The sequence below is a fragment of the Chinchilla lanigera genome, unplaced genomic scaffold, assembly GCF_000276665.1.
Source record: "Chinchilla lanigera isolate Chin_1 unplaced genomic scaffold, ChiLan1.0 scaffold00061, whole genome shotgun sequence".
NCBI classification, from domain to species: domain Eukaryota; kingdom Metazoa; phylum Chordata; class Mammalia; order Rodentia; family Chinchillidae; genus Chinchilla; species Chinchilla lanigera.
The window spans coordinates 8,820,561-8,884,190 of record NW_004955462.1 but is presented as its reverse complement, the minus strand read 5'-3'; the positions used below and the strand labels follow the sequence as shown (position 1 = coordinate 8,884,190).

General features: G+C 42.7%; 2 protein-coding genes across 2 annotated transcripts in view; both read left to right on the top strand.

Annotated features, from left to right (window-relative positions):
• Sft2d2 (SFT2 domain containing 2) overlaps window positions 1–5,804 on the top strand; it is a 19,137-nt gene extending 13,333 nt beyond the window's left edge. Inside the window, exon 8 of the mRNA XM_005398208.2 lies at window positions 2,043–5,804. Within this exon, the coding sequence (XP_005398265.1) occupies window positions 2,043–2,082 (40 nt within the window). The 3' untranslated portion in view covers window positions 2,083–5,804. The remainder of the gene's footprint in view (window positions 1–2,042) is intronic.
• Window positions 5,805–27,469: 21,665 nt separating this feature from the next.
• Tbx19 (T-box 19) lies at window positions 27,470–53,911 on the top strand. The gene is made up of 9 exons (XM_005398207.2): window positions 27,470–27,502; window positions 27,865–28,073; window positions 36,756–37,020; window positions 38,340–38,474; window positions 41,070–41,131; window positions 42,521–42,582; window positions 45,418–45,606; window positions 49,554–49,689; window positions 52,647–53,911. The coding sequence occupies exons 1-9, from the start codon at window positions 27,470–27,472 to the stop codon at window positions 52,930–52,932; spliced, it is 1,377 nt and encodes a 458-aa protein (XP_005398264.2). The 3' UTR covers window positions 52,933–53,911.
• The last annotated feature ends 9,719 nt before the right edge of the window (window positions 53,912–63,630 follow it).

Here is a 63,630-nt window from a genome sequence, read left to right as displayed (position 1 = left end):
TTTTTTTTTTTTTTTTTTTTTTTTTTTTTAAAGGTGAGCATCAGTTTAATGTCACCAAGCAAGAGATAGAAGATCTCAGTTTATACTTTCTATTTTGCCATATCCCACTTAGAGGAAAGTTTCAGATGAGTTTAGAAAGGGAAATTAAGTAACTGGAGGGCAGGGCTTCCTAATTAGCAGTGTAGCCTTGGGCAACTTTCCTGACCACTCAGACCTCAAATGAGGCATTGATAACTTGAGTGGCTTGCATTCGATCATCCCTGCAGGGCCCTTCCAGCTCAGAAGTTCTAAAGCTGCAAAATAGTACTTTTCATGAATGGCCTGTCAAAATTAGCCGCATGATTTTTGCCTGTGTTTTAATGCAGCTATTTAATTTCCGTTCTCTGTCATGACCTTTTAACTAAAAATAAGCTTTTCCTTCATTGAGGGAAGATCATGCATGAGCTGGGAGGAGGAAGAGCAGTCTTGTGTACGCCAAGTCTGTTGCTGACTGTGATTTGAAGGTGCTGGGGATGACTGATTAGATGAGAAGCTGAGAAGCCGTCAAGTTAAAGGCATTCGGTGGGCTTGTGCCTGGAGCCGAGGACCATAACGCTTGTGAAATACTCCATGCAGACCACGCCAGTTTAGGGGTGGTGGCTTGTTTGAGAAGAATATCGGCAGGGGTGTCCGGAGGAGTTAGTGTTTATGTGAAGTAAGCCAGAACCCCTCCTGTGTGACACCCAATGAGATACGTACTAACCTGCCAACTTTTTGAATATATCTAGGTCCCTGAACCAGCTACATAATTTGCAGAGTTCAGTGCAAAGTAAAAATGTGGGTCCCTTGTTAAAAAAACAAAAGATTAAGAATTTCAAGATGAAAGTATGCGTATGGTACATGGCCCTTAGCAATTGCACAGGCCTCTCCCATGGAGCTAGGCTTGCTGTGTGTCACCTCAGGGCTTCAAAATTGATGTGGCTTGCCACGTGTAAAACTTAGTTGTAAGAACAGGTAGAACAGTATAATTCTCTTTTAAGTAATGAGTTTCATGGGCTGAGCAGATGAAAATTCCTTACTGTGGGGAATCACAAAGCTAGATCTTTTCCTCTTTCATCTGTAGCTTCTTCTAGCATGCCTTTTCCCTCAGTGCTCACTTTCCATGAAGAACTAGTTCTGTGATTAAGTATGGGAAACAGGTTAAGCAAGATTAGATAGGATCCTTTTGCCCAGGTGTCCAGATCCTTCCTTAATGGGCTACACGAGCTGCCATGCTGGGGCTGGTGATTTGGATATAAAACCCTTCTTGTGCAGTGTTATCTCCTGGGATTCCAGTGCAGCACATGACTTAAGAAATGCCACCTTAGATTCATCTTGATATTACTGTGAAACCCCGCACCTGCTCAGGCGAGCGCAGTGACTCACTTCTCCCTGCCTCGATGTCCTCAGTACTAAGTGCAGAGCGGGCCTGAGCACCCTGTGCCATGTTACACAGTGAGGTGTGGCTGTAAAGGTAGAGGCTTGCTTGGAGACACAGTAATGTGCTCTGCGTAGAATCCCACAGAGTAAATAGAGCCTGGCCGTCGTTGCTCAGTAGCTGTGCTGGGGAACTCCTGAAAGATCTCCTTTTAAAGGCTTCTGCTGCCTGCTAGGAATGAAGAGGGCCCGGTGACAGTGCAGCTTAGCGCTTCCAGTTCATTCTGTGATTGTGGCTGCTGGTAAAGTGCGGCAGTTTGACTCATTTCTTAGTTTCCAAGTCTGTGCTTCCTTCCCATCTTCCTATCGCTTATTAAGTACCAAGGAATGAGCGGTCACCTGTCCTCTGACAGTTGAGGAATTTGAAACTCAGACAGACAAGTCACTTGCCCAGGAGCATTCTAGGTGTAAATTCTCAGGTGCAGTAGGGTGCGGTAGGTCTGATCCGACCATCCAGGGGCTTTTCTCTCGCCAGTGTGCTACTCTCGTGTCCAGGAGACTCGAAGGGAGGGTCTTCTCCATGCAGAAGTGGAGCCTTCGTGGTGGGTGAGGATGACCCATTCATTCTTGTGTTTTTTCCTTCCTAGGGATGCTGTGAAGAAGTGTTTCGCTGCATGTCTTGCATAACACACTGCCAGTTTTCTAAAGCTCTGAAGGCACCGTGACTGGAAGCTGGTGGTCAGCTTTGTAAATATCCTCTCAACCTCTGTCTTACAGACCTGTGCCTTTTATCTCACACTAGTGTGTTGCAACTTGAGCATTTGAAGGTCGCCTTTCAAGCAACAGTAGGTTCCCAAAACCAGTGTCTAATACCATAGGAGAGGTAGGTTCTGTGTCTTACAGAGCAGAATCTTCCTCTGCCACTGTTTTCCCTTGGGATGCTGAATTCTCCAAAATAAGAGCTTGCTCAACAGCAGGAGCCAGTGGCTCCCAGGTGGAAACAGGCAACTCCATCACAGATTACAGGGGTGCAGCAGTAAAGGACAGAATTTTGGGGTCAATATGGGACTTTGATAATTGTCCCTCAGCATGGAGGCCACCACCGCCCTCCTCAGCATGCTGCTACCCTGGTGTCTGAGAGCAAGGGATTCTGCCCACTCCAGGCTGGGAGGAGCCTGACCAAGTGACGCGTAGAAAATAACACGTCTGGGTGATTTGTGTTCTTTTCTAATGTGGATCTAGGGTCTCCTGCAGTTTGGAAACACACCTGACTGTGGAGTGTGTTTTCTGGTGTAGAGCACAGAAACTTTCTGTTGCCCCATGCCCCACCCATGCACGCACATCTTTGTGACTTCCTGACCCTAGATTGAAAGAGAACAAAGCCACAGAAAACACTGCTCCTTCCTTTCGGACAAGAGCTGAAAGGAGGTGAAAAATCTTGTTGCTCCCTCCTGTACTTTACTCTCTTCATTATTTATAAATATTTGCTTTCAAATGGTATTTTCTATCCTTCCCTGGAGTGGGGCCAGGGCAGAGTGGGTGGGAAGACGGATCACTGGTGTGGGCCAGCAGGAGTGGCTGCCTTTGCCCTTGGCCTTGGAACAGTCCCAGCATTTGACCTCAGGCTGTGAGGACACTCATCTGAAGATGGTCAATCCTACCCTGATGCCTGGCCTCATACACAGTGCTTTTCTGTCCCCAACCTTACCTGGCTGCCACAAGACTCTTCCTCTTGGAAGAGCTGACTTTGGAAGCCGAGACTTACGAGGAAGCAAGGGTTGTCACCTTGCTGTGCAGTCAAGGAAACTAAGGCCTGCGTTTGTCTCCATGTCCACCCAAAGCCACAGCTGGCCAAGTTGAGCCCCGAGCCCGTGGACCACAGTTTAGCCTCCTTTGTGGTTGTTTCTTGGCACATTTCTGGACATGCCAGGTAACCTCTTGTTGCCATCATCCTTGTTTGTGCCTTTTCTGGTTCTTGTCTTTACGTTTGCTTGTGCCATCTCCTACCTGCTCTTGCCTCTACCTCCTTTTTTGGCAGCTGCCTCCTGGGTTTGCAGAGGGTTCATTATTCTCGTGTTCCTTTTTAGCTGCTCCACTGAGGTGAGTTTTTTGCAGATGGGCACAACTTGCAGCTGCATGGAAACACTGGTGGTTGAGCTCCTTGCCCTGGGCCTTGTTCTGTGAGCTTGGCATTGGGAGGGTCCCTGCCCTCCAGATGGGTTCCTGCAGCCTCTCTGCCTTTGCCACATTCCAATCTTGCTTGCTGGCTGCCTGCCAGATTAGGAACTAACTCACTGATTCTCATCTGCCTCACATCTGCCTCACTAGCTGAAAGGCTTCTCCTTTTGCAGAATGAGCTCAGGAGGAGCCTTTGCTTTTCCTGCTTCTCCGTGTAGCTTGACCCAGCTCAAGGTGTCTCGTTTCTGGGAAGGGTGAAACACGGCCCCAGGTTTAGCATTTTCCTGGTGTGGTGATCTCAGTGCTGGAACATCTGATCATCACCCTTGTATGGTGACTTTGGGCAGTATCTGCCTGACTGCCACTTCCCTTTCACCTAATCACTATATGCTGAGAGAACAAGAAATAAAACCATGAAATGCATTCCCAATGAAATTATTTTTGATACTGTCCTTAGAATAATAAGTGGAACATACCTTTAAAAAGTGTGGAAAATTTGGCTTCTGCTTCTGCAACCTCAGTGATGAGAAATAGTGAACTGGAAAATTGAAGCACCACACTGTGTCTAGACTTCGTATCCTACGGGGCAGCAGACACCAGGCCTTCTTTACCTTCTCCTTTGTCAGATAACTTCTGACTGGAGTCAGCTGCAGAATTGTGAATACTATAAAATTCAAAGCCTCGCTTAAAATGTTGATAAAGTTAAAGGTGTTTAAAGGAGAAAGTTAAAGGTGTTTAAAGGTATTTGAAGCCATTTGCTAGAACTTTTGGCATACTTTCTAACATTTAAACATCCAGGATGGATGTTTTTGGTACATTTAACATGTAGTAATTTACAGATAACATTTTAAAAAAATGAATAGAACTTCAGTGGAAATTAAATGCAGATTATGTCTATGTAACTCCTGATATTTAAAAAAAAAAAAACAACCCACCAGAAGTCTAAATTGTTTGGAAATGTTTATTAAAAATAACAGGTGGTCTTAAAGTATCTCCAGACTCACACTTTTGTGAAGTTCTGAGATCTTGTGTGTTTTCAGTCTGGTGAAGAAGAGAGTGGTGCGTACTTGATCCCAGGTCGCTCAACACAGTACTTGGTTCCACTTTGGTCATTTCCAGTTCTGCCCTGGATGCATAGGTGACACTCAACACCTGATACTCAAGCTTTGCTCTTGGCTCCTTAGGTTTCTGCTGCCGTGAGGTGGATGGGGCGTAGCGGAGCCTTTGTTAATGCAAACTGACAAAATTAAATCACACCCTTGCCAGCAGGAGTTGGTAATTAATTGACACTAGACTTAGAAATATACGAAATTATTTTCTAGCAACTTCCAGTTTTTGTCTTTGGTGCTAGAGATGGAACCCAGGGCCTTGTGCATGCTAGGCAAGCGCTTAACCACTGAGCCACACCCCCAGCCCCTGAAAATGGTTTTCTGTAGATAGGCTGGTCTGTAACAAGGGAAAAACCAGTCTAGTAGACAGGGAAAACGTTGCTAGTTGGAGTAGAAGTTCGTCCCACAGCATTGTAAGCAATAATGATGCATATATTCACAATAAAGTAATGCTGCTACGTTAATGAACAGCGGGCCGAAAAGCAAAGCAACAAGAAAAGGACACACTGTCGAATCTTTGTGAAGCATCCTTTGAGATAAAAAGGAGGTTGGAATTGGGGCGAGTGTTGTGCCTGCAGAAGGTCCCTGCTACAGCAGGAAGTTAGCCTGGGCGAAGTGCAAATGAACTTTTTGTTTGCGTAGTGTCCTAAAGAGCTATAGTTTACATTCAGTTTTGTGGTCTTTCTGCTATGAAAAGTGTTCATTTTATCTTTTTTCCCCAATATATTGCTTGACGTAACAATCTGGAACAAGAAAAGGAAAAAGATAACCCTCTGAATTTTGATCTTATTAAAAGCCTACGGTGAATTTGTACATGGTGCCTATTGAATATGATGAGCTTTTAAAACACTTCGTTAAAATATGAGTCAATTTTTATAATTGTGTACATACAACTAATTTTGAGCACTACTGATTGCATAATACAATTTTTGTATCACAAAATATATTCTTGAGTACTGTTTGTCCTACCTTGCGAATCTCTTTCATAAATTGTTTTCTTTTTACTTATTTCAAAGAGAATGTTGCTGATAATTAAGCTGTCTCTCCCCTCTCTCCTATCACAATTATTATTTTGTGCTTTTTTCTCCTCTAATAAATGATAGTATAATAATCTTTAATAAATCTACTGTTGTCTCTTATTCATATGTGTTTTTTCTGGGAATCAGTAAGCGAGACAAAGACTGTACAATTAAAAGAAAAGAACATGTTTTTAATCTGAATTCTTAGTGTGTAACCCACATTGTAGTCATTTAAGATTTTTCCCCTCTAAATTGCTATGTAGTTCTCTTTTTCAAGGGAGTTGGGGTTGGACATGGGTCTAAAGACAAAGTAAGAAATTTACTTGTTTATTTTAGAATATTCCTGAAAACCTAGCTGGTTTGGTTATTATGTATAAACTAGGTTGTCAAGTTAGTTGGCACCAAGTTTATAATATTTCCTTATACATTTAATATCTGAGATTTTTACTTATTTCTTTTTTTTCGTTGCTATTATTTGTGCTAAAAGAAAAACAGACTAGTTCAGTAATAAAATTTACTTGAGGAAGAAAAAGACTGTAGAACTGGGCAGCATCCCAGCTCAAAGATGTACCCCAGGTACTGTGGATGTACCATTCCAGCCCAAAGAAAGTGACACACAGAATCAGCTTGATTGCCTGTAGTACCTATTTGCCTAATACAAATATGGTCTGACCACTGGGCAGCCTGTGATTGGCTTACACTCAGTTGCTTGGTTATAAGGATGCTCATAGGTTACAATTTGTTACACATTAAGTTAGGGTGTAGTTCGTTACACATGGAGACTACTTTGGGCCAAACTTATTGGTCAAGTACAGAAGCTGGTTTAGGCTAATCCAATTCAACATTGGTAATTTAAGTCATGTCTCTTTTATGCCTTGACCAGTGTAACTAGAGGTTTATCTTTTTTTTTTTTAATTGATCTTTTCAAACATAATTAATATTATTAAGATTTGAACATGCATTTAACAAAGGAAGATATGTGATTGGTCAGAAAAATTCCTCATTAATACATGAAGATTAAAGAAAGTGGAAGAACTCAGTTTTGGAGATGAATTCTTAGTTGACAAAATTGTAATGAAAAGCAATAAGGTTATTTGCATAAAGGTTAGGATAGTGAATATACTGGGAGGAACAGATTGGTAGTTACCTTTTTTTTTTTTTTTTTTTTAAGACAGGGTCTTCTTGTGCAGTTCAGGCTGGCCTTGAGCTCACTTTGTAGCCCAGGCTGGTCTCAAACTTGCAACGATCCTCCTGCCTTAGCCTCCCAGGTGCTGGCATTGCAGTCATGCACCACCATGCCTGGCAGTTACATGATATTTGATATCATATATTTGTTTTTCTGTGTACTTTTAATGTGTTTTACAATAAAAGCAAATTTCATGACTTTATTAGTGGTTATTTGAGTCTTTAAAGCTTTGTTATTTTCTTCCTTATACTTTTACTCATTAGCTATTTATTTTTTTTTTATTTTTTTATTTTTTTGGTTTTTCTCCGGTACCGGGAACTGAACTCACGACCTTGCGCTTGCCAGGCAGGCGCTTTGCTGCTGAGCTAAATCCCCAGCCCCTCATTAGCTATTTAAGGTGGAAACTTAACAGTGGGTATGAGGCGTGTTTTCTTTGGTGGCGTGTGCTGTAACTCCAGCACTCGAGGCTGAACTGGAGGATCACCTAAGCTCAGAACTTCGAAGCTTGCCCCATCTCAGAAAACACACAGAACTTACATAGTTTAAGTATAACTTATCTGTGACAGTTTAAGCGTTGTGTTAGCTGAATGTTGTGAATTTTGAGAGGATTTGTTTTCATTTTAATTCAGTTAAAAATGTTGTCTTATTTTCCTGTAATATTGTTGACCTATTGATTGTTTACAATTGTATTTAATTGCTAAACATTTGGGGGATTGTTCCAGATATCTGTTGATTCTAGTTTAATTTCATTATAGTCAGAGCAGATATCCCACATGATATTAGTCCTTTTAAATTTGATGGGCCTTGTTTTATGGCCTGGCTAAGACAGCATCTTAGTCTATTTTGGTGTGCTTTAAAGGAAAGTGAATTTTGCATCTGTTGGGTAGAGTATAAGTATTAGTTCACTCAAACAGGTTGGTAATGTTGATGTTCTAACTTGACTGATTTTCAGCCTAATTTATCAGGTGTTGAGAGAGATAAGTTATAAATTTATGTATATTTAAAATAATTTACATTTAAATATTTCCTTTACCATTCTTTCAGCTCTATCTTCATGTATTTTGTATCTCTCTTGGTTTATTGTGGCACTCTGAAAAACTGGGATTGATTCTACCCAAAATGTGGTTTGAGGGCTGGGGGTATAGCTCAGCAGTGCAGTGCTTGCCTGGGCAAGCATGAGGTCCTGAAGTCAATTCCTGGTACCAAAAAAAAGAGTGGTTTGATGTCGAGACTGATGACACCACACACATACTAGGAGGCTGTGAGAAGTTTATTAGTATATTACTTCTGGGAATGGAGGGAAATCTCAAGCAGGTTCAAAGCTGGCTTTAGAGAGCAAGAAAAGGGTGAGAGGCTCTGAATGTGGGGGCTGGCCTGGTGTAGGTCTCGTGCTGGCTCTAATGGAGCAGGCGTCCAGGCTTCCTTATCCCTTGGTTCAGTGTGCAGAAGGCAGGGAGAGATGAGGCGTAAAAGCTGTCAGTTGTGTCAGTCAGCTCTCTTTCACTGTAATGAAATGTCTGAGATAATCAACATAGAGAAGATTTATTCTGTCTCAGTTTTGGAGGCTGCAGTCCACGATCACTTGGCTGTGTTGTGCTGGGCCTGTAGCAAGGCAGCACATCATAATGGGAGCATGTGGCAGAACCTAACTGCTGATCTCATGGGTGTGAGATTATTAATGCATAGAGATCATCACTTTGTCTAAAGTAAGTCATGGTAACTTACTAATAAAATAGTAAACAAACCAACATTTTAAATAATTATGAATTACTTCTTTTGTTAGCATCTTTCAACAGTATACAAAAATAATGCTACAAGACTGCACCTAACTTGTCTCCTCCGATTGCAAAGTCCTGGGCCTTGGAATGAGAATGGGCATCAGTCTACTGTAGATGTCCCCTGCAAAGGGCAGACGCATGTGGCTGCCAGTGACACTGGGCAGTTGAGATAAAATACGGCAGGCTCTGATCCAGGACCTAAATTCTTTGCACACCAGGGAAACTGGCTAACTTGTGCTTGTATTCTGTCCCTGTGGGTTTGCCCATTCTGTGTTTTTTTTTTTTTTTGTCTGTTGTCTTTTTGAGACAGGGTCTCAATATGCAGTTGAAGCTGGCCTTGAGCTCACTTTGTAGCCCAGGCAGGTTTTGAACTTGAAACCATCCCCCTGCCTCAGCCTCCCGAGTATTGGGATTACAGGCGTGCACCACCATGCCTGGCTAGGCATTTCTTACTCAAGGTGACAACACAATTAACTGTCACAAGGTGAATTTCTCATAGGCAGTATTTCGTTAAGTCCTGCCTTAAAAATTAAAGTGGACTGGAGATGCAGCTCTGTGGGAAATCCCTGGGTTCAAATAAAAAAAAATTCCACATAGAGCTCAGATCATGCCATTTTTACCTTTGTGTGCCTAGCTTATTTTATTTAGTATAATGTCTACCAGGTTTATCCCTGTTGTCACAAGTGACAAAATTGTCTTAAGGAGAAATAGCATTCCATTCCTTGTGTATACATCACACTTGATCCATTCATTTGGTGATGGACACTTAAGTACATGACACATCTTGGCTGTTATTGATAATACTGCAGTGACCATAGAAGTACAGCTATCTCTTCAGCATTGTGATTTCATTTCTCTTGGGTATTGTGTTAGCTTTCCATCATTGTGACAAAATGCCTGAAAAAAGCAAAGTAAGGAAGGCTTATTTTACCTCACAATTTCAGAGGTTTCAGTGCATGGCCTGCTGGCTCCGTTACTCTGGGCCTGATGTGAGTCAGAATATCATGGTGGGAGCTAGTGGAGAAGGAGGCTGCTCATCTCCTGGTAGCCAGCAGGCAGACAGAAAGGGGGCTGAGGATAAGTCCCCAAGGTCAAGCACTCAGGCTCACTTCCTTTATGCCCTGCCTCCTAGGTTTCCGCCATCTCCCAATAGTGCCACCAGGGGGGGACCACGTTTTCAACACATGAGCTTTTGAGAGACGTCCAAATCCGGGGTAGCAAGTAGTACCCAGAAATGAGACTGCAACAACACATAGTAATTCTACTTGGTTTCTACCCTCAAGATACATCATGATTATACAAATATTCAAAAGTTGAAAAATACCTGAAATCCAAACAGTACTGGTCCCAAGCATTTTGGGTAAGGTATACTCAGCTTGGAATAATTTATTTTCCCACTGAAGGTGTAAAAAGGCCTCTCTTCCACACTTCTGCCTATAATTTTCTTTCCTATCATATTCATTCTACCAGCCGTAAGGTTATATCTCACTGTGATTTCAGTTTCTGTTTTCCGGATGATTATAGAGAGGGTGAACCTTTTGATAACCCTCTTGGGCTGGGCTTAGTGGCGCACACCTGTAATTCCAGCACTTGTGAGGCTGAGGCAGGAGGATCATTGCGAGTTTGAGACCAGCCTGGGCTACAAAGTGAGCTCAAGGCCGGCCTGACCTGTGTAGCGAGACCCTGTCTCAAAAAGACAACAAAACAAAACAAAACATAACCTTCTTAGCCACTTACATGTTTTCTTTTGAAAATTGCCAGTTCAAGTTCTCTTTACATTTTTCCATCAGGTAGTTTGTGTCTATGAATTATATGAACTCCTTACATATTTCTGGTTTTGATCTCTTGTCAGAGGTTTTTTGATAAATTTGTCCTTTTTTTTTTTTTTTGCCTGTGCTTTTGGGTCCTACCCAAAAAGCCACTGCCCAGTTCATGACTTTCCCCCTGTGTTTTCTTCTAGTAGTTTCATAGTTTTAAGTTGTACATTTAAGTCTTCAACTCTTTGAGTTGGTTTGGAATATGATGTGAGGTAACAGTCTAGTTTCATTCTTCTGCATGTAGTTATCCAGTTTTCCCAGCATCACTTATTGAAAATAATGTCCTCTTCCCATTGTGTGTGCTTGGCACTTCTATTGAAAATCAGTTGACTATCAGTTTGTGGGCTTATTTCTGGACTCCTATCTCATTGATTGATGTGTCTGTTTTTATGCCAGTACCAGGCTCTTTTAATTATGATAGCTTTGTAGTTTATTTTGAAATTAGGTGCTTGTTTTGGCAGCACCTGTACTAAAATTGAAATCAGGTAGTGTGATCCCTATAGCTTTGTTATTTTTGATCAAGATTTTGTTGGCTATTTGAGGTCTTTTGTAGATCTATATAAATTTTAGGATTTTTTATTTCTGTGAAAAAATGGCCTTGAAATTTTGACAGGGATTACATTGAATCTGTAGACACTTTGAATAGTATAGACATTTTATCAGTGCTAATTTTTTCAGCCCATGAACATGAGATATCATTCCATTTTTTTGTATGTTTTCTTTAATTTCTTTTATTAGTGTTTTATAGTCTTTAATATACATTTTTTTACTTCCTTGCTTAAGTTTATTCCTAAACGTTCAATTTTTATTTTTGATCCTATTGTGAGATTGTTTTTCTAATTTCTTTCTTCAGAGAGTTTATTGTTAGTGTATTAATACTAATTTTTGTTTGTTGAATTTGTAGCTGGTGACTGTTGAATTTGTTTACCAGTTCTAATAAGTATTTTTTTGGGGGATTGGAGTTTTTAGGATTTTCTATATATGTAACCATGTCCTCAGCAAATAGAAAAAATTTATTACTTGGATATCTTTTATCTATTTTTCTTGCCTAATTTCTCTGGTTAGAACTTATAGTACTATCTTGAAACAAAACTATACCTACTTGCTTGTTATAGTTTCTGGGTATTTAAAGTGGTTTCCTTGGCCAGGTGTGGTGACACACACATGTAATCCCAGCACTTGGAAGGCTGAGGCAGAAAGATCGCTGTGAGTTCAAGGCCTACTGGGGCTACATAGTGAGTTCAAGGTCAGCCTGAACTACATAATGAGACCCTGTCTCAAAAAAAAAGTGGTTTTCTTCTGTACAGTTAGTTGAATATTATTTTTGTGATCTACTCTGTCTTCTATTTTAGGCCACTTACACCACTGACATTTAAAGTGATTATTGAGCCAGCGTGCTGGTACATGCCTATAATCCCAGCACTTGGGAGGCTGAGGCAGGATTGTTGCGAGTTTGAGCCTAGCCTGAACTACATAGCGAGACCCTGTCTTAAAAAGACAAAAAGAGAAACGTGATTATTGATACAGTTAAATTAATATCTATTTTTTTTTGGTACCAAGAATCGAACTCAGGACCTTGCACTTGCCAGGCAGGTGCTTGTGCCACTGAGCTATATCCCCGGCCCAAATATCTATTTATTACGATGTTCCACTTAATGCTCTTGTTATAGGATAACCACTGACCACTTGCTGCTTCATATTCTTGTCTTCTCTCTTTTTCTGCCTGTCTTAGTTACTTTTCTGTCATTGCTGAAACAAAATACCTGATGCTCAGAATTAAGGAAGGAAAGGTTTATTTAGCTCACAGTTTGTGGAGGTTTCAGTCCATACTCCACTGGCTCCAAGGCAGAGTGGCACAGGGCAGAGGACAACAGTTCATGGCTACAAGAAAATAGCAAAAACAGCAAGAGCAAAAAGGGAGGAGCAGCAGAGAACAAGCCTGTTTCCTTTCCTTTGTATCATCCATAAGTGTATCACCCATAAGTGGTTCACAGCATTCTAGGACTTCTGAATGGGGTCAAGATATAAAAATTCTAAATAACCCATTATTAGTCAATGAAATTGAAAATGTAATTAAACTCAACAACAAAGAAAAGCCCAGGTCCTTATGAATTCACTGCTAAATTCTACAAGAAGTTGAGAGAAGACCTAATGCCACTACTCCTCAAAATCTTTAATGAAATTGAAATGTCGGTGTATGGTCAGTTTCTGTCTGGGGTGACAGGTCCTGAGAACATGGTGTGGTGGATGAAAAGAAGAACAAGAGAGACTAAGTTATGGGATCAGGGGGCTACAACCTGCAGGACTGAAGCCTTGATTACAATTTTCTTTAGCCTTTTATTAGGATACACTCAAAAACCAGCAACAGGGGAAGTGGGAGGAATCATTAACAGGACTAGCGAGAACAATACAGTGTAATTATCACAGGAACTGGACTTTGACTTAGCTAGCCATCATGTTATTATTCCTTGGGGGCATATCTCAGTAAAGCATCTAGTGTTGTCCCAGTGGCTTTCCACAGGGATGAAGGTCCTGCTGTCATTTCCTTTTACACGAATGCTTTTGCTAGACTTCCTTCAGAATCAGACAATCACATGGTCAGGCTCAAAGTCCCAAATAGGTAACACATTGAAAGGTAAACTATAGAATGTCCTCCATATTGAAAGAGAAGCAATACTCTCAAAGTCATTCCTGGAAGCAGGCATTACCCTGATACCAAAACTGGAGAAAAACCCAATAAGAAAGAGAACTACAGGCCAATCTACTTAATGAACATAGATGCAAAAATCCTCGGTAAGATACTGGCAAACAGTGTAGCAAATCATCAGGATTATACACTATGATCAAGTAGGGTTCATCCCAGGGATGCAGGGATGGTTCAATATATGCAAATCAGTAAATGTGATATATCAACAGAGCCAAATCACATGATCATCTCTATAGATGCAGAAAGAGGTTTTTGACAAAGTTCAGCACCCATTCATGGTAAAAAACCTACAGAAAATTGGAATAGATGGTCTTTATCTTAATCTGATAAAACCAACAGCCAACATCATACTGGACAAAAACTGAAAGCTTTCACTCTAAAATCAAGAAGAAGACAAAGATGTCCCCATCACAACTCCTATTCAGTATAGTTCTGGAAACATTAGAACAATTAGCCAAGAGAGGGAAATAAAAAAAATAAAGATAGGGAAGGAAGGAGTTATGTTATCATTATTCACAGACATGATACTCTACATAAAAGTCCCCAAGAACACCAAAACACTTCTAGATTTACTAATCAAATTCAGTAGCATAGCTGGATTCAAAGTCAACACTCAAAGTCAATAGCAGGGCTTGGCATGTAGCTCAGTGGTGCATTGCCTGTCTGGCAAGTGTGAGGCCCTGAGTTTGATTCCTGGAACCAAAAAAGAAAAAAAAAATTACTGTACACAAATAACAAAGTCGCTGAGAGAGAAATTAGGGAAATGACATCTTTCACAAAAGCATGAAAAATACCTAGGAATCAATCTAATGAAGAAAATAAAAGATCTCTACACTGAAAACTACAGTACTCTGAAAAAGGAGGTTAAAGATGATATCAGAAAATGGAAAGATATTCCTTGCTCATGGGTAGGAAGAAACAACACAGTGAAAATGGTCATACTCCCCAAGTTGTTATATGGACTTAATGCTTGATGTGTCTGTTTTTATGCCAGTACCAGGCTCTTTTAATTATGATAGCTTTGTAGTTTATTTTGAAATTAGGTGCTTGTTTTGGCAGCACATGTACTAAAATTGAAATCAGGTAGTGTGATCCCTATAGCTACAGAAAAAATATCCCTATATCCCTACAGAAAAGATTCCAAAAATTCATTTGCAGCCAGAAGAGACCTAGACTAACAAAGACAATTCTGGACAACAAAGGCAAGGCGGGGGCATCACAATCCCAGACTTGAAATTATACTATAGAGCTACTGTGATAAAAACAGCATGGTACTGGCAAAAAAACAGACCCAAAAATCAATGGAACAGACTGGAAGATGCACAAACAACTCCACACACACTCAGGCACCTTATCTTTGACGAAGGGGCCAAACATGTTCCCTGGAAGAAGGATAGCCTCTTTAATAAATGGTGCTGGAAAAACTGGTTCTCCACATGCCAAAGATTAAAACTAGACCCATATCTTTCACCATGCACTAAACTAAAATTGAAATGGATCAAAGATCTAAATATTAAAACAGGAACACTAAGTCTGCTGGAAGAGAGAATGGCAGAATTCTTGAAGACATAGGTGTACGCAAAGACTTCATGAACAAAAAAGTTTGGGATCTTTAGGAAAGAAAAATGAAGCCAGCTACATGGCTGTACGTGAAGACTCCATTACAGTGGAGAGGATGGGAATTGTATGAGAAGCAAGCACAGGTTGGTGTACCAAATCCTTGAGGCCGAGAACTGCAGCTGCTCCTTCATGGCCAAAGGAGGCTGTTGGGTTGATTGATTGATTGTAGTACTAGGGATTGAATGTAGGGCCTTCACACTGAGCTGTACTCCCAGCCCCTTTTTATTGTTTATTTTGAGGCAGGGTCCCACTACGTTGCCCAGGCTGGGCTTGAATTTGTAATTCTCCTGCCTCCATCTCCCAGAGTGCTGGATTTCAGACATGCTCCACCATGGCCAGTCTGAATAGGAGCCATTTTGGACTCCAGTTATTTAGCAGGGAAGTAAACATGAAATTTGTGATTTTGAGATGTAATATAGGAGGTCCCATTTAAATACTGTCACTGTTTACCAATTTGTCTATCCACATCTATTCTCTCTCCTTTGGGACATTCCCTGCACCGTAGACAGCTAGTGATCTTTTCAACAGGTACTCGTCCTTCCCATCAGGCAATGGTTCTACCACCTCTCCATGGGCTTGGATGGCTGGCCTCTGCCTCCCTTTCCACCTTCATTTTGCCTGTGTAGTCTTTCTTGTCATGCTTTTTCTCGCCCTGAGGTCTCTGCACATCTTCTTCCACCTGCCTGTCCCTCTTGTTTGCCAAGTTGCCTCGTACTTAGCCTTGAGATTTGTGAGTAAGCCTTGGATCCTCGGGAAGGCTTTCCCTGACTCCCCGGCTCAGTTCTGTTGTCCTCACCAATCCAGGTTCCCTGAGGGCACAGGCTGTGGCTGTCCTCCCTAATCACTGTTTCTCCTGCACTCAACACACCGCCTGAGGACAGACACGTAAATACTTGCTGAATGAATAAAGTATAAATAGGTAAAGGATACTGTGAACAGATAGACGTTAGCCTGCAGAGGTGATATTTAAACTTCCTTGTCTTCCGATGCCTGCGGGTGGCCACGTGCATTTCCTTTTCTGCAGCCTCTCACCTGTGTGGCCATCACTTGGTTGTCAGTGCTTACTCACAGGAAGGCATGGGGATGTAGGATGGATAATTACGGGGAAGCCAAGGATCTTTCAACTCTGTCACTGTTCCTGCTCGTTATTTTTAGAGACCACACTGAACTGAGGGTTTAGAATGATTTTCTCATAGATACCTAGAAACTTACTGTGTACAAAATCATCATCATGTGATGTTTCTGGTGAAAAAAATAATTGCTATTTGGGGGTCTGAGAAGTAGCAGGCTGCCAAATGGCTTCCAAGGCGTTACCTTCCAGACACCGAGAAGGACATGGTGTTGGCATGAGAGGGCATCTTCAAAGTCTCCTAGAACATCGTATTGGAACTGACCCCAGACACTAATGAAAGAATAATCCTCCCTAAATCACCCCAAAGCTAGTAATCCCCTGGGCTGAATGTGGGTGATTAGGAAAGAAAGGTAAGAGCAGCTGTCTTTTTGTTCGGTTTAATTATGTCCAAGGGCCAGGGTGGGTGTTAATTTCCTGGTGACCCTGCTGTGAGTGGAGAGAGGTATTAGGTTTCTGCAGGCTGCGGGGACTGGATGTGCCAATGTGGCTGCTGCCCTGTGTGCGTCCGGGAACCAGGCACAGCTTGGGGAGCTCACGCTTGGAAGCTCACATGGTGTGGCTTTCAGTTTCTGTCCTTTAGCTTGGAGACCTGGGTCGCTGTGTGCCAGAGGACACAGCAGGGCTCTCAGGTGTCAGCTAGCCTGCACACCTTAATTAACAGCACATCGCCCCCACCTCCCCCCCTTCCCCACAGCCAGCAGCAGGTTGGCTGTGAGATAGAAGTCAATTTGTCAGGCTGTGAGGGGACATTTAGCTCTCCTAATCCCTTTAGTGTGGCTCAAAACCAGAGGTCACAGAATGGAGCTCCCCATTTCCTGGGCTTCCAGTTCCAAATACTCAACTGGGGCCCACAGGTGTGTTTGCAGCCAGCCTGTGACCTACAGACTGGTATCAGGGCAGGTTCCCCTAGACAGCTCAGTGGTAGAGCGCTTGCCTGGGATGCCTGAGGCCCTGGGTTTGAACCCAGTCTGAAAACAACCCAAAAACTAAATACCTCTGCTTGGGATGGACATGGACAGTCGTTTCTCTTAACTCCTTATTTTTTTTTCCTTCTTGTGTTCTCTCTGCTGGACAATGGTCCTGTCATCTGTGCAGTTGGACACGTGAGCAATCCCCTCAGATGTCTTGTCTCTTACAAGCCATATCCAGCAGTGACACTTCTTGTGACTTCTACCTTGTGAGCGGCTGTCCTCTTTGCTGTCTCATCTCATCCCATCAAGGATCAGTACTGCTGCTTTTTCACACTGCCCCCGAGGGCACTTGCTAAAGTACAGATCCAATCAGGTCGTGTATGAGCTTAAAATTTTTTTGCGGAGCGGGGGTACTGGGAATGCAACTCAGGACCCTGTGCTTGTGAGCTTAAAATTATCCAGAGGTTCCTCACCACCTAGATGTGTTGGCTAATCCCCCATTGTCTTCTGCTCACCTCTTAGGATTTTCAAGTTTTACTCCACTATTGTTTGATGTGCATTCTAATTTGAATGACATCTCTCTTTTTTAGGTTTATCATTTACTTTGTCTTAGGCAATACTACCCTTTAGGGCATGGGTTTCATAGGCTGGTTGCATTTCTCAGCTGAAACTATTACATTAACACATGTTAGTCCATATGCCACCTGAAATCATTTCCTGTGGGAAACACCAACCATTTGGTCCTTTATCGCTTCCTCTTTAGTCTGATGTTCCCCAGCTGAGCGTGCTGTTTTTTGACTACCCAACACTTTCGGGCCTTCTGACCTCTTTAGAATTTTCTCATTGTGGAATGTGGTTCTTCACTGTGAACGGGCTGAACTTCTGCTCCTTCAAAACTTAGCTTAATGGGGCTGGGGACTTAGCTCAGCGGCACAGTGCCTGCCTGGCAAGCGCGAGGTCATGAGTTTGATTCCCGGTACCGGAAAGGAAAAAAAAAAACAAAAACTTAGCTTAAGTTTACTGAGTGAAGTTGCTCAAGCTTTCTGCTCTGTGAGAGTGCCCCTGACTGCTGAAGGGAAGGGTAGACTTTCTCGGTTCTGTACCTCCTTAGACAATTTCCTTTCCCAACTTTCCAAACTTTCCTTTCGCCACTGCAGGGAACTTGTCCATCTCCCTCAGGTATGACTCCGCTGTTGGATGTGGTGCCTTACCCCAGGAAGCATTCCAAGATGTTGAATGAATGAATGTGTGAAATGATGCCGGAGAAGTCACCCATTCTTGGCATCCTGAGACCCACTTATAAAATCAGACCATACATGAGAGATCTCAAATATGTCCTTTCAGCTCCTTCTAGCATGAAAAGGTACAGGTATAGTACGGACATGCAGTAGCTTGTTGCAAAGGCTAGAACCCGCATTATTTCATTCTTTCCTGTGGATGTCAGCATTTTAGATTCCTGTGACAAGTGGCCCACTGGAGCAAGTGGGCACATACAGGCCCAAGCTGGACAGTGAGAGCCCAGTAAGTGGGCTTTCCTGGCCCTGCCTAACCCTGTCCCGTACTGGCTGGAGCTCTCAGGATAAGCAACTGAAAAAGCAACTTGGATATTCTTCCGAGTAGCTATGCTTTCACAAGAGTGAAACTCGGTGCTGAGTTTGAGAATCAGACATTTGGGCTGTAGCCCAAATAGTTATTGTCTAGAATTTTTACCTAATTGTTTAAAACTATGAACACTGAAAATGTAAAAGAATAGTAGTTAAGTAAAACATGATCCATTCATAAGACTGAATATTTCGCAAATGTCAGAGTAATACTGTAGAAAATTAGTTGATGACATGGGAAAATAGTCTTTGTATATTGTTAAATTAAAAAATTAGATTGCAATATAATAAATCATATTAGTGTTTGTTTATTTTTTAGTATTTAAGTTATTTTAAAAATTTGTCATAAGAAAAAAATAGCAGTCATCTGTCTTTTCTTAAGAGAGTCAGTTTCCTTTCTTTTTGCTCTTACTTCTGCCATTTGTCTGTAGATTTCTAAACATGATATTTACACTGCTATTTCTTGATTTTTTCCATTTTTGACATTATTTACTCTCTCCCTACCATGGAAGGTGAGAACTTAATACTTTTCTCCTTTGCAGTGCAAGCTTTCCCTTCTTTCACCACCCAAATTTCATGATCTTAAAAAACCCAATATTCAGTATTTGTATTTTTACAGCTGTGTTTCTAGTAGTTGAACTGCTGTATACTGTGATTACATTTCTGTCTTGGAAAACTTGTTTTTCCCTTTGCAGTTCATAGTTGCTTCAGTGTTTCCATTGATCTTGCTTGTTTTTAATGTCCTTTGGTAGGCAGTGTTCTAAGATGGTGCCCCCCATTTCTGCATATTGATAATGTGCCCTGAACAATCCCCTCTCCTTTTCAGGCTTGTCAGGGTCCCTGAATTGCATGGGACATCCCTGCTGTGATTTTGTTACACCCATTAGGTGGCAAAAGGGACTCTGCAGACATAATTAAGTTCCTAATCAGTTGACTTTGAGTTAATTCTGCCCAAAGCCCAGGTGAGACCTTAAGAGAGACGGGAGGCCACAGGAGTGCCCAGCTCCTACCCCGGAGGAGAAAGTGAGCAGTCGAGTTCATATAGCTCATGGCGATGGGCAGCCTTTAGGAGCCAAGGGTCCTTGTGCTAGACCAGAGGAGTGGATTTCTGCCAATGTCCTCAGAGACACTGAAAGAAGACTGAAGCCTCAGGTGGGAACACAGCCCCAGCTGGCACCTTAATTGCAGCCGGGGAGACCTAGACCCAGAGCTCCACTGCGCCCAAACTTCTAACCCATGGGACTATGAGATAATGAAGGTGTGTGTTATAAGCTGCAATATTGTGGTGATTCGTTAGGGAGCAATAGAAAACGAATGCATGTGTCTGTCACTAACTCAACTGCTCACTGTCTATCCAAGCTGTGTATGTCTTGACCAAGTCAAATGCATCAGGTAATCAAGCAGCTCCATTTTAAAAAGAGATGCCCACTAGCAACCTCCCCTCTTCCCCGGTCTCATCACTTCAGCCTTTGCAGATGTGCTGTACAGTTGTTAGAGGGCGGGGACTGAACCTGGTCTTGGGGCCAGGTTTATATCTTTATTTTGTGATTTATTAATTTATGTATCAGTACTGGAGCTTGAAACCCAGGCTTTTGCACTGAGCTGCATTCCCAGCCCTTTTTGTTTTTGTATTTTGAGACAAGGTCTCACTAAGACACTAAGTTATCCAGGCAGGTCTGGAACTTGTGATTCTCCCCCTTCAGCCTCCCAAGTAGCATTGTAGGCATGTACCATCCTGCTGGGTTGGGGCCAGTTAATATTAATAAGGCCCTCAGGGATGTCCAGTGTCCTGAACCTGGCTCTAGTTCCACAGTGCAAATTGAGAAATGGCCTTGACTTGGAGCTGGTCAGCCTGGGGCTGTGGAAGGTGTGAAAGTCTCGTTGGGTGTCTGCAGGAGCCTGTGGTGCAGGGCCATCCTAGTGACCCTACAGTCCACTGTAGTGCTGCTGCACGTCCTCCATAGTGCTGAGGTGCCCTGGGATTACCGCCCATGCATGTAGCCCTTCTTCAGCTTTACCCCTGTGAGCAGGCAATGTAGGCTCAAAGCTAGGGTCCTCACTCCCTCATACTGTGTCAGCACTGTGTCTAATGGGGTGGAGCTTTGGATTCACAGACTTTTGCCTTCTGTCTGTTCTGGGGAATGTTGCTGATTTCTCCGCTCCATGTGCTCACTTTCTTCTGTATCTCTTTAAGAAATAAATTGTGTTTGATTTACAGCCGTCCCCTCATCTGTGGGAGATATGGTCCAAGATCTCCACTGGGTGTCTGAAATTATGTATAGTAGCTGTATATACTGTATGTGATGCACTGTTCCTATACATATGAAAATATGATAAAGTTAATTTAAAAATTGGACAGTGAGAGATAAACAATAACTAATAAAAAATAGAACAATTATAGTGTATTGCAATAAAATTACCAATATCACTACTCTTGCCCTTTGGGACCATTACTGAGTAAAATATGGGTTACTTGTACATAAGTACCATAGTAGCAAGATACTAGTAACTGGGCTGGCTGCTGAGTGACTAACCAGAGGGTAGTGTATACAGTGTAGATACGCTGAACAAAGTGATGAGTTATGTCCCAGAAGGGACAGAGCTGGACAGCATGAGCAGAATAGCATGCAGTTGAAAACTTGTGAATTGTTTATTTCTAAAATTTTTCCTTTAATACTTCTAGACCATGGTTGACTCTAGGTAGGTGAAACTGGGGAAATGCAGTTATGAATAGGGAGACTGCTGTACCCAAATGGGCTCAGTGTCTAATGTCACAAATCCTTTCCCACTACTGGAATGGTCCATACAGCATCACCCAGTCATCATTGAAGAGGCTCCCCTTCACCTCATGCCATGTTGGATCTCCAGTTTCTTAGGTATCATGTTTTGTTCTTTTATTGGCTTATACCTTGTTTTGCTTAATGATTTTATTGCAATAGTTTTTGTTCTTTATAACTTCTGACTAAACTTGTTCTTATTTCTTTTTTCTTCAAAATCACTCCCTCTAGCTTTTTGAGACACACAGTGCATAACTGTTACCTTACTGTGTGCAACCAACTTCTTGCTCCTAAGTTAGTACTCATCGATCACCCTCTCCCCATCCCTGCCTTCCCTCTACTCCGTTCTACTCTCAACTGCTATGAGATCAACTTTTATATTCCACATATGAGCAAATCACTCAGTACTCCTGTCTGTGCATGGCTTATTTCACTTCATAGAATGATTTCCAATTCCCGCAAAGGCAGGATTTCGTTTTTAATGATGGAATAGTATTGCTTTGTGTACATGACCACATTTTCTTTATTCATTCATCAGTTAGGCTTAAGAACATTTTATAATAACTGCTGAGAAAGTGTATTGAAGGTATACTTTTTGAAAGCTTGTTGGTTTTAAATGTCTTTTTTATGTTTCACATTTGGTAGTTTGAGTAGGTAGAGTTTTCTGCTTTTGTGGTGGTGGTGGTTGTGCTAGGGCTGGAACTCAGGGTCTGATGATTTTTAGGCAAGTGCTGTAATACTGAGCCACATCCCCAGCCCAGGGAACGGTGTTGACTAATAATCTTTTCCCCTGACAGTTGTTGAAATATTAATGTTCTTATTGCTTTCAGGTTGCTATTGAGGAGGCAGACAGCTTCAGACTTTATAATTTTTTTGTGTGTGTATGATTTTTTCTATACATTTTGTGATGTTTCTATTTAGCATTACTGTTTAAAATTTCATGGTGGTGTCAGCACCTTAGAGAAGGTCCTTTTCATTCTTCTTCTTCCTCTTTTCTTTCTTTTCTTTTCTTTTTCTTTTTTTCTTTTTTTTTTTTGAGACAGTCTTGCTGTTTAGTTCAGGTTACCCCTGAACTAACTATGTAGGCCAGGCTGACCTCTAACGTGTGGCAATCCTCCTGCTTCAGCCTCCTCAGTGCTGAGACTATAGGCATGTGCCACCATGCCTGGTGGTCTTTCTCATTCATTGTGCTGGGTTTTTCACTTCATGGACCTCTCAATCTGGAAACATTTTTTTTTTTAAGTCAGGAAACTTTTTAATTCTTAGAGGCTTTCTGTTTCTTTATTTTTTTATGTTTTTTTTTGTAACTCTATGTCAATTTGTTTTACTTTTAAAGAGATTTTTTTCAACTGTCTTACAAACTTCTAAAAATTTGAATTCACATTTTAATGTTTTTAATTTCTAAGAGCTCTATTTTGTCCTTCAATTCCTTCCTTCCCTTCTTCTTTCCTTCTCCTTGTCTTATTTCATAAATGCAATATTTCTTTTTTCTTTGAATGGATAGTAATTACAGTTTCTTACTTTCTCTTGTTATCTTCTGCTTCCTGTGAGGGCTCTGCTTTCTCAGAATTTGTTGTTAAATGTGTTTGTTTGCTTTGGTCTCTGACTTCCATATCAGGTGTCTGATGATGTGTTACTGTGAACCCTGTTGAAGGCCAAGACATATAGGCACATGCAATGCCCGTGGAATGAGCGGGCCTTCCAAATGTTAGCTTTCCCCGCTTGACTGGTACTTGGGGAGTGGGTCAGTTCATTAAGGATTTCTCAAGTCCTTTCCCTCAGGAGTATGTCTGTGTTATGGTTTAGATCTACGCCCCATTCTGATGTGTGTGGAAGGTGAGTGGATCACGGGGTCTCTATGCTCATCCATGGATTCATACCCTGATGAGTTCAGTAGCCAAATGTGCTGTCAGGAGGTGGGGCCTGGGGATGTGAACGTGAAGGGTGTATTCTTGTCAGGGTTCCTTCTTTCTGTCTCTGCTTCCTGGCCGTTAGGGGCTGAGCACCTTTTCCTCTGCCATGCCCTCTGCCATGCTATTTCTGTCTTGGACTCTGTCTACCACAGACTGAAATTGTAAGTGAAAATAAAGTTCCCTTTCTTTAAGCTGTAAGTGTCAGATATTGTGTCCAGTGGTGGGAAAGTGACTAAGAGAGTTTAAAATCTTTATTTTTAGTATTGTTCTGTCCCTGAGTTCAAACCTTCTCAGATCCGCTGTCCTTGGAACATCAGTCCCTTGTTTTCTGCCTGGCTGAGGGAGAGCGATCTCAAAGGTTAACTGTTTCTTATACAGCATGTAGCACTTCAGGACATCTTCTGTTTGGTCCAGCCGTTTGGCCACCCCTTCTTTTTCAGAGCTATGTGATACATTTACTCCCTGGGGTGTTATGCCACTCCTTGTGGCATAAATCAGCTTCTTTTGACTGGATTCTCTCCTGAAGCCTGGGTTTCTGTGGTCTGCTCCAGCAGTTAGCACTTTGCCATTGGTTTGTCACTTTCCACAATCTCAGTGACATTTCTTTCCTGCTGATGCTCCCTCTCCTGTACTCTGCAGCTCTGCAGGTTTACGTTGCGTACGGCCTCCGTGCTGTTTTAGAGAGGTTGCATCGTGAGGCCGTGTAAAAGTATGCATGTATTCTCCATGCCTGGCCAGAGACCCAGTTTTTTTTTAATTAACAATGGTTGTTATATTGTATATTGTATCTTCAAAATAGGTGCTCAGATTACCAGATATAGGCATGCAAGCATTAACGATTCCTTTCAATAAACCAGTAGAAATTATTAGTACAATTATCTTAGCTATTTGTGTATATATATACATTACAATAAAACCAAGTTTCAAAACAGGTTATTAGGACAGTTACAATAGTTGATACACTGTGCGTTGTTGTCTTCCTAGTGTTTATTCAGAGTAAAAGGTATAGGCAAGATATCTTATCTATACAATATTAGCACAAAACTTTATAATGAACTAAGAGAAACTAGATGGGGAAAGAAGAAGAGGACCAGTTTTTTAATCCCATTTTTTAAAGGAGAAATTATGCGTATCTCTGCAAATGACACAAATTTCTTTAGCAGAAGTCATTTCTAGATGTTGAGATGATGGCTTTTCTTTTTAACCTTTTTTCTCTTGCTCATATTTTTCAATATTGTCTATACTAAGGTACTTTTTTTTTTTTTTTGTCTTTTCTTCCGGTACCAGGAATCGAACTCACGACCTTGCGCTTGCCAGGCAAGTGCTTTGCCGCTGAGCTAAATCCCCAGCCCCCTATACTAAGGTACTTAAAAACTAGAGAATAGACATCTATGTAAAGGGATAGCATCTACATGTATCAGGGGAGTTCATATTATTGATATTTGTTTCACTATATGACGTTGCTGTTTTGCAGGTGAAGGAAAGGCTGGGTGTCATAGTTTCATGTGGTTTAATGTAACATGTGTAATACAGGGCAGAGCCCAGAGGTGAGGCTGCTGGAGAGAGGAGCCACTATCTAGACGGGCCAGACTCAAAGTGCCAGTCTGTGAAGAGAGCACAGACCAAGCTGTATTTCCAGAAGGTTCTGTCTTAGGGTTGGATACATGGCCAGGGTTTGTGCTAGCCTCTGAGGGCTTTTCTTGGGCCCACAGGTTGAAGAGATTCACGTGCTAACCTGGTTTACAGGATGTCTTAGTCAATTCCCTGTCACTGGGACACAGTACCCAACAGCCACAATTTAAAGGAGGAGAGGTTTGCTTTGATTCACATTTTCAGTCCTGAGCTGGCTCTGAGGCTGAAAACACATGAGGGGAGGGCCTGGACTAAGGAAATTGCTTACATCATGGTGGCCAGGAAACAGAGAGGAAAGGGAGGAGCCAGGGAGGGAGATAGACCCTTCAAGGTCGCAAGCAGTGACCTGCCTCCTCTGGCCAGACCCTGTCTCCTAATAGCACATTCTGCTTGGGATTTACCAGGGCATTAACTCACTCATGATTATAGCAACCTCATAATCCAGTCGTCTTCCAAAAGCCCCACCTCCGAACACATGAGGCTTTTGAGTGTCAGTCCAGATCCAAACTATAACACAGGAGCACACCGCTTTGCATAGTTGATTAAAAACCACAGTACTCCCTTCATTTCTCCCTGACTGGTGCTTATGTATTGGAATTCCCTAGGCAGGTCTTTTTCCTCCTAGAGCAGTGAGTGGTGGTGAAAGTGTGGCATGGATGCTGCAGTGGGCTGTTTGTTATTGCTGAAAGCTCTAAAAGGTTTGCCATCCCTGTCCCAGAGTATAAAACTACTTGAAGGGAAGGATCCCTGCTTCTTGCTGGGCATGCTCTACTTAGGGGCGTGCTGCAGTTTAGACTTGAAGTGACTCCCATGTGTTACAGGCTTGGTTCGCAGTCTGTGGTGCTACCCAGAGGAGGTGCACCCTTAGGAGGTGGGGCCTAGTGAGAGGAAGTAAGGGCACTCCCAGGGAGTGCCCTTGGAGGGGGTATGGGGACCCTGGCCCTTTTCTGTCTCCATCATTTTGCAATGGCTGTGAAGTAAATGTGCCTCTGCCACCACCCACTCTCCCTGTGCTATGCCATGGTGCCGCAGGCCAAAAGGCAACAGTGCCGGTGACCATGGATGGGAGCCTCTGAAACTGTGAGCCAGAGTAAACCTTTCTGTCTTTTCAGATTCATTTATCTCAGTCATTTGTTATAGAAAAGGTAAGCTGACTAATACAGGGGGTCATCGTTCACTGCATCACAGCACTTGTCATGTAAAAACTCATGGTAGGAAGTTTCCACAAGCAAATGACTGGTTTTTATTCTAGGAACTCAGTGGAAAGTACACTAAACTAGTTTCTAGGGAGCTCAGAGCCACAATCGAGCCGCAGTTCTGGGCAGTGCCCTCTTGAAATCTCCCCTGAGGTGTCTTATGGTCTTTGCATTAGTTTCCTGCTGTTCCTGACACAAATTACTAACTTAGTGGCTGAAGATAATAGAAACTTATTATCTTACACTCTGGTAATCAGAAGTTCAAAATCAGTTTCATTGGGCTGAAATTCATCGATTGGCAGGCTTCTGTCCCTACTGCAGGTCTGTGATAATTTGAGAGTATGGGTAGTTTTCTTTTTGAAGGAGTGAACCCATTTTCCTGCCTTTTCCACCTCTGAGCAGCTGGTCGCACACAATGGCTGTGGCTCCTTCCTCCATCTTTGAAGCCAGCAGTGTAGCGTCTTCTCTCCCTTTTGACTCCTGCTTTTGTCCTTAATCTTCACTGTCTGACTTTGACCTTCTTACCCCACCTTACTATAAAGGCCCTTAGGATTATGCTGTGCCCACCTAGATAACCCAGGAAAATTGCTCCACCTCTAATTCCTAATTTAACCACATATGCAAGCTCCCTTTGGATCAGGTGAGATAATATATCCACAGGTTCCAGGAATTACTTCACTCAGGACCGGGAGGTTGAGCTACCTCTGTTCCTGTCCTCTCTGCCCCTGTTTCCTGTCCATCTGTACTGTGTAGTAGGGGTAAAGTGAAATTCTTCTACTAGCTGTGTCTCCTCAGGAAAGGTGGGGATTCACCTCTGAAGGCTAGAATAGGCCATAGGATGTCTAAAGAGAAACCCAGGGAGCTATTTTGATCCAAAGATTAAAATTGCTTTGCATAATCATGTAAAATGTTTATTTTTACCTATTGGAAGCAGGGTGACTTTTTAATTTTTTTGGAAGAGAATAATATAGTACTGACTGCTTTTTCCCCCACCCTCTGGCTAAAGCTGGAAAGAAGAAAAATTTGGGCTCTGGAATCTGGGGAGCAAGGACAAGGTTGAAAGCTCTTCTGTTTGTGGAGGTGAACAGGGCCCTCAAGAGGAGTAAGGTGTGTGTGTGTGGGAGAGAGATGACCAGAGGAAACACCCCGGGAGAGGAGGGTCCTTAACAGTTCCGCTTCTCCTGAGCTTGGACCCCAGAGCGTGGCCCAAAGAGCATCCTAATTTATTCTGGGGCTCAGTAGACTTGTTTCTTGCTGGGGTGCCTTTGAACTGCCACCTCTGCAATTCCATCCAGGGTCTCAACCTTGGCCCAAGGTGCTGAGCGTCGCTGACGGATCTAGGCTCTCTGCTGTCTCATGACACCCTGCATTGGCCCCAAATTGGTCAGTTCTCCCCAGGACCTCCTTTCCTATAGGTGCTACGTGCCTGATTTATACACAAACATGATTTGCCTGATTGTTGCTGTCTGGGCCTGGAATAATTTTAATTAACGGGAAAATGGTCCTCAATACACCGATTAGACCTCTTCAGGTACAACAAGATAAAAGCCTGATAATTTGGATGGAGTACTCTTCTTAAACGTCTCCTCTAGGCACAGCAGCCAATGGGAAAGCTGGCCTCTCTCCCACCTGATCCAATGAGTAATTAAGAGAGGGCTTTTTCTTCCCTATCTCTCCTCTCCCTCCACCCCGCTCCCCAACTGGAGCTTAACAGGTTGGTGGTATAATTTGGAGACTTTAAGGGGTGTCGCAGTAGGAGCTTAAGCAAGAGCCAGGGCATCTTCTTCTGGCTCCTCAGGCTTGGACCAGCTGGGCTTGGAAAGCAGGCAGGTGAGAGGAGGAAGGAGCTCAAAGCAGGCGAGGTGGGTGACGGTGCTAAGCAAAGTTTGAGAGGGGCCCGTGGCCATGAGTGAGCTGGGCACACCGAAGGCCAGCGAAGGCACCGTCTCTCGCCTGCTCAATGTGGTGGAAAGTGAGCTTCAGGCCGGGAGGGAGAAAGGTGACCCCACAGAGAAGCAACTTCAGATCATCCTGGAGGATGCACCCCTGTGGCAGAGATTCAAGGAAGTCACTAATGAAATGATCGTGACCAAGAATGGCAGGTGAGTATATCTGCTGCTCTGGTGGGTCTGGAGTGGCTCGGCAAGGGAGATGAGACCCCTTGAATACTGAAGAGGCTGCTGCTCTTCACTCGGGCAGGCAGCAGGGTCTGATTAACGCGCAGAAGGACGGGCTCACATGGCTGTCAACTTAATTAATTCTCTGAGATCATCAGAGAAGTGGAAGATGAAGCCACCTGTCTTTCGTGCGTGTGGAGTGGAGAAATTCTGGGAAATTACTCTAATGGGAGGGCATGCCCCATGGATTGGGGAAATGCACTCAAATGTCAGAAAATAATATTAATTTTTGACTGACTGGCTAGCTTGGAGCAGACTCATGCTTGAACTCTGCTTAGATAATGTGAATGTCAATTCTACTTGGAAACTGGATGGTTCCTCTTTAACACTGCCAGAAATTTTTGACTGGTTGAAGATTGGGAGCAAAGGAGCAGATTTAATCTCATTGCCTCTCCCTCCGTCTGCTTCCCAGTGTGTTTGGGGTGAGTGTTCATTTGCGGTTGTGTTTGTGATGATATGCGAGCCGTTGCAGGAACAGAGAACGAATTCATAATCTACCGCCTTAGAGAAGTTGCCTTCTTTTTTTTTTCTTACCCTACCAAAAGGGATTAATGGAAACTAAACTCTTGACATTTCTCAAATTCTATTAAATCTAGTCTGCTAATTGGTTATCTAGGTAATACTAGAAGCTTTTGCTTCCTGGAGGAATTGCAAATGTTTTGAAAGAAAACCTCATTGCCTGCAGCTTGGCCTCGGTGGCTCCCAACATTCAGCTGATGCTCACATATCTTTTGGTTCCCGTGGGCGCATAAGCACAAAACACCCAAGACATTTCCTGCAGGGTGAGTTTGGGCAGTATCCCCCTCGGGCTACTTTGATAGAAATTTTGCTAAAAGAGAAAGTTTAGGTCAGCTGAATTTGTGGTGAGCCTTTGACCCTGGGCACAGTGCTCCTAGTTCCTGATGTCTTGGCTTTCTATTTTTGAATAGAACACAGGACAAGAAATGAACTATTCCTTGTCCATCTGGGAGAATTACAAACTTGAGAGCTGTCAAATGACAGTGACGTGCTTCGTAAGTGAAAGCTGTACCTGAAGTAAGGGCATGTTGATAACGTATGATTAGACTGGCAGTAGGACTCTCAACCTCCCTGATATTTGTATTTTTCTCTCTAACTGGGTCCCATGCTTATGTTATATAGAAGTTTTATTGCTTGTAATATTTATAATTCTAAGGATGAGTGTTCCTTCTGCTTGAGCTGTATTTACACATCATTTTTTGCACCTTTGGTAGAAAGAAATATAAAACATGTTTCTAATTTCAAGGAAAGAAATTCTTTTTGCGGTACTGGGGATTGAACCCACAGTGTTTGTACTTACCCACACCTCCAGCCCCTCCCCCTTTCAGACAGGTCTTGGTAAGGTGCTCAATTTAATTGGATTTAATCTCTTTTCTTTCAAAGGTGAGTGATGATACAGTTGTGAAAACTTTACTGCATGTGGGTATATGTGGATCTTCTGTTTATTATTCTTTCTACTTAGTAGTTATGTTAATACCTAGCCTCACGCTGCTGTTTGGTGTCAAAGTGGCTGTGTATTATGATGAAATAAGTAAAGTCACCAATTAAGAAGACATCTCCTCAACATCAATAAGGAAAAAGTAAAAAAAGCTTCCAAATCTAATTGAATAGTAAGTCACATCAGAATGCACTTTTACCACTTCAAAAGTGTTTCTTGCCTGTTCCCACCTAAATAAAAAAAATTTTCCATATTTAAAATTGTTTATGTTTAAAATAACTTCATATGAACTATGTAAAAAAACATTTTCTGTGAAAACAGTCTAATTGTGATCAAATCTGCTCTTGTTATCTATGGCTGTCTTCCCTTCCTCCAAATGAAATCCCATGTTCCCCCCAAAATAAGACCTAACGGGGAAATAATCAGCCTTGGAAACTAGAGATCAAAAATGCCCCAATCCGCTCATCCTTGCCTTTCCTGCCGTTTGGAGGAGCTGATGTAAGGCAGGCAGGCAGCAAGGCAAGGTAAGGGTGGTCTGACTGGGGTTGGCATTTTTGATCTTTAGTTTTCAAGGCTGATTATTTTCTGATGAGGTTTCATTTTCGGGGAAACAGGGTCTTTTTCTTAAATCCTTTCCCCGAGGTCTCTGAAAACCTTAGGGTCAACACAGTGCCAGAAGATTAAAAAGTTCCCTCCACGCTCTAGGTAAAGAGGGGAGACAAGATCCTGAGCAAGGGCTGCAGGTAGTGATGAATGAGCTCGATCTGGAATGCCTCTCAGTTTCCTTAGTTTCTCAGACTAAGCCACTAGTAGCGCTCTGCTGCTCTTGAGGTAGACCTGGCTTTCTTATTTCATCTTCTTTACTCTCCACCTTCTTTCGCCCCTCCGCCTTCTATTCCCGTCGCCATCTCACCCATTCCCTCGCCTGGGATCCCGGTGTCTGCTCCAAAGCCCCTCTCCATGCCCGGCCTGAGCTGCCCCAGGAGCTTTCAAGCCTCTCTACCGAGAAGACTGGAGCCAGGCCGCTCTCTCCCATTCCCACGGGCTGCCTGGCCCTTTCGGCCTATGGCTTTTTAAAAAATTATTATTCATTAAGTTTATTGGTACATTTTAGGTATACATAGTGGTATAATGGTCACATTCATCGCAAGGAATCTGATTATTTTTTTCCCATTCCCCTCCCCTCTCTTCAACCCCTTTTCACCTCCTTATTTACAAAAGCTTTGTTTGATTTTTTTCCTTCTTAGGCCTCACGGCTTTCTGAGTTTTCTCAGAAGCTTCAGTTGGCGTAAACAGATGGCGCCTATTTGTTGTCTTACTGGGCTGCGTGCTAGCACACTTTGAACCACATGGGATGAGCTGATGAAAGAATGAACGTTCATTGTCCAGTGTAGATCCACTGTCATGTATGTCAACAGGACGATTGTATCCGACATTGATCAGCAGCAGGGAAGGGAGGATTTTCACTGGAAGATCCCGTCATCCTCCAAAACTGGCATCCCGATGGGGCCTTAGCTCCTCGACCTCCCCCTCCCTCCCTCTCTCTTACCCTCCATCTCTTCCTTTCTTTCCTCCCTCGTGCATCCCTCCCTGTTCTCTACTCCCCTGCCCCTTTGGAGATTGGGTCTTTCTATTGCCTATGTAGCCCAGGCTGGCTGGAACTCACAATGTGCCTGCCTCAGCCTCCCAAGTAGCTGAGATTATAGGCCTGCGTCCCCCTGCTTAACCTTCCCCCATTTCTTTTTTTTTTGGTTTTGGTTTTTCTCCGGTACCGGGAACCGAACTCACGACCTTGCGCTTGCCAGGCAGGCACTTTGCCGCTGAGCTAAATCCCCAGCCCCCCTTCCCCCATTTCTTTTAACTTACAATTTTCAAGTTTATTTTTTATTAGTTCATATTTGTCATGCATACTGATCACATTCATTGTAGGGAATTTGTACCTGTGTGTAATATAGCTTTTTCATTTTTTCCCCATTCCCCTCCCTTCCCTTCACGACTTCTTTCCCTTCTCATTTACAAAAACATTGTTTCCATTTTATTCCTTCCATTTTCATTGTTTTCCTTTCTCTTCTTCGCATCCCCCCTTGTCCCCTTCCTGTTGGAACATGCTGCTTCTACTTCCCAATATCTGTCCTCCATTATGCTCCTTATTTACCCTTTGGGTTTTTCACGAGAGAAGCAGTGCATTGTTTAACTTGTGCGTCTGATTTATTTCACTTAAGGTTATGGTCTTAACTGGGTGTGGTGGCGCACACCTGTAATTCCAGCAGTTAGCAGACTGAGGCAGGAGGATTACTGTGAGTTTGAGGCCAGCCTGGGCTACATAAGAAATTCAAGGCCAGCCTGCACTACATAGTAAGACCCTGTCTCAAAAAAATTATGGTCTCGAAGTGCACCCATTTTCCAACAAATGATTCAAGTTTATCCTTCTTTATGGCATAGCAGTACTCCATGGTATATGAATACCACATTTTCTTTATCCATTCATCTTTTGATGGGCATATGGGCAAGTGCACCTCTTCTTAAAGAGGCTCCTTTTTTTTTTTTCCAGTGAAGGTGTTTGGCTCCTTTTGTCAAAGATAAGATAGCTGAGTGCACTTAGAGTTGTTTCTACAACTTCTATTAAAATAACTTAAAATTTTTAGTTATTCCTATTCAATGGTTTTTCAGATATGAGTAACAGTTACAAAACTTTTCTAGAGCCCATTGACTTACTCTCGTGGGTTCATTCTATATTTTCTTTTATCTCCATCCTTTAAGCTAGGAACTTACACTTGAGCTTGCAGAAAAATACATTTCTGACCACAGAGGCCATTATCAAGCACTTTTTAAACCTATAACATGTCCACCTGAGGATGAAGTGTATATTTCATGTATATTTTCATGCAGTTAAATAATTTTGGTTTGATGAAATCCGCCTTCAGCAGGTTTTAAGACCTGGGCAGCATTCTCTGATGTACCTGGTGTGTCCATTTTCTACCATGGGTAGGTGCGGAAATCCCTGGCTTTGAGTCTGCTGAAAGCTAAGGGTGTGGGCGCAGAGGCGCTGGGCTGAGGCACCCAGTCCCAGTGAGCACTGGGGGAGAAAGGTAAGGGGCGCATCAGGCGAGCTCACGTCCCTGTTGGTGCGACCATGGATTTTTTTTCCCTTCAAACTTTACAGTTAGAACTCAAGAAGATCAAAAGCATCAGTGTGATTTGCTCCTGAGCGGAACACTTCCACCCCTTGGGCTATGCTTTCTTCCTTCTTGATTTGCTTTTAATTGGTGCCCACAGCTCCTCTTATGCCTGCTCCCTTTCACCTGTGTGAACACCCATGTGACATGTTTCACAAACATTCGTGGTGCAAGTGAAAGCTACCGCAAATGTTTAAATGAAAAAAAATGATGATCGTAAATGATACATCACCATGAACCCTCTTTAAAATATTCTCCCTTTCTTTGCACACACTTGTCTCATCATTCTTGCCACTTTCTGAAGCCGCAGTAGAAATACCATATATTTCCATCATCTGTGTGTGTGTGTGTGTGTGTGTGTGTGTGTGTGTGTGTAGTTCTGGGGATTGAACCCAGGGTTTTCACCCTGAGTTATATCCCCAGCCCTTTTTATTTTTTATTTTGAGACAGGATCTCACTATGTCATTAAATTCCCCAGCCTGGGCTCCAATTTTCAATCCTCTTCAGCCTCTACAGTGCTAGGGTTACAGGCATGGGCCACCATGCTTGGCAGTGTACAGATTTTTGTGTGGGCTTATGTTTTCATTTTTCCTATATACCTATCTAGGAGTGGAATTGCACTGTTAGAAACTCTGTTTAATAAGATGAAGAACTTCCCGGCTGTTTTCAAGGAGACTGCACCATTTTACATTTCCACACCAGCAAGGTTTGGGGGTTCGAACATCCCTGTGTCTTTGCCAACACTTGTTATGGTCTGGCTTTTTCTGATAGCCATCCTGCCTGCTGTGAAGGGCATTCACTGTAGTTTCCATTTGTGTTTTTTGATGCTAATGACATTGACCATCTTTTCCTGTGATCTCAGCTTCTTTAAAACATCTAGTATCAGCAGGAAGTGGTAGAGCACAGCTGTAATCCCAGTTCTCCGCCAGACTGAGGCAGGCGGATCATATATTTGAACCCAGCCTGGGCAATTTAATGACTTGTGAGACCCCATCTCAAAATAAAAAATAAAAAAGGGTGGAGAGTGACGCTGCCTGTGAAGCCCCTGGGTTGGATCCCCAATGTCACAACGAACAAACAAACAAAAAGCAAAACGTAGCTCTGCACAGAATGAAGGAAGAAATGCCACCCCATGCTTCCTTTGAGTGTTCCTTTTCTTTTTTTTTTGGTACCGGGAATTGAACTCATGACCTTGCACTTGCCAGGCACGGGCAGTGCCGCTGAGTTTTATCCCCGGCCACATGCTTTCTTATCCTGGATTGAAAAGTGGTGCCACATCCTTGTGGGACTCAGTAGGGCAGAGCTGAGGGAGGAGAAGCCACCCTACTGATTGGAAGGGGATGGAAGTGAGGTTCCTTCAGCCACTCTGGACTTCTCTCTTGGTTTTTCCGCAGACCTGGCCTCTCGACCCCCAGACTACTGTGTGTGCCATTCCTCTGGCCTGCACGTGCAGCTCCTGGGGCAGCTAGCACAAAATTTCTTCTTATTTGGGTCTGAGCTCCAGTGTTGCTCCCTGACTTTTGTCTGTTCAGACCTGCTCACGTAGCTCCTCACCCTGCTCTCTGTGACATCACCAGTCTTGATTCTTGTCAAAGGAGTTCATGCACCCTTGCAAACTAAAATGATCTTATGAACTGGGCATAGTGGCACACACCTGTCATCCCAGCTCTATAGGAGGCTGAGACAGGAGAATTGAAACTTCAGGACCAGGCTGGCCACTTAGCAATGTAGTGAGACCCTGTCTCAAAACTAAAAAATAAAAAGAGCTGAGGTTATAGCTCAGTGTGAAGGCCATGGTTCAATCCCTAGCATGGGCATACACACACACATACACACACATACACCCACACAGAGTCTCTCTCTCTCTCTTATACATTAACAACTATTCATTTACATTTTGTTGTCTGATTTCTTTGTTAGAATGTAGTTTTCATGGGCAGGAAGACAATGGACTTGTGATTGTTTTGGTCATCATAGAAAAATTCCTGACATAGAGCAGGCATTAAAAAATCATTCATTAAATGAATAAATGAATCTCCAGTTAGGTATTGAGGTTTGGGAAAACATCGAGAGGACCTTTCCTTTTGCTGTGGCCCAACTATATTAACTTTCTAGAAGTATCAGAAAAGAGACCGTCAAAAAAAGATGTGGCAGGCTGGGGATACAGCTCAGTGGCACAGCGCCTGCCTGGTAAGTGTGAGGCCCTGGGTTCGATTCCCAATACCCCCTCCCCCGAAAAAAGATGTGGCTAATGTAGTAGAAGAGGAGGCACTAGGGCAGAATAAGCCAGCATGTGCTTGTGCTTCCTGAGTCTCAGTGTCCTCATCTGTGAAGTGGGCTATCTGCCTCCTTGGGAGAAAGTGAGATTTAAATGAGGTATGACATATGCTAAGTCATAGGTGCAGAGTAACCTGTTTTCATTAGAAAAACTATTTTGCATTAAATGACGTCTTAGATCTGAAGTCAGAGCTATATGATGTTTATGAGCGATTTGTGTCATGAAGACCCCAGTCTTGCTATTGTTACGAGCAGTTGTATTAGCCGGCTGGCTGCTCACTGCATGCTAGGGGAATGAGTGTGTTTGTATAGCTTCCTTTCTTTATTTTAAAAAATTTATATGCACTACATATTTTTATTGCTAAAACTTTTGATGCTTTAAGCTTCTTGTGGTAAATGGCAATTACATGTGTGTCACTTCTGTGTAAAGTAAAATAAAAATGGAGTAAACTTTTTGACACTTTAGAAAAGCACAAGGCTGGAAGACAGAGACTGTTTCCCTGTGCACCACCTAAAAATAAACCAGGTCCCTGACCACAGGCCATCCCTGTGACAACTTCTCATGGCTACGTTTGTGATTGCAAATAGCGCTGGTTTGTCCAGGGGCTTTCTGTTGTCTATACTTGGCTAATACTATTAAAATAATTGAAAATGGTAAAATATGCAGCAAAAGGGAATAGCCTACTGTGAAATCAAGAGAAAACAACAGAGGAAACATCTTTCTGCTGAAGAAAGAGCAGCAACAACAAGATACAGGGGAAGATTTTGCGTTATAGACACAGCCTCCCTGAGGAGGTCCTCATTTTAGTTCTTGTGAAGATCCAGTCATCCCTGTAAAGGAGGAAATGGGAGAGGGATGCAATTCTCAGCCAAGACTCAGATCTGGAATGAATCATCAGGTGCAGCTTCCTCCCTAGAAATTTCATTTAATTCACATACATGGCCTCATCTATTTAAACTGCTTTTCTCTCTTGGAACACATTGAGATAGTTTCATAAAGTTGCTGCAAAAACTCGATGAGTTAATTCTTGTAAGGTACTATTGCTTGACATCTAAAAAGTGCTCTGGAAGTGTTGGCACCTTGCCCTTCCGCTGGCCACCCTGCTTCTGTCTTGCAGTCTTAGGCAGTGACTTTGAGAACTCGATGTACAAAGGATGTCAGATCCGCCTCTCTCCTGCCTGGCTGGCAGGAGCCACTTGCCTCTGCCTTTTTTTCTGGAAGCAGAGTAGGTAAAACAAAGAGTGACTGCTAACGGCTGTAGAGTTTTTTGGGGGGCGGGATGATAGAATTGCTCTAGAATCAGAAGCCAGCTATTTGGATAGCTTCTCCAAATATTTGTGCCAGGAACTTATTGGTGCTATTCTAGAGGGTGAAAGAGGACCAAGGAGTCCAGATCTGTCTATCTCAAAGTGTATTTCTTGACAGAGTCCCACAAAATGCTTAGAGAAATGCTAGTTCCATTGTCAAGTTTAGGGGCTGCAGAATCCCATACCTTCTTTCCCTGCGCAGGCTGTGCTTTACTATGTGAATGGCTCTGAGAAGTCCTGGAGGGAAGGAACTGGCCTGTGGCCCCGGCCCCTGTGATGTGGGTCTTTTCTGGCCTTTCCATGGAAGCTCCTCTGAAAGCTGACCTCTGGGCAAGGTGGGGAGGTCCTCTACCCTCCTGCCGGCCTCTAAGTTTCTGTGTTTTCTTTCAGACGGATGTTCCCTGTCCTGAAAATTAGTGTCACAGGGCTGGACCCCAATGCCATGTACTCCCTCCTGTTGGACTTTGTCCCTACGGACAGTCACCGCTGGAAGTATGTCAATGGGGAGTGGGTGCCCGCGGGCAAACCAGAGGTCTCCAGCCACAGCTGCGTCTACATCCACCCCGATTCCCCCAACTTTGGGGCCCACTGGATGAAGGCTCCCATCTCCTTCAGCAAAGTGAAGCTGACCAACAAGCTGAATGGAGGTGGGCAGGTACGTGCCACCTCCCCAGAGTGCCAATCAAGAAATATCAAGGGTGCATTTAGGTAATTAGAGGGGTCCTCACCAGCCTCTTCTCCCACAGAAGCCAATTATTCCCTGGAGTCCAAATGTAAACAGGAATAAACAGCTCTTAATTGGTGCTTTCAGTTTTTAATGGACTTCCTGATGTGAAGAGAAAGAGCACACAGTTGTTTACTTAATCATCAGACCTCTTTTCATAGTTTTGTCTTGTGTGCTTTTTACCCGGCCCCAGGAGGGAAATGTTTGTGGGTACCAGTGTTTTGTTATTTTCTCTCCCCTTTTCTGGTGTAAGTGGCATGTTGGCAGTAGACAACTACCTTAATAAAAAGCTGCTCCTAAATGAAATAATTACTTCTTCTGCTTGGGCATTATGATAATTATCAATAGAATATTGAATCAGCTTTGGTTTTTCAGAAAAAAAAATCCAAACAAACCTTAAATAAGGCAGGTTTTATTAAAGGTCTTCCATTACAGTAAACATGATGTAGGGGCTTTTTCCTCCGGGTTTCTCTGGTAGCGCGGTGCATACTGGTCTCCCGTCCAGGATGCTAGTTGCCTTACAAAATGGAGGCTGCTGGGGGACCAAGACATGACTGAGAGAAAAGGCCTTCATTTTCTTCTCAGTTCCACATATTCAGCTTCTTTGCAACTGTTGTCCCAGTCTTGGACCTTCTCTGTCCTCTCGATGCTTAACTGTCAAGGAGCAGGAGGCTCTGTTTTTCAGGAGCGAGAAAGAATGCCATGGGAATCTGTGATTCAGAAGGTTCTAGTAGTTCTTTATTAAAACCAGAAATTGAAAAGTAAGTTGTTATTGCCTACCAGACGTCACAGCATGAGGCTTCCAGTAACCTTTCATTTGCATCATAGAGTGGGTTGTATCTAACCACTGAGTGTCTGATTGCCTTTAGTCACCAGGGAAAGGCAGCTACCGTTTTGAATTATTCTTCACATGAAATAGAACACATGGTCTAATGGACTGAAATGAACATTGTGTTGAAAACAGGGAAGGATGAAAATGGAATGCAGAACACAGAACACTTAGGAACAGCTCCTCTCTGATAACCCACCCTGAGACCTGTGTTAGCCTCAGTGCTTGGCTCCTGAGAACTTTTGAAAAATGAGACTCACTCCTTTCTCAGTGGTGCGGAGACAACTCAGGGGACCTAGGACTTTCCCCGTGTGTCCCTGATGGATGGGTGGGAGCTCACCACAGGTGCTGGCGAGCCTGTCACTTGCCATACACCAGGCTTGGCTCGGCTTCTCTGTATCTTCGTTCCCCTTTTCAACAGATAATGCTGAATTCTCTGCATAAGTATGAACCCCAGGTTCACATAGTGCGCGTTGGAGGTGCCCACCGCATGGTAATGAACTGCTCCTTCCCTGAAACCCAGTTCATAGCTGTGACTGCCTATCAGAACGAGGAGGTAAGTGCGTGTGTGTGTGTGTGTGTGTGTGTGTGTGTGTGTGTGTGCGCGCGCACCCTTGGCAGAGCATGGCAGAAGGGGGAGGGGGATTCTTTACTGCCATGAGCAGGCGCGGATGAAGGATACGTTTTCCAGGATTCAGATACTCTCAGCAGTGGTGAAGTTAAGTAATGGGGTAGCTGCTCTTCTCTCCCTCTTCTAGCCAAAGACCCGTTTGTTCATTGGCCTTTTTTTTCCTTCTGTCTTTTTGAGACAGGGTTTTGCTATTAGTTCAGGCTGGCCTTAAACTCACTTTGTAGCTCAGGCTGTCCTTGAACTCACAGTGATCTTCCTGCCTCAGCCACCAGAGTGCTGGCATGCGTCACCACGCCCAGCCTGTTCATCGGCTTTATATCACCAGCACCAATGCCTGACATAATCAACTCAGAAAGGGAAAATGTTTATTTTGGCCTGTAGTTTTGTTTCTGGGCATTTGGCAAGGGAGCACATCATGACAGGTGTAAAACCACTCACCTCCTGGCCAAGGAGCAGGGAAGAATGAGGACCACCTGAGTGTGGTGGTGCAGGCCTGTAATCCCAGTTACTCAGGAGGCTGAGCCAGGAGGATTGCAAGTTCAAGGCCAGCCTGGGCAATTTAATGAGACTCTCAAAAAAAAAAGTTAAAAATGGCTGGGGAGGTAACTCAGTGCTTGCCTAACCTGATGAGCCCTGGGTTCAGTACATAGAACATGCTCCCCGCTCCATGCAAAAGAGTGAGGGTGGGGCCAGGGTCCCACAGTCTCCTGCAAGAGCACCCCCAGGGGACAGCAAGTATGTACCTATTGTATGGCGCCTCCGGGACAGGAATGACCAGCTGGCCAGTGGATGCTCTTCTGGTTTCAATAAGACACATTTAATACAACTCTCAAGTTCTGTTAAACCTCAGGAATCTTTGGGGGCCCTAAAAGACCCATGGCCTGCACAGAGCTAGGTGAATCTGGCATGGTTATCACCGACTCCCACCTGTTTGGAAGCAAGTCTGTGGAAATTTATGCAAATGTACACCCTCACTTGGGGGTTAATTATGTGACATGTCTTGTTTGTTAATGTTTGATTTCTGAGCATGTTAGTCTTTTCTTGCACTGTAACTTAACACTGTGGCTGATAGTCAGAATTCAGGATGTAAGCTGGGTGTGGTGGTATACTTTGAGAGGTACAGGCAGGAGGATCTCCAATTTGTTCCCAGACTGGGTGACTTAGCAAGACCCTCTTTCAAAATAAAAACATAAAAAAACTGGGGGAATAGCTCAGTGTGAATTCCCTGGGTTCAATCCCCAGTACCACATAAAACAAACAAACAAGTAAACAAACAAGCAACATTCATAGTCTTGCCTCTCTGTGGACTGGTTTGGGTTCATTCACATCCTCAAGGGGTTCCTAGGCCTGCTGACCATTAGGAACACCTGGGAAGCACTGGATTCTCTTTGATTAAACTTAAAAAAAATTAAAGGTAGTCTGTGTTTACTTAAAAAGCATACGGTGGACTAATAGCACAGAAGTACGAAAAGATCTCAGGATCTTGTTGAGATAAATATTCTTTTCAATATTTATTTATTCAACAAAAATTTGTTGGGTATTTTTCTGGATGCTGGGAAGACTGCAGAGGATAAAATAGATGAACCCTGTCCTCAAGGCGTTTCCATCCCACGGAGGACAGACTGAAAACAGTATTCCGTACCCACCTCTGTTCTGTCCTTGTCCCTGCTTCTATGTTTGTCTTTATGTCAGATAGCTCTGAGGGGAAAAGAAGCAGGCTGAGACTAAGGGGGCCAGGTCATGAATGCATAGGAGTGATGATTTGTTTTTTGAACGAGTGGTCCAGCTGGTGATTATTTAAGAGTAAAGTCACCAGTGTGAGATTGTACTCTCCATCTGGGGTGGGATCACAACTGGAGAGCTTTCCATTGTGTTCCAAGTGACAAGAAAAGGAGCTTACATATAGTCAGTGCTCAGTGATTGCTGGGAAGATGAAAAGTGAATAAAAACCTCAATGCTAGGTATGTACAGGAGGGCTTTGCTCATTTCTAATGCTTTGCCAATTCTTTGCTCACTTTACATGCCACTTGGCATTTCCTGGTTTTTTGAGACAGGGTCTCACTGTGTCGTTCAGACTGGCCTTGAGCTCACCATGTAGCCCAGGCTGGGCTCCAACTTGCTGCAGTCCTTCTGCCTCAGCCTCCCGAGTGCTGAGATTACAGGCATGTGCCGCTCTGCCCAGCTGCCACTTATCACTTTCACCACGAGTCGTAATAAAATATCTTTTGCCAGAGATAGTGCCTCAGTGATTTAGCGCAAGAGTAAGCGAAGAAACATAAGAAGAAAGGAAAAAAAAGGAGAGAGGGAGGGGCTGGGGATTTAGCTCAGCGGCAAAAGTGCCTGCCTGGCAAGCGCAAGGTCGTGAGTTCGGTTCCCGGTACCAGAGAAAAACCAAAAAAAAAAAAAAAAAGGAGAGAGGGAATTACCCTATTTTACAGAAATTCGCAGATGAAGATGGAGGGTTCTGTCTGCCCATGCATGTTCCAGTTCACTAACCCTTCTTGTCTTTGCAAATGCAAGATCACAGCTCTCAAAATCAAATACAACCCTTTTGCCAAGGCCTTCTTGGATGCCAAGGAAAGGTGAGTAGAGAAGTTTCAGGAAAATGTTATGAATCGACCTCTGAAGTATGGAATTTATTATCATCTTAGAAAGAACTAGCCTAGTGGTGCTTGTATTACTTTTAATAGAAGTCTGATTCAGGATTGAATTTAACGTTTTACAGAATTAGCAAAATTAAACCAAATTATAAATGTTCCCAGTAGCAGTGGTTCAGAACTTTGGGCTGGCAATATTTTGTCAGACTTACTTTTTTCTACAGATGTTTGAAAGTAGCACAACCACATTAAAAATGATTTAGACTTTGAAGAATTTACCTAGCTTTTTCCCGTGACCTTTGAGTAATATGGTTTTTATAGGCTGTTTTTTTTTTTTTTGTTGTTTTGTTTTGTTCTGTTTTTAGAAAACCAACACTTAGCCTAGAAAAGGTAAATAGTGTCAGGAGGTTCCTATTTCCTAGGCTGAGAACGGCAGAGACTTCTGGGAGAAAAGCAGAGACTTCTGGGGCATGAATGGCGACCCTACCATTTTGGGCCAGTGGCCAGCCATCTTTAGCTTTCTTTTCCATTCTAGGGCAAGATGAAAGATACTGGTGTTTATTGTTGACTTTTTTTTTTATTGACAAGGCTTAGAGTGTAAATATGATCATTTTGTAATGTTCAGATTTTTTTTGCATGAATTTTGAATCTTTTCACTTATTTTTATAACTGTCTAATCTTTCCTTTTTGTTTGAAAGGCTCTTAATTAATAGATAAATGTTTGTAATGATTTGTCACAGGAATCTGTTCTGTTCAGTACTTTAATAAATATAGATGATATATACTTATAATTTTGCATACAACAAAATTGTAAAGAACAAGCGTGTAAGTGAGATGACAGAATCTACAGTCAAAATGATAGTAGCATGATATAATAACAGGAATTTGGAGCTTTGAGTAAGATATCCTGAATATGAGTCCTGACCTTGCCATTTCCCAGCTGTTTCATCTTGTGTAAGTCAGTTTACTTTGTGAGATCTACTTTCCTCATCTGCACAGTGGGTATAGAAATATTTCCCTCATAGGCTCATTGGTGGACCTAGCGAATCACAGATGTAATTGTGTCCCAACGTCCTATGCAAATCTTAGCTGTTGTTACTATCGCCTGAATCTTGTCAGGTAGGAGCAATAATCATGAGTCCTTAAGATCAAACTAAATGGGGGGGAATATAAACGTGGGAATAAAGGTGACAGTAAAGCTTCCACTCACAGAGCAGTTGCACAAGTAGACACTGTCCTGGGAAAAGGCAATAGTTTTGAGATAAAAGGCATTTGGTGTTCTTATTCCATGTAATTTATTGCTCTCCAAAGAGAGTTTGGAGCATGCTTTGTACTAGATTTATACAGTAATCTATGACTTTATTACTGTTTCAGAAATCACCTAAAAGACATTCCGGAGACTGTCTCTGAGGGCCAGCATGTGGCCTATTCTCACTGTGAGTTGGGGGACTTTATGTGGGTGGTGTGTGGGTCCAACCTTCAGACTTTTTACCTGCATGACTGCTTAGGGCCTAGGCCAAACCAAGACCACCACAAGTTATTTCTTCCGCCTAAGATACACTTAGGTCCTTCCCAGAGTTCCCAGAGCCAGCCGGTATTATTCTAGGCTTAAGGGGCTCCAATGTATGTTAGGTAGGAGACAGAAATGGTAGTGATTAGTTGGGCCTTGTTTTCATGTGAGGGAGGCTAACAGTGTGTAACAGTGCGTTCTGGGCTGATCTCCTACCTCACTGTTCTACATTTTCCCATTTGCAGTATTTGCAAATTTTGGCACTGGTCACCGTGGCAATGCCTCAGGGAGGCAGCGGGCTGGCATGTAAGAAGAGTCTGCCTTTGTCACCTGGTGGGCCATAGGGAGAGCTTGGGATTCTTCAGGTAGAGCTGAATGTCCCCAGCAGGTTCCACTTTCTCCACATCCTCCTGGGGGAGAGAACCCCCTGGAGCTGCAATAGGAACCCAAGGCTAGCGATATCAGAGTAGCAAAGTTAACCCTGCCATCTGACACAATCTTAACTTTGTATTATAGGCTTATTGCTAAGATCCCGGCTGCAGTTTTCCAGCTATGCAATTCTTCACTTTCCCCCTCTCCTCGTCCTTTCTTCCATGCATCTTGCATACCAGGAATGGCCATCTAGCCACAAGGAGAAGCAGCCCTAGAAGAACACTTTTTAAGTGATGAGGAATGAAAAAACCCCTTTTTAGGTTAGGGCCACATGCAGAGACACTTTCTCTAAGATCGTCTGTTGCAACCTTCTCAGCAGACTTCTTGGAGTTTGTACATTACAGGTGGCACAGGAAATACTCCTGGGGCCTCTTGCCTGGTTTTGCCCATTGGACGCTTGGATCTTGACATTCTTAATCAATATAGGGAAGTTTTAAATGTTCTATTTTGCCTTTTGAAGTTTGATCATTTTAGTCCATGAAATAAGTTAACAATACAGTAATATAAAAAAGCATACCTGTCTATAAATGTGCATCAACAGGGAGCCATACACAAAATATGATATTCAAGGAAAGTGCCAGATGATTGAGGCTTAAACAGTGTCTTGAGATGCAGAAAGAATAGGGGCTTGAGGCTGCTGCTGGTGGGGAAGTTTGTGATGTGAATATGGAAGAGTGAGGGAAAGAGACACTGAGCAAGGTTGTTCATTATGCAGATGAGGTTGCACAGGTGATAGCCTTCAAAGACTATGCGACATTGTGTGGACATCTCTGGGTGGGTCCAGAGAAGGCCCATAAGGGGAGCCTCAGACCGCCTGTCTGCATGCAACTCTCCCCTGAGAAAGGGAAGCTTTTCAGAGCCACTCCTGTGCTGCAGCCTGAGTAGCCATCTAATAAGAAGCTGAAATGTATGTTGGGGAGCCTATTTTTGTTTTTTTTTTGGCCCTGGAGAGTGAACCCAGGGCCTTCACACTGAGCTACACCTCCAGTGCTTTTTGAAAGATTTTTTAAAATTTTGAGACAGAGTCTTGCTAAGTCACTGAGTTACCCATGCTGGGCTTGAACTTGTAAACCTCCTGTCTCAGCCTCCCACTCCTGGCTGCCCGTTTTGATCTCCCTTACCACGTTGGTCCTATATTTATACAGCAATATGGAAACAAAGATGACAAAAGGTCTGTTGGGAAGAATGAAGTCACACTTTGTAACATGAACTCTGTACAGTTTGTATTGAAGCGATGACAGTGGGTTCTAACTCCAGGCTCCACTTCCACATTGCTGAGGTCCATGGGATCATCCTGGAGCAGCCCTGGTCCGGTCGGACCCCTTGTCTGTCACCTCAGCGGGCATAAGGTGGAAGACCATGCCTCTGGTTTTACCTGTCTGTGTTTACATGCCTGCATTACGAATATCAGGCCTTTCCCAGGAACTCACCTGAAGTAGTCTTCTGTTGAGAAGCATCACTAATTCTTCTGCGATATTCTTTTTTTTTTTTTTTTTTTTTTTTTTTTTTTTTTTTTTTTTTTTTTTTTTGGTTTTTCTCCGGTACCGGGAACCGAACTCACGACCTTGCGCTTGCCAGGCAGGCGCTTTTGCCGCTGAGCTAAATTCCCAGCCCCTCTTCTGCGATATTCTTATGTGGACTTTTAAAATGCAGAATGTTCGCTGTCAAAGCGCGTGAGGCCAGCGCTCTCTCGTTCTCTGTGCTCTCAGAATCCTGTTGGCGGGTTGGTGGTGGACAGTATCGCTTGTTATTTCAGACCTCATAACTTGGCTTGGCTTTTAGAGATCAGCCTGAAGCTGCCTTGTCCACCAGCACTCTGGGATGGGGTATTCCCTCATCATTAGAAACCGGGAGACTATGCGTTTCACGAAATTATCACAAAACACTGAAACTGTTTCTATGACATGAGAGTATAGAAAGAGAGGGAGAAATAGAAGGGCCTTCATTCCTTTTGTGTGACACAATAAACAGCCCCTACTGGCTGTGGGTCTGTGAGCTGGATGTTCATCTAAGGCTTCCCAGACTGACTTTTACTTCACATAAGCCAGAAGCAACTTAGCTTTTGCATTTCTATGAACTTCTGCATTGAGGCTATATTTTGTGTAGCTCTCTATGTTCCAGTGTTCATAAGAGGCTTCCCACACTCCGCTAGGACCTATGTGTGGTCCATCTGCAGGCCACCTGCTCACGGGGAGGGGAATCAGCAGGAGGATGCTGGTGTCTCTAACTGGGCAGGTGTCAGCGTCATTCATAAGCAACAGCTGTGCAAGGTAACTGGCCACCTGATTTTGGTGCGGGGTGCCTCTCTGTCTTCCTCTGTGTGTCCTAGTGGGAGGCTGGTTCTTCTCCAACCCGGATGGTGTGTGCACAGCAGGAAACAGCAGCTACCAGTACGCAGCTCCTCTGCCTCTACCTGCTCCACACACGCACCACGGCTGCGAGCACTACTCTGGCCTCCGAGGACGCCGGCAGGTGCCCTACCCCCCAGCCTATGTGCACAGGAGCCATTCCCCCTCAGGTATGTGGCTCTGCTAATTAAGCCCTGGGGATGGGATGGGCTTGCAAGGGGGTAGAAGGAGTTGGGAAAAAAAAAAAAAAAACAGCCAGTAAAAGGCAGTGTCTGGTGATAGAACCCTTTTCATCTAATGCACATGCAGGACATCGTATGGTACTATTTTTGTTTCACTTCGTTGTTTGGTACTGCTAGTTGATTGGTACTGCTAGTTGTTTGGTACTGCTAGTTGTCATAGTTTGGTGTTTTGTGGTGATTTCATGAAACATGCAGTCTCTTAGGTTTTAATGATAGGGGAATACCCCATCCCAGGGTGCTGGTGTGCCAGGCAGTTTCAGGCTGGTCTCTGAATGCGAAATCTAAAAACCATGGGGTCTGAAATACCAACTCACTGTTTTCATGTGGCTGTCCCCTGCATGGCATTTGTGGCTGGGTCCAGGGTTGGAGGACTATTAGGAAGGTCTTGGGAGCCACATCATTGTATATTTTGGTATTAGTTTGATTTGGTGGGAGTAACGCAGGCTAATAATTTCTGTGGTCTGGTTTTTTATTTGTTTTTTACATTGGTGCTATTATTTGCATGCTTTGTTTCTCAGTTACTGCTGCTCTCTTGTCTTCCTCGGCTTTGTATATGCTCATCCCTTGCTCAGATTTGTTAAGAAAAAAAAAAATACTAGTGGTATAGGATGCATAGCAGTGGTCCAGCACTTGCATATTATACTTGAAGCTCTGGGTTCAGTCTCAGTGGGGAGCAGGGACGGGGGAGAGAGATAGAAGAAGGAGAGGTTAATTTTTTATTAAAGAATTTATGCAGCAACTATTCCTGAGAACCAGGCTCAGTTTGAGGTATGTGGACAAAATGGTCAAACACCCAAATATCTTGCAGATCCTGTTCTAATATGGAGAGATTGATCCTGCACAAAACAAAGATAAAAAGTTTGTGGCATAGGAGATGGTGGAGAGTGCTAAGATTCCAGTCTCCTTTCTTCCTCTGTGGCACCTTGGACTCTCCATTTGCTCAGGGCTCTCCTGGACCCTGTTCTTGTGCTCCTCAGGTGGTGGCTGCTGGCAGCCTCAACAGCTGCTGCCAGGAAGGGAGGACATGTGGCTTCATGACAGAGGCCACTCAGCAGCATCTCACTCTACTTCCTGCTCTTTTCCATGGTCCACACCCAAAGCATCTGACCTGAATGCCTGCCAGGGGAAAGGGAAGTGATTAAGACTATGAAGGATGATTGAAGACTATGGTGTGGGTTTAAATTAAAAAACAGTGGCCTACCGTGAAAGACACACTGCCATGAATCGCTCTTTCTTTTTTTTTTGGTTTTTCTCCGGTACCAGGAACCGAACTCACGACCTTGCGCTTGCCAGGCAGGCGCTTTTGCTGCTGAGCTAAATCCCCAGCCCCATGAATTGCTCTTAAAATACTCCCCTCACTTCAAACATACCCCATCATTCTTGCCTCTCTCTGAAGCAGCTCTGGAAGTCCTCTTTCATGAGTGTCTTTAGTTGCATTGTGCTGGCTATGATGCTGTGATGCCCTGAATTGACTCAGAACATTTACCTTTTAACTTCGTAGAAGAGCCAGAAGGTCTGATGGTGACAGACTGGTGAATAAGGTGGGTGAGGACACACAGTGATGTTTTTACGAGGCTGCCTTTCTATTGGGTAGCACTCAGCTGCAGGATTCGCTGTATTTTTTTTTTTTTCTTTAATATTACACTTCATAAAGGCATTCATGAAAGAGGACTTCCAGAATTGCTTCAGAAAGTGGCAAGAGGGCCAAGGATTTAGTTCAGTGGCACAGCACCTGCCTGGCAAGCATGAGGTCCTGAGTTCAATTCCCAGTGACCTCCTGCCCCTCAAAAAGAAAGTGGGAAGAAAAAAAAAAGTGACAAGAATGCTGGGACAAATGTGTTTGAAATGAGGGGGAGTGTTTTGAGGTGGGCTCATGCCATGTGTCTTTTACTGTAATAAGTTTAAACATTCGCTGTATTTTTCAGTTTCCCCTTGTGGTTTCTTCCCAGGAGGGTCTCAGGGCTGCACAAATACATACATAATTAATCATCCCATAACGCATGGGTTCTCTGATGTGGCCTGTGGACCCACAGCACCACCTGGGAACTTGTTAGAGCTATTGACTCTCAGGCTTTACTCCTGGACCAGGGTCTACCTTCCCAAGTGACTCAGAGGCACATTAAGGTTTGAGAAAAAATCTAGAGTGCACGTATGCACTCTATGAATGAAAAAAGAGCAACTAGGTCTGCCTAGTGGGTCAGAGAAAGCTGCGCTGAGCAGTCAGTATTTAAACTGAGCCTGGAAGGATGAATAGAAAAGGACAGGAAGTAGTGGGCAGGAGGGGCAGATGGACAGCGTGTGACACAGGCAGAGGTGAGGGCATCCCAGGTGGAGGGAGCAAAGTCACAGAGGATGAAAGAACCTGGGTTTTCTGGGGAACAGATTGGGAGCAGAGTGTAGAGGAAGGGGGGCGCTGGAAGATGTGGGCTCTGAGACTGGAGAGGTGGCAAACTGCACACCACAGAAAGATGCGACATGGCCAGGTGTCTTTGTTCAGCTTGTGCTGCTGTAACACAGCATTTCCATCGCCAGTAGGAGATGGAGTAACTTGTAAAGAACACTTTTATTTCATCATAGTTCTGGTGGTGAGGAAGTCCAAGAACAAAGGAGTGGCATTCGGTCAGGACCTTTTTGCTGGGGTGTAGGATGGCAGAAGGCAGCTTGTGGATGGCAGAGAGAGGTGGGTGGGCTGACTTCATCCTTTCATAAGAAACCCACTCCCAGGCTCACACCCCGAAGAATGTCATTAATCCACCACTGGGCTCTTAAGGGTCCTTCCTTTCAGCACTGTTTCCTTGGGGATTAGGCTTCTAGCATGTGAACTTTAGGGACACCTTCAAACACCAGCACCAGGGATGTACATTGGGCTCTTCCTCCTCTTGCTCCCTTTCCTGTTCCTCTTTCTTTCTTTTTCTCTTTTTCCTTCTTCCTCTCTCTTTATATGTACTGTTTATGCAAATGGAAGCTCAAAGGAATAGAACATGCTATTCCTTTCCCTCCATTTATGTGTGTAACATGGTCTATCTATTATCTATCTATCTATCATCTATCATCTATCTATCTATCATCTATCTATCTATCTATCTATCTATCTATCTATCATCTATCATCTATCTCCTATCTGTCAAGATTACTACTATAGTCAAGCATATCCATATTGTCATATAATTTTCTTTTTAGGTGACAGCACCTGAAACTCAGTTTCATAGGACACTTTCATTCTACAGTACAATATTATTAACTATATTCTTTGTGCTGTATACTAGATCTCTAGATTTACTCATCCCACACAACTGCATCTTTGTGTCTTTTGACCCAAACTCCTCACCACCCCACCCTCCACTGTTCCACTCTCTGCTTCTATGAATTCAGCTTTCCTAGATTCCACATACAAGTGAGAGCCTGTGGTCCTTTTCTTCCTGTGAGAAGACACCATTCTTGAGATGTTTAAATCCACTTGGGGATCGTTGGGAGAATAAAGCCCTAGACCTCAGGAATCTTGGCTGGGCACCGGTAGCCCTTAATCTCAACATGACGGGATGCTATTATAGACCATCTTAAAGGGGAGAGAATGTGGCAACAGGAGTTAGACAGGCTGGGTCACAGGGAGCCAATCATCCTCCTTGCCTGAGCCGCGTGTGTGAGCTGAGATGGGAAGTCATTGTGAAGACTAAACTATGAGCAGCGCCTGGCATGTAAGCGGCATTTCCTAAGCATAAGCTCCTTCCTCTTTTCTGTTTCCCTCCAAAAGAACTACCAAAGTGTTGGTGCTTATAAACCAGCCATTGTATGTTTCCCTTGGATAATGCTGCTGGTCACTGCCTTTATAAGGTTGGTTTGTCTTGTCAATTGAACTGTTGTTATTTTCTCTAAAGTAAACTTGATAGAAAATTCAAGCAGTAATCTGCAAGTCTTCTCAGGACCTGACAGCTGGAATTCCTTGTCCTCCACTCCCCATGCCAGCATCCTGTCTGTACCCCACACCAACGGACCAATCAATCCAGGGCCCAGGTAAGACCAACACCAGTGACTTGCTCACAGATGGTTCTGGAGGCTTCCTGGAGTCCTGAGCATTCAAGTACATTCTTTTCCTAGGGTGTCTCAGTCTAAGCTATTGTCCTGACTTTTAGCTAGTAGGAAGTGAAGGTGACCACAGGATGACTTTTTGCAGCTGGAGAAAGGGAGGTGGGAAAGCACCAATTCAGTCCTATGCTCAGTATTTTCCAGCGTTGGCATTTCACATTGAAAAGGGAAAATACACTGTGGCCTGGGATCAGTTGTCCTGAACCAGTCAGGGACACTTTAAACTGAGGTTGTAACAAATAGACACTGAGTACTGAGGCACCAAAAAGAAATATACACTGAAAAATCTAGCTTCTTTTTTTTTTTTTTTTGTACCCGGAATTAAACTTAGGATCTTGTGCTTGCTCAGCAGGTGCTATGCCACTGAACTATATCCTCAACCTAGTTGGAATCTAGATTCTTGATCATCCATATTCTCATAAATCTCCCATCTGAAAAAGAAACCCATTAGGTACCTGGCTCATAGCGCTGGCCGTAGGTCTGAGTGTAGCATGTGGGACCCTTGATATAATTCTCACACCAGAGACCTGCATTTAGTGCTGACTTCTGGAAATCAGAGCATCAGCATGATAGAGAAGAGAGAAGGCCCCTTGCAGCCTGACAGGTGGTAGCAGGAGTCTCAGTTCCAGCTTATTGACTTTGTGTCTTTGGACAATTTTCTTAGCTTTACCGAGGTCCAGCTTTTTTATCTGTAACAGAAATAGTATGATGAGCAACAAAATAAGAAAATGCTTTGTAAGCAGTCACATTCTGTGTGAATGTCAGCTATTACGTTCAATATACACATGTGGAATTTTGGAAGATCCAAAAGGGATCTTGGTGGTTCCCTTCCAAAAGGGAAGATGGTGCCTGATGAGGCATCCGATGATGTCTGTGATTTGTAGGTCTAGAGAAAGTAGGAGAACAGTGATGGCTTTTGGTTGACAGTGGTGCTTCTTGTAATTTAATGTGTACCAGAAGCTGGCCATAGGTCTGGGATAGGGCTTGAGCCATTACATCTCTAACAAGACTTTGAGTGTTGCTGATGCTGCCAGGCTCACAGGGGTCTAGAACTGTGGTGTTTAATGTAGTGGAAGCAGCCACTGTGCTACCGAAGATCTGAAACTCTGTTTAACCAAACTTAGAGGCATGAGAAATACAACAAACACACAGGATTCTTAAAACTTAGTATGAAACAATGAATAAAAAAAGTCAATTTTTTTTTAACCTACAGTGTCTATTGAAATGATAATATTTTGGATATTTTCAGTTGCTCAGAATACCAACAATTTCATTTCTTTTCTTTTATCTCAATGTGGCTACATGGAAACGAAGGCCTGCATATGTGCCTGGCCCTGTGCCTCCGTCCTATTTCTGTTGGGCACTGCTGGCCTGTGGGACTTGAGGGAGGAGCAGCAGTTTGGGCTGTGATAGGAAGTGAGGAGAATGAGCAGGGGGGCCCTGAGGACAGGGAACAGGCACGTGCCAGCTGCTGCACTAGATGCTTACAGAAGTCAGCTGTAGCGCTCAAAGACATCTGCAAGGGGAGTGTTAAAATTCCTACTTTCCTGATGAAGAACTGAAGCTCAGCAGCATTAAACTTTCCTGAAAGTCACACAGTAGAGAACTAGGAGCCCATGTTTCTCTCACCAGCCCCGGAGGCATCAGAAAGGTCCCCGGGGGAAATGGTAGAAGCCTCTTCTAGAGGCCACATATGGTTCAGCATCTGGCAAGATGGCAGCTCAGTCAAGAGGAAGGATCTCTGCAGGGTCCCCTGGTCCTGGAATGCGCACAGCGCCTGCTGTGTGGCACAGGGTGCAGAGTGGCGTTGCTAACTGGGTTTCCTTGTTGCTGTGTTTAACGCATTGTTGACAACCTAAGAACTTAGGGGAAAACAGATGTGTTCAGTACTGCCATTGGACAAGGAGGCAATTATCAAGCAATGCAGCATCAGGCAGTGAAGATGCTAAGAAGTCAGAACACAGCAGTGACAAAGGCTTAGAACGTTGGTGGTTATTCTGTTCCATAGTCATGTGCATGTGAGTTCTGTATTAATCAGCAGACTTCACCACACATAAAATCAACTGATAAGCTTTAAAAAAATTCACGATAGCCAGGCTGCATGAAAGACCAATTAAACCAGAAGGTGGGATGGCACCCAGGCAGCGCCTTTGTTTTGAAACACACTGACTGGTTCCAGTGTGTCACCAAGTTTGGGAACCAGTGCAACAGAAGTAGAGAAGGTAAAGAAAGTGGCTCTGCTTTTACGGTAGGGATCAGAGCTGACAGGTTGGATTGGGGATGGGAGAATTAACGATAATGTCCATGTACTGAGTGCCACCTGCTGGGAATTATGCCTTCACTCTCTTATTTTACCTTCATAGCAGTCGCTAAGGTCTGTAAAATACCACTCCAGATCTTGAAGAAGCTGAGACGCAGATATGAACTAACTTAACAAAGGTCACAGAACTAATAAGTGGTAGAGATCGGATTCAAACCCAGGGCTTCTGACACTAAAGTCCCAGTTTTTATGCCTCTCTTGGCCAGGGAGAGACCAAACTCACAGATCATGTGGTGCCTTTCACTGCCTTACCTGCTTCATATGGTCTGGAAGGGCAATGTTCTAGAGAAGTGAAATGCGTTGTTTAAAAGCGGGTAACTTGTTAGTGGCAGGGCCAGATCCGGAATCCAGGTCTCAGGACAGGTAGTTTTGTTCTCTCCTTCCATACCTAGCTGCTTTTCTCAGCTTTTCTGCAGGAACAGGGCCTGTCTGTGTCTTTGATAGCAGGACAGCCAAGACAGAAACCCTCTTTTTACCACTGTCCTTCTGTGTGCCACGTCCCTGCTTACCAGCTGACCTGCTTCCTTAAAGCATCATCAGAATCCTCTCTCTGTGTGTCTTGCAGCCCCTACCCGTGTCTGTGGACCATCAGCAATGGAGGTGGAGGTCCTGCAGGATCGGCCCCTGAGATGCATGCCAGCGGCCCTGGGGCATTTCTCCTTGGAAACCCAGCTGTGACTTCGCCCCCCTCAGCGCAGACATCTGCTTCGGCAGCTGTGGAGGTCCTGGGAGAGCCCGCACTCACCAGCATTGCAGTGTCCACCTGGACAGCAGTGGCCTCGCATCCCTTCCCAGGCTGGGGTGGTCCAGGAGGGAGTGGGCGCCATTCTCCCTCCCATTTGGATAGCTAGGAAGGATCTGAGCAGTCTCTGTTGGAAGAGGACTCTGGATATGTGCAGTGCTGAAAATCCCATCTGCTGATTCTTGGGCCTCCAGGGTCAGCTTATCCTGGAAGTCCTTCTGGGGATAGGTTAATGTGGAGGATGCTAATCATGCCACTCACATCTCCCTGCCACTTTCCTTTGCATTTCCATTGTCTCTGGGATTGACCTTGCCACTGTTAGGTGATGAAACTCCACCAAGTCACTTCTTGGGTCCCTGCCCCTTACCTGCAAGTGGTTGTGGAAAGCCTCCCTTCCTTTTCTCTGCATGTGATGGCCACGAGCTCAGAGTTCACTCAGCAAGGCCACTGCCTCCTGCTTTGCGCAGCCCTGGAAAATATTTGTAGCTGCAGAGCCTGGGCTGGCTTATGCTCTGGGACCAAGACAGAGGTGAGCCTGGAAAGTGGATGAAATGATACAACTGATCATGTGCTACGGCAGTGTGTCTGGAATTGAGGGGATGAGACCACCTCACTCCCCTGCTCAGACACCTTCAGTAGCTCCCCACTGCCTTCTGATCTCCTTCCTTTAAAGAGATTCTTGCTCCCACCCTTTCCCAGGTTCAGCTCCCTCTGTCAACCTTTCCTTCCTGTTCCCCTCAAAGCATTCGTATTAACTGCCCTTCCCCTTCTGGATGCCTCTCCCAGTCTCTGGAATGTCTCTCTCTCTCCCCAGTTCACCGGTGTGGCTCTACCCACCCCCAGCGTCCTGCGGGAACAATGCTTGTGAATCCTCTGGTGAAACTCACCTTTCCTCAATGCCTGTTCTCCCTGTGTATTTGCCTTGCCACAGAGCTCACCTCCTTCTGTTTTGCATTTTTGTTACCCATAAGGTTTTCTCTCTCCACTAGACTATAAGCCTCTCAAGCAGGAGGCCTTGCCTTCCCATTTCTGTGCCCCTCAGCACTCTGCACTGTGCCTTGCCTGTTGTACATGCCCAATAAATGTTTGCTGAGCTGAATTGGTTTGGTGTGTGTGTGTGTGTGTGTGTGTGTGTGTGTGTGTGTGTGTGTGTGTGTGTATTTTAAGAGGACAGTGCTAGGCAGCAGCACTCCTATTATCCCAGCACTTTGGTAGGTTGAAGCAGGAAGATCATGAATTTCAACCCAGCATGGGAAACTTAGACACTTAGCAAGACCATGTGTCAAAATAAAAAATAAAAAGGCTGGAGATATAGCTCAGTGCAATGGTTCAGGGTTTCATCCTAGTGTATCAGCAGTGTTCACTAGAGAAACAGATTTAATATAAGATATATAAATGTATATCGATTTACCACATGGGCTTACAATGGCCACCCACAGAGTCAGATGTGGAAGAGTACAAATAGGCGGTCTGTGTGCTAGAGATCCAAAGGGTCCAGTCAAAGTTTACGAGCTTGGAGCTCACTGTTGAGTTCTGCGCCAGTCCACATCAGGAAGCTGAAGACTGTGCTGGAAGCCAGAAAATGGACATCCTAGGAGAAGCCGAAGACTAGAGCTCCTCCAAAGAAACCTGAGTGATATTTCCTTCTTTCCCTTTTTATTCCTTTCCGGCTGCAAGCCTGTTGGTTTGTGCCACTCACACGTGGGGTGGGTCTTCACTCCTTAGTAAGTCCTTTCAGCCACAGCCAGAACTATGCCAAACCAATGAGTTGGGTTTTTGTTACTCAAACAAACACAATAGTTAATTATCACATCCAGTATAGGGGGGAAAACGGACAACACGGAGTGAACTCAGAGATCCAGGCCCCATGACATGGCAGCACACCAGTGTGGAAGCCCAGGGACATGCTGGTTTCTCCTTGGCCTGTCATGTGAGGCACACTCAACTCTCAGTGACTGATGATGATGCAAGGAGATAGGTATGCTAGAGGCATTATTCCCCAACATGGCTTCTTGAACCCTCTGACCTGGGATCCCCTGGAACATCTGATAGAAATCCAGATTCCCCAGCACACTCCACACCTGTTGGATCAGAATGTTTGGGGCTGATGTTCAGGAACTTCAGCTCGGGTGCACTTGAGCCTCTGCACCATCCAAATTTATTGCTATCACCAATGAACCAAACTACTGTTTCCTCAATCTTACTTTTCCTTCTCCACCACTACTGGATGTGCTCCTTACCGTGGGGAGGGAAGCTTCCAGACCAGAGTGGTGAGCAGCTCTCCAAACGCCAACAGTGCAGCCTCCTCTGGGCTGCCACAGAGTGGTCAAGGAGAGTGGGGTTCTACTCTGTGCCTGGACTCAGTGTCTCCTACCACCATTTTGTCAGCCAAGCCCATGAAAGTGCAGAAAAGACACATTGCTATTAATCCCCTTCAAACCACTCCTCCTCACTTTGAACACCTTTACCCCATTGTTCTTGCTATTTTCTGAAGCAGTTGTGGAAGTTCTTTCATGAATGTCTATAGTTGCACTGTTGTGGATGCCTCAATGTCCTGAATTGAATCAAAACATTTATCCTTACTTACTTATGCCCCTTCTAGGTATCTTTCAGATAATTAAAGACATTGTGTTACAATGATACATGCACACCCATGTTTATAGCAGCACAATTCGTAATAGCTAAATCTTGGAAACAGTCTGTATGTCTATCAACAGATAAATGGATAAAGAATATGTGGTATTTTTATGCAATCTGTAAAAAAACACACCTCTCTGCCAAAAAGAGGGATAAATCCAAGTCATTTATAATCATTTTGAGACCATAATGCAAAGTGAAACAAATCAGACACAGAAGGTTAGATATTGCATGGTTTCTCTTATATGATTGCTATGTGAAAGACTGAGGCATGCTGTACCATTACAACTGTCCTTTGGAAAGTTACCTGGTCGGTGTGTCCCTAAGCTATTACTGGTTGCTCAGTCTCTCTATGATACTATTAGAGACCATGAAAATCTTAGCACATTAGCATCTCTTCATGATGATACTTTGGTAAGATTAAAAAAAAAAATGGCCCTATCTCATTCTGTTAGATGGTAAGGAATTGGTGGCCAACTTACTGGCAAATCACTCCCTGCAGCAGTTAGCCATGTGCCAAGTGCTTCCTCTGCAAGTGCAAAAATCCATCTATAGCTTTGCCCTCCCCACACCTCCCCCAGCCTGGAGCGAACAGAAGATATAGTCCAGAGGCTCAGACAGAAAGAAATCAGTAGTCTTCATTCTTTTTGTCATTTATGCTGCTCAGGTGGATTGGGCTGGGTTCCTTGCAGAGCAAAGCATTAGCTGAGTCTGGGTGATTATGTTGCATTGGTTTTATGGGATGCTTGGCTTGGGAATCTATGATGATTCTTAAGGATACAATATGATAATTGGTTATGCATATTTGCTGTTATGTATTCATCCAGAACCATTTAATCTCTCCAAATAGGTTTTTCTCCAAATAGCCCAGCGGTAATTTCTGATTGGAAAGAGCAACATTAATGACTTAAATCAGTTTAAATAAACAACTGAATCTCTGCTATGCTCTCCAAACTTAGGAACTTGTATCCCACCTCTTGCTCCCTCATCTTCTTTATCCAGCTCATCACAAAACAAAGATCGCACCCCTTCAGGTTTTCAGGCCTATCGCATGACATTTAAGAGAAACTGAATCCTACTTCAGTGGGAGGAGTCATGCAATTCTTTTAGCCACAGGGTAGAGATTTCAAGTCTCCATAAAGCCTAGTCTATTTGAAAGTGTTTCCCCTTATTGGATGGACACTTTGGGTTTTGTGATCTTACAGGTTCTTCCTCCCAAGGAGAGCCAGCCATGTTATTACCCACCTTGGCCAGTGTCCAAGAGCCAGATGCTTACAGGAGGCTGTCACTCAGTGGGACCCCTTAGGGTTAGGAGGTGGGTGTGCAGAGGTGCTGATATGAGGGGAGTGATGTTTACATTGTCTGCACTGTTAAGGAAAAACCTTAATAAAAGATACTTGACATTGGTAGGTTTACTTTAATTAATCAAGTTTATTGGTACATTTTATGTATACATGATGATCACATTCATCAGAGGAATTTATACTTATACATGAATATCTTGATCCTTTTTTCCACATTCCCCTACCTTCCATTCAACCCCTCTTCCATTCCTTATTTACAAAAGCTTTGTCTCCGTTTTTCCTTCTCTTCTCATCCCCCCCTTCTTTTTCCCTCCCATTTCCCTAGCTCTCCTTCCCATTTGAACATTTTCTTCCTATTTCACAATATCTATTATACATTTTGGTCCTTATTTACACTTTCAGTTTCTCACACCAGGGAAACAATGTGGTATTTACACATATGTATCCAGTTTATTTCACTTAGGAGTATGGTCTCAAGGTGCATCCATTTACCTAGAAATGTTTTAAGTTTGTCTTTCTTTATGGCAGGGTAGTATTCCATTGTATAAAAAACCTCACATTTTCTTTATCCATTCATGTGGGTTGATGGGCATCTGGGCTGTTTCAAAGATTTAGCTATTACAAACTGTGCTGCTATAAACATGGGTATGCATGTATCATTGTAGTATGATGTTTTTTAAACATTTTGGAAAGATACCAAAAAAAGGAATAGCTGGGGCAAATGGAACTTCTGCGCCTAGTTTTTTGAGGAATCTCCACACTGATTTCCACAATGGTGCACCAGTCTACATTACCACCAACAGTGGAGAAGGGTTACTTTTCCTCCACACCTCTGCTAGCATTTGTTATTGGTTAATTTTTTGATAATAGCCATTTTTTTTTTCCTGGGGTGAGCTGCAAACTCAATATTGTTTTAATTTGCATCTCTCAGATTACCATTGATGCTGAACATTTTTTCATATTTATTTGCCATTTCTATTTCTTCATCTGAAAAGTATTTATCTGAAAAGTATCTGAAAGATACTCATTTTTAGATTGGGCCTTTAAATTTGGGGGGGGGTCTGATTTTTTGAGTTCTTTATATATTCTAGGTATTAGTCCTTTGTCTGATGAATAGCTGGCAAAAATATTTTCCTACACTGGGTTTGTCTCTTTGCTCTCTTGGTGGTTTCTCTTACTGTGCAAAAGCTTTTTGGTAAGATGAGATCCCAGTTGTTGATTCTTTGTGATAGTTCCTGTGTGATTGGGGTTTTGTTTATAAAGATTTTGCCTACACCAACCTACTTCAAGAGTTTCTACCTGGTTTGTCTTCCAGCAGATTTAGTTCTTCTATTTTAATATTTAGAGCTTTGATCCATTTTGATTTTAGTTTAGTACATGGTGAAAGATATGGATATAGCTTTAATCTTTGGCATGTGAAAAGCCAGTTTTTCCAGCACTGTTTATTAAGGAGCCTATCTTTCTTCCAGTGAAGGTGTTTGGCTCCTTAGTCAAAGATATGGTGACTGAGTATGTCTGGAGTTGTTTCTACATCTTTTAATCTGTTCCACTGATCCTCAAGTCTGTTTTTTTGTCAGTACTATGCTGTTTTATCACAGTAGCTTTATAGTATAATTTCAAGTCAGGGATTGTGATGCCTCTTGCCTTGCCTTTGTTGCCCAGAATTGTCTTTGCTATTCTAGGTGTCTTCTGGTTCCAAATGAATTTTAGGTTTGTATTCTTTAGTTCTGTGAGATATGATGTTGGAATTTTGATCAGGATTGTATTAAGTCTGTATAAAAATTTGGAAGTATGGCCATTTTCACTATATTGGTTCTTCCTATCTAGGAACAAGGGATATCTTTCCATTTTCTGATATCTTCTTTAATTTACTTTTTCAGAGTACTGTAGTTTTCAATGTAGAGGTCTTTTACTTTCTCTGTTAGATTGATTCCTAGGTGTTTCATTTTTTTGGATGCTATTGTGAAAGGTGTTCTTTCCCTAATTTCTCTCTCAGTGAGTTTGTTATTTGTATACATGAAGGCTATTGATTTTTGAGTGCTGACTTTGTATCCAGTTATGCTTCTGAATTTGGTTTTTAAATGTAGAAGTCTTTTAGTGGAGCTTTTTGGGTCTTCTATGTAGAGTATCACATCATCTTCAAATAATGATAATTTTACTTCTTCTTCTCTTAACCTTGTTCCTTTTATTTCTTTTTCTTGTCTAATTGCTCTGGCTAATGCTTCTGGAACTATATTGAATAGGAGTGGTGACAGTGGACATGATTGTCTTATTCCTCATTTTAGAGTGAATGCTTTTAGGTTTTGACCATTTAGTCAAAATGCCATTGGTTGTTGTTTTGTCATAGATAGCTTTTATCAGATTAAGATAAAAACCACCTATTCCAGTTTCCTGTAGAGTTTTTATCATGAATAGGTGTTGGACTTTGTTAAACACTTTTTCTGTATCTAATGAGGTGATCATATGTTTTTTGTCCTTGGCTCTGTTAATACAGTGTATTACATTTATTGATTTGCATTGTTGAATCATCCCTACATCCCTGGGATGAACCCTGCTTGATCGTGGTGTATAATATTCTTGATAATTTGCTGCGTTCTGTTTGCCAATATCTTATTGAGGATTTTTGCATCTATGTTGTAGGGAGATGGGCCTATAGTTATCTTTCTGGTTGGGTCCTTCTCTGGTGTTGGCGTTAAGATAATGCTTACTTTCAGGAATAAATTTGGAAGTATTTTCCTTTAATTTTCATTGAATAGTTTGAGAAGTAGTAGCATTAGGTCTTCCCTAAATTTCTTGCAGATTTCAGCAGTGAATCTGTAAAGGCCTGGGCTTTTCTTTGTCAGAAGGTTTTTAATTACACATTTGTTTTCATTGATTGATATTGGTTTATTTAGAATTTTTATGACCATTTGATTCAGCTTTGATAATTCATATGTATCTAGGAATCTGTCCATTTTTTCTGAATTTTCCATTTCAGAATACAGGTTTTTAAAGTAGGTATAGACGATCTTTTGGATTTCTGTGGAATCTGTTGTGATTTCACCCTTTTCATTCCTAATTGCATGGATTTGAGTCTTTTCTTTCAGTTTTTGGATAAAGTTGACTAAGAGATTGTCAGTTTTATTTAATGCTTCAAAGAACCAACTCTTTGATTCACTGTATTGTTTTCTTAGTTTCCATTGCATTAATTTATGCTCTAGTCTTTATAATTTTCTGCCTTGTACAAGCTTTGGGCTGGACTTGCTCTTCTTTTCTGGAAGCCTGAGCTTTAACATTAGGTTATTTGAGCTTGCTCTGTTTTCCTGAAATAGGTATTCACCACTGTAAATTTTCCTTGTAGGACTGCTTTCATTGTATCCCTTAAGTTCCAATATACTGTATCAACATTATTGTTTCATTGTAAAAACTGTCTAATTTCTTCTAATTTCATCCATGACCTATGGGTTGCTCAGGAGGGTGTTATTTAACTTCCATGTGTTTATGAAGTTCTTGTGGTTTCTTTTGCTATTGATTTCCATTTCATTGCACTATGGTTTGATAATATACATGGGATAATTTTATTTCTTTGTATTTACTTAAGCATGTTCTATAAGCTAGTGTGTGGTCTGTTTTGGAGAACATCCCATTTGCAGCTAAGAAGAATGTGTATTCTTATACTGTGGGGTAGAACACTCTGTAGATATCTACTAAATCTATTTGTTTAAAAGTTTGGTTCAGTTCTAATATTTCATTGTTGATTTTTTAAATGTAGTTGACCTTTCTATTTGTGATAGTAGGGTATTGAGGTCTCCAGTTACAATGTATTAGTGCTTATTTGATTTTTCATGTCCATTAATATTTGTTTTATATAATTGGATGTACTGGTATTTGTTGCATATATATTTATGATTGTTATTTCTTCTTGGAGTGTTCCTTTTACAAGGATGTAGTGACCTTCTTTGTCTCTCTTAATAAATCTTGGTTTGAAATCCACTTTATCTGAAATAGAATAGCTACCCCTACTTTTTTCCACGTTCCTGTCACATGAACTATTGTTTTATATCCCTTCACTTTCCATCTGTGAATTTGTTTTTGAACTAAATGTGTTTCTTGTGTGCAGCATATTGTTAGATCTTGCTTCTTGATCTATTCTGCCAGTCTGATTCTTTTGACTGATGAGTTGAGACCACTAACATTGATAGTTATAACTGATATATATTCACTTATCCTTATCATGTTATTTTCCTGTTGCTGGCTACCTATCTTCCCCTCTATTTAATTACCTGCCTTCCTTGGTGGATTCATTCTTTTGAGGTTCATGGAGTTGTAATCCTTGTTATCTCTTTTTAGATGATCTTTCAGAACATTTTGGAGTGCTGGTTTAGTGTTCATGAATTTCCTCATTCATTCTTTGTCATGGAAGTACTTATTTCTCCATTAATTTTGAAATATGGTTTTGTGGGGTACATCAGTCTTTGTTGGAAATTCTTTTAGGGTTTGAAATACTTCACTTCAAGCTCTCCTTGACTTGAGGGTTTGTGTTGGGAAGTCTGCTGTGATTCTGATGGGCTTTTCTTTATAGATGATTTGTTTCTTTTCCCTAACAGCTTTTAGCATGTTGTTCTTGTGTTGAATTTCTGGAATCTTTACTATTGTATGTGTTGGTATAGACTTTTTTCATCATGGCTAATTAGAGTTCTATATGCCTCAGTTAACTGTATGTCGAATACTTTTTCCCTGCTTGGGAAGTTTTCTGTCATGACCTCTGTGAATAGATTTTTTTATGTCATTTGTATTATCTCCTGCTTTTTTATTGACTCCAATCAATCTTATGGTATTCTTTTTGTATCATCTAGTAGGCGCTGGATTGATTTCTCATGGTCCCTTGTTATTTTAAAGAAATCTTTCTTCCCATGAGCACTAACCAAAATCCTGTTTTCTATATCTGATATTCTGTCCTCACATTGGCTCATTCTGCTGTGTATACTTTCAATGGAATTTTTAATCCCTGGATAGCTATTTGAATCTGTTTCATGGATTCCGTCTTTCTATGTTGGGTGTTTATTGTTCCCATCATTTTCCTAAACTACTCTATTTTAAAAAATCTGTATCTGCCTTAGAGTCACTAAGCATGTCTTTCACTGTGGTCACCATTTCTGTAGTTATCTGATAAATTATTTCTGATTTGATTTTTGTCTAGCGCCTTGTTCATATGCTTTGTTATATCTACTGTTACCACTTCAGAGAGTCCAGTTAAGTGGCTTTCAAATTGTTCTACCTCATTACCCCTGAGTTTGCCTTTGGTGAGCTGAAAGTCTGGGGTTGCATTTTGTTTAAAAGTCTTCACATTTTTTTCTGTCTTGGTCTCTGTTTCTCTCTCTGTCTTTCTGTCTGTCTCTCTGTCTCTCTGTCTCTGTCTCTGTCTCTCTCTCTATATATACACATATACATATGTTTATTATGAGTTTAAGTTATCTATATATGTTATATATAAGTTGATTATCTTTCTATCTATCTATCTATCTATCTATCTATCTATTTATCATCTATGTGTTTATTTCCTGAATAGGTGCTTATAAATTGCTTATGGTGAGTAGTTTTATTGTTAGCATTTATTTATTTTATTTTATTTTATTTTATTTTTTTATATATAATCATAAATGTCAGTGTTTATTTCCAGAGTCTCAGTTCTATTCCATTGATCTATATGTCTATCCTATGCTAGTATCACAGTCTTGATTACTGCAAGTTTGCAGCAACTTTGAAACAAGAAAATGTCAGCTCTTTACTTCTATTCTTCCTTTACAAAATTGTTTGGCTGTTCTAAGTTCTCTGAATTTCTGTATGGATTTTTAGGTCATGTTGTCAATCTCTGCAAAATTTCCAGTTGGGATTTTAATTGCATTAAATTGGTGGATCAGTTTCAGGAATGTTGCTGTCTCAATATACTGCCTTTATTGGGTTGAGAACTTGCTCTTGTATTCCTAGTTTGTTGGATGTTTGTTAGTATCTTGTTAAGGGTTTTTGTGTTTAGATTTATAAGAGATACTGGTCTGTTGTGTTCTTTTCTCATGATGTCTTTGGTGAATTTTTTTTTTAATAGTAGACATGACAAAGGTCCCAAATGGCATTAGATCCTCCCCTTGCCTTGGCTGCCCATCTTTAGCGGTTCACTGTCACTCATTCATACAACTTTTAAAAATAATTTTAGCAGCTATTTAACAATCTTTCCTGCATACCTTATCCGTTATACTTTAGTATATAATTTGTTAAAATTATAATCTGATACTGAGTAGCTGACATGAGATATTCTCCAACACTATGATAATAAAAATAATTTAAATTTCTATAGACAAAAAATAAAGAATTCATCAATCACAAATCCCAATTCTAGGAATATAACCTGTATAAGTCCTATTCTCTGAGGTTCATCTGTAAAATCAAGGAGAAAACTAGCCACCCCCAGCACTGTTCTGAGAGTTGACTGAGATAACTGATGTCCCTGAGAGGGCTTGGGACAATGTAGACTCAACCATGTTTACAAATTATATACCACAGTATCCTTTTGAACAGAAAACTGTTGCATGCTAGATTGGCACACAATCTTTTGAAAACCTACTTATTCGATCGGGGAGGTAGCACATGCTGTAATCTCAGCTACTTGGGAAGCTGGGGCAGAAAATTCTCAAGTTAAAGACCAGCCTGGGCAACTCAGTGAGATTCTGTCTCAGTACATACATACATACATACATACATACATACATAGTTGGAGTTGTAGCTTGCTTAGTACGCTTAAGGCCCTGGGTTCCATCTCCAGTACTGAAAAAGAGAGAGGGAAAGAGAAAGAAAGAAAGAAAGAAAGAAAAAAAGAAAGAAAGAGAGAGAGA

Excerpts from the sequence above, each read along its gene's own strand:
- Tbx19 (XM_005398207.2), top strand. The coding sequence starts at position 27,470 with ATGGTCCTCAATACACCGATTAGACCTCTTCAG. Across the intron at positions 38,475-41,069 it reads CTGCCTATCAGAACGAGGAG|ATCACAGCTCTCAAAATCAA; the intron begins GTAAGTGCGTGT and ends TGCAAATGCAAG. Across the intron at positions 42,583-45,417 it reads GCATGTGGCCTATTCTCACT|TGGGAGGCTGGTTCTTCTCC; the intron begins GTGAGTTGGGGG and ends TGTGTGTCCTAG.